The sequence below is a fragment of the Struthio camelus genome, chromosome 10, assembly GCF_040807025.1.
Source record: "Struthio camelus isolate bStrCam1 chromosome 10, bStrCam1.hap1, whole genome shotgun sequence".
Taxonomy (NCBI): domain Eukaryota; kingdom Metazoa; phylum Chordata; class Aves; order Struthioniformes; family Struthionidae; genus Struthio; species Struthio camelus.
The window spans coordinates 472,475-538,650 of NC_090951.1; the positions used below are offsets into that span (position 1 = coordinate 472,475).

At 62.0% G+C, this 66,176-nt stretch overlaps 5 protein-coding genes across 7 annotated transcripts; 4 read left to right on the forward strand and 1 right to left on the reverse strand.

The window, feature by feature from the left end:
* The first annotated feature begins 1,238 nt into the window (after window positions 1-1,238).
* Window positions 1,239-11,331, forward strand: IST1 (IST1 factor associated with ESCRT-III). 2 transcript variants are annotated; one of them, XM_068955260.1, is made up of 10 exons: window positions 1,239-1,304; window positions 3,511-3,610; window positions 4,303-4,483; window positions 4,748-4,835; window positions 5,158-5,241; window positions 5,657-5,767; window positions 6,156-6,362; window positions 7,511-7,606; window positions 8,864-8,912; window positions 10,060-11,331. In XM_068955260.1, exons 2-10 carry the CDS (start codon window positions 3,523-3,525, stop codon window positions 10,257-10,259), a joined length of 1,104 nt encoding a protein of 367 aa, XP_068811361.1. In that variant the 5' UTR covers window positions 1,239-1,304; window positions 3,511-3,522; the 3' UTR covers window positions 10,260-11,331. The 2 variants fall into 2 exon arrangements, with proteins under 2 accessions (XP_068811361.1, XP_068811362.1); XM_068955261.1 differs by having other exon boundaries at window positions 1,255-1,304; window positions 4,115-4,483.
* Window positions 11,332-11,906: 575 nt separating this feature from the next.
* Window positions 11,907-16,004, forward strand: DHODH (dihydroorotate dehydrogenase (quinone)). Its single transcript, XM_068956331.1, has 9 exons — window positions 11,907-11,927; window positions 12,531-12,779; window positions 13,623-13,822; window positions 14,040-14,122; window positions 14,484-14,671; window positions 15,032-15,145; window positions 15,330-15,483; window positions 15,560-15,719; window positions 15,829-16,004. The coding sequence occupies exons 1-9, from the start codon at window positions 11,907-11,909 to the stop codon at window positions 15,881-15,883; spliced, it is 1,224 nt and encodes a 407-aa protein (XP_068812432.1). The 3' UTR covers window positions 15,884-16,004.
* A 1,672-nt stretch (window positions 16,005-17,676) lies between these two features.
* LOC138068382 (haptoglobin-like) lies at window positions 17,677-19,690 on the forward strand. Its single transcript, XM_068955501.1, has 5 exons — window positions 17,677-17,915; window positions 18,242-18,303; window positions 18,438-18,539; window positions 18,683-18,757; window positions 18,891-19,690. The coding sequence occupies exons 1-5, from the start codon at window positions 17,905-17,907 to the stop codon at window positions 19,673-19,675; spliced, it is 1,035 nt and encodes a 344-aa protein (XP_068811602.1). The 5' UTR covers window positions 17,677-17,904; the 3' UTR covers window positions 19,676-19,690.
* Window positions 19,691-22,589: 2,899 nt separating this feature from the next.
* Window positions 22,590-34,253, forward strand: DHX38 (DEAH-box helicase 38). Of its 2 annotated transcripts, none has more exons than XM_068955499.1 (27): window positions 22,590-22,763; window positions 23,318-23,702; window positions 24,234-24,421; window positions 24,590-24,694; window positions 25,122-25,287; window positions 25,410-25,528; window positions 25,682-25,758; window positions 26,082-26,237; window positions 27,275-27,436; window positions 27,522-27,629; window positions 28,686-28,798; window positions 28,901-29,038; window positions 29,294-29,480; window positions 29,571-29,756; window positions 30,231-30,371; window positions 30,550-30,660; window positions 30,737-30,853; window positions 31,099-31,206; window positions 31,325-31,437; window positions 31,891-32,099; window positions 32,181-32,335; window positions 32,413-32,568; window positions 32,643-32,777; window positions 32,857-32,982; window positions 33,381-33,476; window positions 33,716-33,837; window positions 33,996-34,253. In XM_068955499.1, the coding sequence occupies exons 2-27, from the start codon at window positions 23,374-23,376 to the stop codon at window positions 34,078-34,080; spliced, it is 3,708 nt and encodes a 1,235-aa protein (XP_068811600.1). In that variant the 5' UTR covers window positions 22,590-22,763; window positions 23,318-23,373; the 3' UTR covers window positions 34,081-34,253. The 2 variants fall into 2 exon arrangements, with proteins under 2 accessions (XP_068811600.1, XP_068811601.1); XM_068955500.1 differs by having other exon boundaries at window positions 22,630-22,763; window positions 25,410-25,522.
* Window positions 34,254-34,370: 117 nt separating this feature from the next.
* On the reverse strand, window positions 34,371-39,449 carry PMFBP1 (polyamine modulated factor 1 binding protein 1). The gene is made up of 13 exons (XM_068956332.1): window positions 39,362-39,449; window positions 37,932-38,875; window positions 37,727-37,858; window positions 37,543-37,642; window positions 36,712-37,082; window positions 36,427-36,594; window positions 36,142-36,330; window positions 35,811-35,966; window positions 35,558-35,725; window positions 35,269-35,331; window positions 34,997-35,106; window positions 34,833-34,907; window positions 34,371-34,654 (listed from the first exon to the last, which is right to left on the reverse strand). The coding sequence occupies exons 1-13, from the start codon at window positions 39,447-39,449 to the stop codon at window positions 34,498-34,500; spliced, it is 2,721 nt and encodes a 906-aa protein (XP_068812433.1). The 3' UTR covers window positions 34,371-34,497.
* Window positions 39,450-66,176: the final 26,727 nt, after the last annotated feature.

Here is a 66,176-nt window from a genome sequence, read left to right on the forward strand (position 1 = left end):
ACGGCACGGCACGGCTCGGCACGGCTCGGCACGGCTCGGCTCAGCACAGCTCGGCTCGGCACGGCACGGCAGACTCGGCTCAGCACGGCACGGCTCGGCATGGCTCGGCTCAGCACGGCACGGCTCGGCTCGGCACGGCTCGGCACGGCTCGGCACGGCTTGGCACAGCACGGCACGGCCCAGCCCGGCTCAGCACGGCACGGCCCGGCCCGGCCCGGCCTGGCTCAGCACGGCACAGCACAGCACGGCTCAGCACGGCTCAGCACAGCTCGGCACGGCTCGGCTTGGCATGGCACTGCCTGGCTCAGCTCAGCCCAGCTCGGCTCAGCGCTGCCCGGCCTGGCCTGGCTCGGCTCGGCTCGGCCCGGCTCGGCTCAGCCCGGCACGGCTTGGCACAGCCCGGCTCGGCTTTGGCCCGGCTCGGCACGGCACGGCCCGGCGCGGCACAGCTCGGCTTGGCCCGGCACGGCTTGGCACAGCTCGGCTTGGCTTTGGCCCGGCCCGGCCCGGCTCGGCCCGGCTCAGCTTTGGCCCAGCTCGGCCCGGCCCGGCCCGGCTTGGAACGGCTCGGCTCGGCTCAGTTCAGCACGGCACGGCTCGGCATGGCTCGGCTCGGCTCGGCTCGGCTCGGCCTGGCTTGGCACGGCACGGCACGGCCCGGCTCGGCTCGGCACGGCCCGGCTCGGTTCGGCTCAGCTCGGCTCGGCACGGCCCGGATGGCTCGGCACGGCTCAGCTCGGCATGGCTCAGCACGGCTCGGCTCGGCTCGGCTCGGCTCGGCTCGGCCCGGCTCGGCACGGCTCGGCTCGGCCTGGCTCGGCACGGCTCGGCTCGGCCTGGCTCGGCACGGCTCGGCTCGGCTCGGCTCGGCCTGGCTCGGCACGGCTCGGCTCGGCTCGAATCCTCCCCCCCGGCCCGGCCCGGCCCGGCCCGGTCCCGCCGGCGGAACGCTGTGTGCCCGGAACCTCCGTGCCGGGGCCGGGACCCGGCGGGCCAGCTCGGCGCCGCACCGTCCGACCCGTGCCGGCACTGCACGCATGTATCCTGGATCCCTCCGCTGGGCGAAGTAGTCCCTGAGCGCCGCGGTCCCGCTGGGGCCGCCGCCGCGGCTCCTTGCCTGGGGCGCAGCCAAGCCATCGCGGTAGCCGCGGAGAGCCGCCGCGCCGCCCCCTGTGCCGCACCGAGTCGGCCGGGCGGCGGCAGGGAGCCGGGGCGGGCCGCGCCGCGCCGCGGATCCCTGCGCGGGGGCGGTGCGGCCGCCGGCCGCCATTTTGGGTGCCTGGAGCCGGCGCGTCGGGCGGCTGGTGAGCGCGGCCGGGGCGGCGATGGAGTGACCTGGCCCGGCCCGGGGCCCGGTGGGGCGGGCGGGCGGGGGACGCGGCCCTGGGGCCGGCAGAGCGCGGCTGGAGCCAAGGCGCTGAGCCCGCGCCCCTGCTCGGAGCGGCGCAGCGGCCGGAGGCGCCCTCGCAGCGGGCCGGCTCCGCCCGGGGAAGGGCTGAGCTCCGCTGGGGCCGCAGTCGCCGGCCTCCGCCGGCGGGGAGGCCGGGGGCAGGGCAGGGAGGCGGCACCAGCCCTTCTGCAGCGGCGTGGGGGAGCGGCTTGGGGGGAGAGGGGCGCCGGCAGCGGCGCAGACTGGAACACATTGTGGGAAGCTCCTTGTGAACGCGAGGGAAAACTTCTTTCCCGTGAGCAGCGGAGCAGGTTGCCCAGAGAGGTTGTGGGGTCTCCTTCACTGGAGATGTTCAGAACCCGCCTGGACGCGATCCTGGGCACCGGGCTCTAGAGGACCCTGCTTGACCGGGGGGTTGGACTGGATGATCTCCAGAGGGCCCTTCTGGTGGGGCCGTTCTGTGTGGTTCTGGGGCGGCAGGACCGCTTAGGGCGACAGTAAGGTGTCTGTGGAAGAATAACTGGTGAGCAGGTTGCTAGTTGGTGGCTCTGCTTCGAATAAGTCTATTGAAACAGGTTATTGTTAACGACAGTAGTTTTTCAATATAGCCTTTACAACTCGTGCGCTGAGGCTGTTTCTTGCAATGGTATGAAGTTACTTTAATGTTGCAGGAATGCGTTCCAGTTGCAGAATGACAATAGTTAATTAAGTTTGTATGGCATCAGACAAATTTATATTGTGCACATGTATTTCTGAAGCAATGTTCTTCTGAGCGTTATTGGTTCTATGTGTCTTTGCAATGATAATTGTGTTGATGTGCGTGATAGGTCAGCTAAATAGACTGGCTGCACTCCAGATAGTAGCGAATCGCATGTAAAACACTTGTTATGTACAGAATACTATCGCTATCCTAAATTCTGATCTAATATCTGCTCCAGATACAGGTGAAGGTCTTCCCGTGTGATAGCCTTAAGGAAGGCTATCACAAAAGCCAACAAACTTGTGTCGGTTTGGCGCCTTAATGAAATGTCTTCTGAGTTAACTTTCTGTAGGATTAGTGAGTTGTACTGGCTCATGAGAGACTGTACAAGTGCCAAAGCAAGCGTGCAGTAAGCAGCAGGAGCGTGGGGAATATGAACTAGGAACTTCCTCCTGCTGCTGACAGGGAGTGTTAGCTTTGCTCAAGCCTTAGTTTTACAGTCCTTGGGTTAATGATGTGGCCATTTTAGAGCTTGCGTGTTATTAGTACAGAGGTGGTTTTGCTTCTTGCAGTTCCCCTGCATGTTTCTTAACAAAACCATCTTAGACTTTCTCTTTTTTAAATGAAGTAACAGAGAGTGAGGATTTGATGGTGTGATAGTTGTAGTAGGTGGCATTTTGAGGCACTGGTTTACTTCCCTCACCGTTCAAAGTAAGGAAACGAGAGCATGTTTTCTAACAAATACACTGTTTATCGCTTGTTGCGGGATATTTTTATTGCTACTGGCTATATGTAAAACCTGAGATGTTTTTCTCCTTGGGTTTCATAGAAATCTAGGGCTGGATGGGACCTCAAGATACCCTCTAGTTCAGCTTCTTGAGCTGAGGCGCAACCGTATTTTCCTAGACTCCTGCTGATGGATGTTTTCTCTAGCGTTCTTAAAAACTTTATGTGCTCTTGTATTCAAATCAGTGGCTAGTGTCACTTGTCTGGGTTAAATAGACCCAGATCTTTAAGTTACTGTTTTAGGGTATGTTTTCTAACCCTGCTCCTATTTATGGAGTAGTCCCAGATTTTCATCATCTTGTATCTTTCTGGAGTAACCGGAGAACTGAAGGCGTTTTCCCACTTTGGCAGAAAATGCTGCTGTTTCTGTGCTTGAGAGTCTTCAGCCTGTCAGAATAGAAATATCCAGGAAGTGTATATTCCCTGTTGGCCTTGGTGGTGCAGAGTTGTGAGGAGGGAAAGGGCATGATGGGTGCTGTGGGTCTAGTTGTTTGTATATAAGCAGATTCGGGAATGACAGGCCTGTGCCTGTACATTTGGAGAATTAGTTGTTTCCGAGTAGAACGGTGACTGATGTCCTTTGGGTGCCATCAGCAGCTCCTGGTGCTAATGATCCTCTGCTCTTCTCTCACAGAAAGTGTTTATCATGTTGGGCTCTGGGTTCAAGGCTGAGCGCTTGCGAGTCAACCTGCGCCTTGTTATCAATCGCCTCAAGCTGCTGGAGAAAAAGAAGAGTGAGTATTTGTGGGGGTAGGTGTGAGTCAGGCTGGTTTGGAGGTTCAGGAGACTGTAGAGAAGATGTTTCTGGGGTTGGAGAAGTTTAATGGGACAAGCGTGGAGCAGCCTTTTGCTTTTCCTTTGCCCTGCCTGGACCCAGGCCTTGCAGTCTTCCCTGGTGTGTGGTCCCTGGGGGAGCAGGCTGGCTCTGAGGGGTTTCCATCCACCTGCCCAGCAGCTGTTGGAGTGCAGCTGACACGGTGTGTGGGGTGGCAGCTGGGGGCTCTGTGTGAAGGGATGTCCTGGTTTGCCCACAAGGTCCTTCCCTGGCCCATCTGTACCACAGCACAGAGAGGAGCTTGCAGTGTGCTGAGGAAGGCCCTCCCTGCCTGTGCTGTCCTGCCCTGATCAGACACAGATAAGAGGGTTACCCGTGGTTCTGGATGACTCTGCAGTAGAGCTGAAGGTGCAGGAGCATTCCTGGCAGCTAAAAGCGCGCTCTCCTTTCTCTTGTGAGTTAGTATGCTAGGACCGAGACACAAGGACTCCACAAAGCCGCGGCCACGTGTCTCACGCCACAGAGGTGCGGTGAAGGAGAGAGAGAGAGAGAGAAACTGGCGATGGATTTGGGTGTCCAGGGAGTGTGGGCAGGGGTGGAGGCAGCAGCCCCTGCCAGCACAGTGACTAGCCTTGGGGATATGTGCTGTAGCTGAGTTGGCCCAGAAGGCGAGGAAGGAGATTGCAGATTATCTGGCAGCCGGGAAAGATGAGCGTGCCAGGATTCGTGTGGAGCACATCATCCGAGAAGATTACCTCGTGGAGGCCATGGAGATCCTGGAGCTGTACTGCGATCTGCTGCTAGCCCGCTTTGGCTTGATTCAGTCCATGAAGTAAGCTCTGGCCTAGCGGGTATGCTGTGGTAGAGGGGCCAGGCCCTCTGGGCCCAGGGAAGGGTAGTGCTGGGGGCAGGCCTGGGATACAGAAGGGCACCTGTGTTTGCCTCAGTGTCCCAAGGCTTTGGGAGACCTTTTTTTTCCTCAGGCAGGGAAGACTGGAGCCCAGCCTGAGGATGGGGACTTTGAGGCTGAGCAGCTTGAGGGCTGCAAGGACTAGGTACTTGGTGTGGAGATGGGGTTGTCTTGTTCTGTCCCTAGGGAGTTGGACTCCGGCCTGGCAGAAGCGGTATCTACGCTGATCTGGGCTGCACCACGACTCCAGTCGGAAGTGGCTGAGCTGAAGATTGTGAGTAGGGCTGTTTGAGGGGTGTTACGGGTGCAGGGTGGGGGTGACACTGCCGGAAAGCGGTGGAAGCTGTCGTCCAGGACTCTACTGAGGCAAAGGATGTATTTCCCTGGGCTCTGCAGGCTCAGACCCCAGCCTGGGTGCCAGTTCCATGAGGAGCCCTGGAGTCTCAGAGGTGGCTACAGCTGCTCATTTGGGGCGCTCGGTGGCAGAAACAAGGGGGAACTGGTAGGGCAAGGCTGCCAGCATTGCAGCAGATGTGGGGAGTGTGGCAGGGCAAAACAAAGGTATACAGTTTCCCAAAGTTTCTCTCCTGCTGCAGGTTGCTGACCAGCTGTGTGCCAAGTACAGCAAGGAATATGGGAAGCTGTGCCGGACAAACCAGATTGGGACAGTCAATGACAGGGTAACAAACTGGTGGAGCAGCCACAGCCAGCTGGAGTGGGCAGTCCAGGCTTACCTGCTGTGGCTGTCTGAGCCTTGTCGCCGTGGCAGGGGCTGTGCCTGTGGCGCAGTGCACAGTGGGGTGGGCTAGCTGTCCTGCTGAGGGCCTGCGTGCCTGGAGCACAGGAGGGTGGTGCAAGTGGGCCCCTGCTGTGCTGCCTATGGGTGGAGAGGAGCAGAGCGCATGGAGCCCAGTCCTCTGGGTGCCAGCAGCCCACCCCCCCCCCCCCCCACGGCAGCACTGGCTAGGAGGAAAGGCCTCCCCACGGCTGCGCTCTGCTCCCCACAGCAGATGCCCTTGGCTGGGAAAGAGCTCTGCTGTGCTGTGCTGCGCTGCCCTGGGCCTGCTGAGTGTCCCTGCACCTTTGTGTTTCCAGCTGATGCACAAGCTGAGTGTGGAGGCACCACCCAAGATCCTGGTGGAGAGATACCTCATTGAGATTGCCAAGAACTATAATGTACCCTACGAGCCTGACTCGGTGGTGATGGTGAGTGAGGCATGTGCGAGTCTGGAGCTCCCTTCTGTGTTCCAGTGACTCAAACGTCTCATTAGTACTGTGTGGGCTCTCGGAGTAGAGGGCTGCGGCATTGCAACAAATTCTGTGGTAGTTGTGCTTTGGTATCTTCTAGACAGCCCTAATGTAGCAGGATCCCTGCTCCTATCCACAGCCCTAAGGTGTATGGCTGTAGTGAACCTTGCTGTAATCTGGTCCCCTTTTTGATTCCCATGAGCATCACTCTACATTTGCTGTTTGTTTTGTCCTTGTTGCTTTGTCCCATCTTTTCCAGTGGCAAATGCTGCATCTGATGCTCTTCAGTGGGTTGTGATCAGAATAGAGATGTGTTGGTGAGCAGAATTCTTCCCCCTCTCCCCAGGCTGAAGCCCCCGCTGGTGGAGAGGCAGATCTAATCGATGTGGGCTTCACAGATGATGTGAAGAAAGGTGGCCACGGAGGGGGAGGAGGTGGTGGATTTACAGCCCCACTGGTTGGTCATGATGGAATAATGCCCATGCCAATGCCGATGCCTGTGCCCATGCCATCACCAAATCCGCCGTTCTCCTATCCACCCCCAAAGGGACCGGTAAGTGCCTGTGGTTTGAGCATTACCTTTTTCTGTGGGAGACCCCGCTTATAATGCTTAGCGTTGTGTCTGCTTTTTGGGAAGCATCTGTACCTGATAGCTTGATGTGTCAGAAGGCCATCATGTTGCCGTGAGACTGTACAGGGTGGAAAATGTTGGCAGTGCAGCTGAAGCTTCCTGTTGCTTCTAGACTGTGGAAGTTCCTACTCCTGTTCTCCAGCGCCGCCCCCCCCCCCCCCCCCCCCCTTTTCCCTCAGGGAACAGAGGAGTCCAGACTTAACTTGTGAGGCAGTCTTCTGCTGACTGTCAGGCTTTTGGCCAGGGCTTGGAGCAGCACTTTGAAGTTGGTAGTCTGATAGTATGCCAAGATTCAGTTCAGGAAATCTGGTGAGTTTTGTGGGGTGAGAAAAGCAAAGGAAAAAATACAGGAATGCCCTGTCTTCAGACCTGTGAGGGGAGGGGACCAGGCCAATGGCCCTTGGGGATGATTCCTTGCAAGGGTAGAAGGTGGGAGCTGGGAAGAGCACCTTGTTGCAGGCCTCTCACTGAATTCGGCCCTTTACAGGTTGTCTGTGTGGACTGGAGAGTGGCAAGACAGTGGGCTTGGTGTTTTGATATGGTCCTCACAATGCTGCGGTGTTTTTCACAGAAAATCCAGGCCAGGTGTCATCAGCTGGCTGAAGGCCTAGGCATAAATATTCTGAAGACTCTCTCCACCTCTAGGTCTTTGAGGCACTGTTGTGTTACAGATAAGGGTAATAGCCTTGAGTGAGCCAGAGAAGACCACCTTTGTGTTTTGTGATGGTGGCTCAGGGATTCTTAAGGCAGGGTATTTTCCTTCTGGCCTGGTGCTTCTAAAACTTTGAAATATGAAGTGTTTAGTCATGCTGGTTCTTCAGAATAACCTGCAGTCTTCTTAGCTGGGTCTGGCTGTTCCAGGTGACTACATCTGAATAATATTTGGGAATTTTTTCCTAGTGGGTATAAACTATGTTAGGTTGGATACTTGTCTGCATTTGTCTTAAACTACTAACTTATCTGACTCTGCTAGGAGTTGCAGGAGTATTGCGTCCTGTGGTGGCTGTGCCAGGTGAGTTGCCTGGTGAGCACAGTTGGTGCATGACTGTTTAATTTATCTTTCTGTACAGGAGAACTTCAATGGCCTACCAGTGGGGACCTACCAGCCTTTTGCTGCTAACATTCATCCACCACCAATTCCGGCAAACCCACCAACGTATGAGTCTGTAAGTGCCTGAGGTGACTCATCCTTGTAGGAAACAGAAGGAAACTCAAAAAGCGGGCAGTGTTAGCCAGAGGGAAGGCAAATGTTCATTAAGCACATTGCTCTCAACTTTTCTCTTTGGAGCTTTTGGGGTGGCGGTTGGCATTGTTTTTGGGTGTGGTAAGTCGCAGGGTGTGTGTGATGAGCGTGTGGCTTGTGAGGGGGAAGTTCCTCAATCAGCTATGCTTTGGCTACCAAAGAAAGCCGAAACTTGTTTTACTGCATTGTTAAAATGATGATAAACATGTAACAAATAGTCCACAAATTCTGCTTTTTGCAATGTAAAGTGTTTATAACTTTTGGTCTGTTTTATTATGGCTTTTGAGCTAATTCAGTAGTTAGCCTGGATGAAAACTTTGGCTGGCGCAACTAATGCGTTTTAAACACGCTCTTCCTTTCCCAAACTCTTCTCAGTCATTTGGGGACAAGGAAGGGGAGGGCTGGAGCTTTCTCTTTCCATGCTTGCCTGTGTCTTTGCTGCAGTTCATGATCATGCCTGTCATTTTGCTTTCAATGACAGGCTTCTTGTCCTTGCAGTATCCTGAGCAGGGATGAGTAGCCCAGCACCTGTGTGTGCTGACATCACATACGAGCTGCACAGCAGCCTTTGAGTCAAGGAGGTGCAGGCATAGATGGAGGAGTTGTTAGCTGGGTAGAGGTAGATGTCACTGATTGCAACCCACAAGGAGGAGCTTTCCTAGCACACCTGACCATACTGTGGGCCTTTGTCCCAGCTGGATCAAGACCTGAGGTGGAGTCCTTTCATCCCTTGCCCTCTTGCCTTCTCGTAGTCACAAGGGCTTATCTATGGCTTATAAAAGGAAGTAAGCACTCTCTGCATTTGTGTGTAAATGGCGCAGGCTTCTTTCACTTATCTTCTTGATAAATATTTTTGCCCTGCTAGTGGATATGTGTGTAGTTTTGTGTTTTGTTTTTTTTTTTTTTAATACAGTTCTAGAATATGGTCAGCAAAGCTGCTTTGATTGACAAGGAAGGAGAGAAGAATGGAAATACTGCCTCCTTTTCTTAGGAAGAGAGACAGATTTTTTTGAGTGTACTAGGAGCTAGGGTTGTCTCTTTTCCTGGGAGGGATGGAGTATTTTTACTGCTCTGCATGAGTGGTGGTGAGTGTGCTGTTGTCCATGAGCATCACCTACAGGCCTGTGCAATTTTGTGCCTGCTTGGAGAGAGGTCTGTAGTAACTGAGTGTCTGTTTCAGATTGATGAACCTAGTGCTGACAAGGATGTTTCTTCTGCACAGGTGTCCGGTAAGTATGTCAAGGGGTATGGGAAACCTAGGGTGGCTTGGGGCTGAGGTTAGCTTGGGATCCTAGTGTCCCTGGGAGGAAGCTTTCCATACAGGGAGTAATGTGTTGAACATTGTGAAAGCAGGATCTGTCTGAGTCTGGAGAGGGCCGTAACAGAAACGGAGAGTATCCTCTCAGACAGGGAGGATCTGGACTTCCACTGGGAAACTAGAGCTTGATTCCAGAGTTAGTACTGAGTCTCCAGCTTAAGCTGACTCATCAGACCGAATGTAGGGAGTTGCAGGACAAGATGAGAGAGTAGCAGATTTAAGTGTTTTGGTTTTTTTTTTTTTTATATACAGGGTAAATAATATTGTTCTGCAACTACAGAATAAAAGTAGCACTAAGATAGACAAGTCAATATTAATGTCAGTGTGGAGATTGCATATAGCAGGGCTAGTAGAGAGAGCTGTTATCCCTGGATCCAGCTGCCTAAAGGATTCATGCATCATAATTGGGCCATTGGAAAATTTTCCAGTCTTGCACAGTGGGATTCTGCTCTGTCTGTTTCAGAAGCACTTGTTATTTCTAGCCCTTGATAAGGGCAGAAAGGGTAGATAGGCTCTTGCCAGCTCCAGCAAGGATTTCTAACAATTTAACGGAGGCTTCTGGAAAGGCGTTGCTGGTGAGGAATGCTGAAGGAGACAAGCCTACAGCTGCACTGGAGTTGGCTGTATGCTTCTGTTTGATAGCTGGATGATAAGAGCATGTGATACCTGCCTCTCTCTTTTGGAGGTTTTGGAATGGAGAAAATGGGGACTTTGAATCCCCATGATGCAATCCAGCTGTTGTATGTGTGTGGGTGCTTCAGCCCACCTGTGACAGATCGTAGCAACAGATATGGATCCGCTTCCATGTGGTGCAGCCAGAGGACAGGGTGACCAGCCCAGATCGGCCATGACTGCAGCTCCTTGCAGCCATATAAACTTAACACCTTGTATTTTTCCCTGACTGAGTCTGAGTGCGGTAGGAAGTATGTGATTATTGGCCCTGTTTAGAAAAATGCATTGGTACTGCCTGTTTGATAGTATATTCTTTTCTTGTGTGGCTCTTTGTGTGCTGAGAGTGTAATAATGGTGAAGTGAAATATTTTCCTTATTCTCATTAGGGCCTGGGCCCAAGCCAGAAGCTTCTCCAAAACCAAAAGCTGTCGCTCCTGATACCTACGATAACTTTGTGTTGCCTGAATTACCATCCGTGCCGGATACGCTGCCAACAGCATCTGCTGGCGCCAATTCTTCTGCCTCTGAAGACATTGACTTTGATGATCTGTCTCGGAGGTTTGAGGAGCTAAAGAAGAAAACATAAGACTGACTGGGCTGTAACTCCAACGTGAGAAGCTATGACAGCTTCTTCTCTCTGAAACACTCTTCTAGAAATCGGTTTCCTGTATTAACCTAAAATGAACGCGCTCTTCTTTTTGAGCCCTCTTCCTGCTGTACTTAAACCAAACGCTGCCACTTTCCCAGTCTTTGTTGCTCCAGGAGGTGAACTGTAGTGGGATCCTGTGAGACTGGAGCAGGGATCAGCTCCTATCAGTCTGAGTAGTTATATTGTCCAGGAAAGCCTTGCTTGACATTCTGGGTGCCAATCCTGACTGCCTCCGCAGTGGCTCTGCATTCCTTTCCATGGAGAAGGAAGGTGAAGATTGAGAGGTGACCAGGCCTGCTCCTCACGTGTGTGATCTCAAGGGGAGCATCATTCACGTGCTGCCCAGCTCTGCTTTATGGCACAGATGGTAAGGATGAGTTGAGTAGATTGGCACTGCCCTTGAGGTTTTGCAGTACCCTGGCACTTAGGCTACCCCCTGGCTGCAGCTAGATCCAGTTGCAGAGTTTGCCTGGGAAGCTGAAGTCCTCCTTTAGTCCCGCTGGATTCTCAGGGAGCCCTCTGTGGCCTTTGCTGCATTATCTGCAGGGAGGGTTGGTTCGCCTTTCGCAAGAGGGCAGGGCTGTGCTATCTCCTGTTCCAGCAGTGCGTTCAGCCTGAACCTGCTGGGAGCGCATGCTGGCGGGGCAGAGGAGGCTGCCAGAGCCACACGGCGTGTTCTAACTCTGCCTTAGACAAAATCAGCTTCTGTCTCAGCTGGGTGCTAGAAAGCCTATGGAGAGCTGAAAGTTGACTGGAGTCTGACTGGATGTTTGGCAGTAACTTTGCCTACGTGCAGAGCGAGCCGATGGGAGATGCAGCCCGAGTGCTGGCAGAGCTCTTTGTGTAGCTGTGGCGTTTGTTCCTGTGAGCCAGGGGGAGGGACTGTTGAACCTGACTTGCTCTCTTCTGTGTAATGTATCTGTATATAACATTTTCACACAACTTTTCTTTGAAGTTTTGATTGGTTTGTATCTTACAGACTAGCTCCTAATAAAGTTTAGGATTGTGAGCAGCTGTCTCTGAGCGAGTCAGGGGCTGCGCCCAGCACGAGGATGCTGTTTGCCACAGGGGGCCTATCCTGATGGAGAGGAGATGCCCCGCAGAGGAAACGGGCACTAGTGGTGGGGGTGAGTGGGATTTGGTCACGGCGCAGCTGTTAGCGCAGAGGTCTCTTGCTCAAAGAGCTGCGGCCGGTGCAGTGTCCACAGCCTCTCTTCTGGTTGCGTTCCTGAAGAGGCCGCTGTGGGGCCTCTGGGTTCAGGGTGCGTGGCTGCCGTGGGCCGCGCGGGTGCCGGGAGGACAAATACATCTCTTCCGAGGAGGAAAAACGACTCGCCCGTGCCCCGGGTGCGGTGCAGCCGCCCTGGCTCGGGGGCGGGGCCTCAGGGGGGGCGGGGCCTCGGGGGCGGGGCCTCGCCCCTCCTGCCGTCACTCGTTGGCGTCACGCTGTTTGGGCGGTCCCGTCCCCCTCCTGCCGCCCCGGCGCCCGCGCTGCTGCGCCGCTATTGGCTGGCACCGTCCGGTCTTGGCCAATCGCCGGGCCGGAGCTGCTGGGGGAGGCCGCGCACGTGCCCGCCTGGGCAGATGGCGGCGGCGGCGCTGGGCGTGAGCGGGCGCGTGGCGCGGGGGGGGCGGGGTGAACGGGAGCGGGGGGGTGAGCGGCAGCGGGGGGACCGAGGGGGGTGCGGGTTGGGGGTGCAGGGGGGTGCGGGTTGCAGGCGCTGTGGGTTGCACTGTGGGTTGCGGGAGGTGCAGGGGGTGCGGGTTGGGGTGCGGGTTTGCAGGCACCGTGGGTTGCAGTGTGGGGTGCAGGGGGATGCAGGGGGGTGCGGGCTGGGGGTGCAGGGGGTGCGGGTTGTGCAGGGGGGTGCAGGGGGTGCGGGTTGGGGTGCGGGTTGTGTGGGGGGGTGCGGGTTATGCAGGGGTTGCGGGTTGCGGTGCGGGGGCTGCGGGTTGTGCAGGGGGATGCCGGGGGTGCGGGTTGCGGTGCAGGTTGTGGGGGGGGTGCGGGTTGCGGTGCAGGTTGTGCAGGGGGATGCAGGGGGTGCGGGTTGCGGTGCAGGTTGTGGGGGGGGGTGCAGGTTGTGCAGGGGGATGCAGGGGGTGCGGGTTGCGGTGCAGGTTGTGGGGGGGGGTGCGGGTTGTGCAGGGGGATGCCGGGGGTGCGGGTTGCGGTGCGGGTTGTGCGGGGGGGTGCGGGTTGTGCAGGGGGGAGCAGGCTGGGGGCGCCGGGGGCTGCGGCGCGGCACCGACAGTGTCGCGCAGCGGCGGCTGCTGGCGGCTGCGGGCGGCGGGCTGCTGCTGGGCTGGGCGCTGGCGGCGGGCGAGGAGCAGCTGTACGCGGCGGCGGTGATGCCCGCGCTGCGCGCCGTCCCCCCCGAGGCCGCGCACGGCCTGGCCCTGCGCGCCGCCGCCTGCCGGCTGCTGCCGCCCGCCCGCCCCGACGGCCCCGACCTGGTGCGGCTCCGCGGGGGGGAGCCGGGGGGCGCCCCAGGGTGCGGGGGGGGGGATCTGGGGGGCCCGGGGTGCAGGGGGGAGGCAGGGGGCACCCCGGGGCGCAGGGGGATGCTGAGGGGTGCCCAGGGGCGTGGGGGGGAGGTGGGGGTGCCCTGGGGCGCAGGGGGGAGGTGGGGGGCACCCCGGGGTGCGGGGGGAGCCGGGGGCACCCTGGGGCGCAGGGGGAGGCTGAGGGGTGCCCTGGGGCGTGGCGGAGCCGGGGGTGCCCCGGGGCGTGGGGGGGAGGTGGGAGGCACCCCGGGGTGCAGGGGGAGCTGGGGGTGCCCCGGGGCATGGGGGGGAGGCAGGGGGCACCCCGGGGCGCAGGGGGATGCTGAGGGGTGCCCAGGGGCGTGGGGGGGAGGCGGGGGGCACCCCAGGGCGCAGGGGGAGCTGGGGGTGTCCCGGGGTGCAGGGGGGAGACGGGGAGCACCCCGGGGGGCAGGGGGAGGCTGAGGGGCACCCCGGGGCGCGGGGGGGAGGCCGGGACGCCCAGGGCTGTTGAGCTGGGGCAGGGTGGCGACGGGAGGGAGGCAGGGGGCCGGGGGCAGGGGCACGGCCGGGGGGGCCGGGCAGCAGCGGGGGGTAGCGGGGCCCTTGGGTGACGGGTCGGCCGGGCACTGGCAAGCGACGCCCAGGGCTTCCCCCGTCCCTGGGGCGGCGAGGGAGCTGGGCCGTGGCGGCGGCGGGCCGGGGCAGGCTCCCTGCGGGGACCCGGGCCAGGCCTGCCGCAGGACGGGGGCCGGGGGCCAGCGCGGCCGCGGCCCCGCCGGCGCCTCGGCGTGACCCGGCCCCGGCCCGCAGGAGGTGCGCGTCCTCGGGCGCCGGTTCCGCAACCCGGTGGGGCTGGCAGCGGGCTTCGACAAGCACGGCGAAGCTGTGGACGGGCTCTTCAGGATGGGCTTTGGCTTCGTGGAAGTGGGGACGGTGACGCCCGAGCCCCAGGAGGGGAACCCCAAGCCCAGGGTCTTCCGGCTGACGGAGGACGAGGCCGTCATTAACAGGTGGGGCCGGGGGCTGCCGCCGCGGGGCGGCCCCGCGGGCACCGAGCGAGGGGCTGGGCGAGCTGCGGCGCGGGAGTGAGGCCGTGCCCGCCGGCGGCTCCCGCTCCGCTGCCGGTTGGACGCGCCGAGGCCAGGCCACGGCGACCCGCCCCTGCCTGCGGCCTGCTCGGGGCTGGAGGGCGCCAGCCTGGCCCTGAGCGCCGCTCGGTCCCCGCAGATACGGGTTCAACAGCCACGGTCACGCTGCGGTGGAGCGCAGGCTGCGGGCCCGCCAGCAGACGCAGCGCGGCCTCACTGAAGGTGGGCCAGGGCCTGGGTCGGCAGGGGGTCGCGGCGTCGGCGCTGGACGGCCCTGGCCAGCCAGAGGCCCCTGGGGCTGCAGCCCCTCCTGCGCCTCCCTGCTGCTGGAGCCGCTGCCCGCTGCCCTGGGACGGACAGGTCTGCCCGCGCGCTCGAAGCTCGGAGGGGCCGGGGCGGCCGGGCGGCCAGGCCGGCGGCTGCGGTACCAGGCGGGGCTGTTCCCGGGGCTGCAGGACGGCCCGGCACCCAGTCCCGTGGCGCGTGCGGGCCGCGAGTCCCCGCCTCGGCCGTGGCTGGCGCGCGGTCTCCCTTGCGGGCTGGCGGCAGTCCTGCTGCCCTAGCTGAGCCCCGTCTGCTCCAGCGGGCATGCCGCTCGGCGTCAACCTGGGCAAGAACAAGAGCTCTGCGGATGCTGCCGCTGACTACGTGGCTGGGGTCCGGACGCTGGGCCCCTTGGCCGACTACCTGGTGGTGAACGTGTCCAGCCCCAACACGCCGGGGCTGCGGGAGCTGCAGGGCAGGGCCGAGCTGCGCAGCCTGCTGACCAAGGTGAGCGACCCCGCCAGGCGCCTGGAGAGCTGCCCGCGGCCACGGCCGCGTCCCCTCCTGCGCTGCTCCAGCTGGCGGGGGCGCGCAGCTCCCGGGGAGGGGGACGGAGCCGCCGAGGCGTCCCCTGTCCCGCTGCCGGCCCCGGGGCGGGAGCGGGGCGCGCGAGCGGAGCGGCGCCGCCGCTGCGCCCTTCCTGCGAGGGGCAACGCGCCGGCCGCCCCCGGCCTCAGGAGTCGCTGCAGCCCCGCTCGTGCCCCAAGCGCGGCAGCAGCCCGTTGGCCGCGCTGCAGGGGGGGAGCAGGGCCGGTCCGGGGTGCGCGCGGTGCCCTGCCGCGTGCAGCCCCGTGCGTCCCCCCGCAGGTGCTGGCGGAGAGAGACCTGCTGCCGTGCGAGCGCAAGCCGGCCGTGCTGGTGAAGATCGCCCCTGACCTCACCGCGCAGGACAAGCAGGACATAGCTAGCGTCGTGCGGGAGGTGAGGGAGCGCGGCCGGAGGAGCTGGGCTCGCCTTGGCGGGCGACCCCCCCGAGGGACGGACGGGTCTGCAGCCGCCTGCCGGGCGGCCCCCGGCCCCGCGGGCCTGGCCCGGCAGCCGGGGACCCCGCGGCGCGCGGCGGCCGGGTCCTCAGGCCGCCGCTGGGGCGCGCGCTCCGCCGCAGGTCGGCGTGGACGGGCTGATCGTCAGCAACACCACGGTGAGCCGCCCCGGCGGGCTGCGGAGCGAGCGGCGCGCGGAGCCCGGCGGCCTCAGCGGGAAGCCCCTGCGGGAGCTCTCCACCCGGACCGTGCGGGACATGTACGCCCTCACCCGAGGTAGGGGCGGCGCGGGGCGCGGGGCGCGGGGCGGCTGCGGCCTCCGCCGCGCTGAGCGGCTCCGTCCCGTCGGCAGGCCAGGTGCCCATCATCGGCGTGGGTGGGGTGAGCAGCGGGCGCGATGCCCTGGAGAAGATCCGCGCCGGCGCCTCGCTGGTGCAGATGTACACGGCGCTGGTCTACCGCGGGCCGCCGGCGGTGGCGGCGGTGAAGCGGGAACTGGAGGAGCTGCTGCGGTGAGCGAGGGCCGGGCGTCCCCCGGGGCTGGGGAGGCGCCGGCGGCTGAGCCGGCGCGCTGGGGCAGGAGGGGCGCCTGGCCCGGCGTCACGCTCTGCCCTCCCTCAGGGAGCAGGGCTTCAGCAGCGTCGCGGAGGCCGTGGGAGCAGATCACCGGCGCTGACGCCGGGGGACCGAGGCCTGGCCGGGGGGGACCCTGCCGGGGTGCTGCACCGCGGCCGGCCGGCGGGCTCCGCAGCCTGCTCCCGGGGTCAATAAAGATGCCGCTCGCCTGCTGCCGTGCGCTGCCCTCGTCTGCGGTCGTCGGGGCTCCGGCTCGCCTCAGCCGGGGCACGTCCGCCCGGCCTGTGCTGGTCCCAGTCGGGTGATGGCAGCCGCGGGGCGCCGGGGTGGGTTGCTGGCTGTGCGAAGAGCTCGCCAGCGCGGGGGCCCGGGCCGGAGCCGCGGCGCAGAGGAGCCGCGCGTTCCCTGCGCGGCCGGTGCTTGCGCGTTGGAGGCGGCTGCGGTGGCGCCCTGCCGGGGCGGCCGGCCCCGCTCCCGCGCGGCTCCTGCGGGGACCTGGCAGCGTCCCGGCTGCAGGCTCTTGCCGCAGCCTGGCGCCGCTCTCCGGCCGCGCCGCGTAACCCGGCCGCGGGGCCCCCGGGGCAGCGTTGCATCAGCCCCCTGGCTCCGCCGCGCTGTGTGCCGGCCCGGGGAGCCGCCCCGCTCCCGGCAGCCCGCTGCCCCCTGCCCGCTCCGGCCCGGCCCCGCGCAGCGCCGGCCTCCTCTGGGGAGTCGCTCGTGCTGGTTGCAGCTCCGACGGGGCATTACCGACCCGCCAGCCGGGGTTTTCACGCGCTCGGTTTGGGCAGGGCCCTGGGCAAGCACCTTCCCCCAGGACCACCTTCCCGTGGCCCTCCTGCCCGCGCCCTGCGTCCGCAGCCTCCCTCGAGGCCCGGGGGGGCCGGGGCGCAGCCGCCTGCCCCCTTGCCCTGCCAGCGGACGGTCGCGCCCGTGGGGCCGGGCTGCCCCAGCGCGCAGCGCCGCGGGCGGTTGCGCGAGCGCGGTGGACGCCGGCCGGCGGGCCTCGAGGGGGCGGGAACGGGTTTGCGCAGGGTGGAAACACCCCGTCCGGAGCGTCTGCCGCTGCCCCTGTGCCGAGGGAGAGCCGGGCCGCGGGCGGCTCGGGGTGCCGCTGCCCCGCACCCCCCAGCCAGCTGCAGGCCGACCCCGCCGCGCCAGCGGCGCCCCGAGCGGAGGCAGCTGCCCCTCGCCCGGGCTCCTCCGGGGGCCACGCGGCCGCCCGGGCAGGTGCCTGCTGGCGGCGCTTCCCGGGGGGCGCCGGGCACGGCCCGTCTCCCCGCGCCGCGCCGCGCCGGCTCCCGTCGCCCCCGCTCGTTGCCCTGGGCGAGCTCGGCTCGGCCCCCGCGGCCTCGGCGGCGGCGTCGTCCTGGGCACGGCCGCCCGCACGCGGAGCGGGCAGCGCCCTGGCCGGGGCAGACGCGAGGCCGGCCCCGCGGCGCGTGGGGGGCTGCCCCGGCGGCCGCCGCGCGGGGACGGGGGGCCGCCGCTCCGGGGTGCGCCCGCGCTCCTCCCCGGCCCCTTGGCCTCCGCGGCCCCGGCCCCGCGGGCAGCTCCCGGCGCCCTTTGCTCCGTCCCGCGCCCTCGCTGCCAGCTGGCCGCGCGGGCTGGCCGGGGGCCAGCGATTGCTGCAGCGGGTTCCCGTAAAGCCGGGCTGGGTCCCTGCCCACCCGGACGAGCAGCGGCGCCCCGGGGCCGCCCGGGCGCGGGGCCCAGGCCTGCTGGCTGCGGGGGGGCGGCCGGCTCGGCCCCCCGCGCCCCGCCGCGGGGCTGGGCTGGGTCGGGGCACGGCGCGGTCCGCGGCGGGGCTGGGCTGCCTCTGCGGCCCCCGGCTGGTGTTGCAACGCCTGAGCCCCGGGGTCGGCGGCCGGATCCTCCCCCCGGCGTGTTTGCGGCTGCAAACTCCAGGAAGCTCCGGACGGAGTGGCTTCCCGGGGTGCTTGGCACGCCGCGCGGGAGCCTCTGCCAGGTGGGGTTGGTGGCCTTTCTGGGAAAGGCGCTGGCTGCGGCGCGGGGTCGGGGGCGCGGGGCCGCCCCCAGGCAGGGCAGGCGGCGATAAAAGGGGCGAGGAGGGAGCCCCGGCCGTCAGCCCGGCGGAGCAGGCTGCTGCGAAGAGCGCGAGCGATGAGCATGGGGTGAGCCACGCTGCCCCGGCCCCGCGGCGGGGCCTCGGCGCCGTCTCCGTCCCTGCCGCCCGGCCGAGCGCCGCCGCCGTCCCGGGGCCAGGCTGAGCGCTGGGGCCGGCCGCAGGCGGTGGCAGGACGGGTCCTGCCCCGGGGTCCGGTGACAGCGCAGGCGGCCTCAGGAGGCTGCATGGGATGGGCCGGCGTCGGGGAGCGCCCAGCGAGCCTGCCGGCGGCGCAGCCGGGCTCTGCCGGCACGCGGCGCCCCGGGCACGGGGCAGAGCCCGCGCTGCGGGCACGGGGCTGAGCCCCTGCTCACGGCCGCCCGCTCCCCGCAGGACGGCGGCGCTGCTGATCGCTGGCCTGGCCTGGGCGGCGCTGGACTCGGCGGCTGCCACCTGTGAGTGCCGGGGCGAGGGCGGGAGGGCCGGGCGGGCGGGCGCGTGCCGGGGGTCCGCGCCGGGGGTCCGCGCCGGGGGTCCGCGCCGGGGGCGCCCCGCAGCCCCCTGAGCTCTCCGCCTCCTCCGCCCGCAGCGTCGAGCTGCGCCAAGCCGGCGGCCATCGAGCACGGCCGCGTGGAGCACCTGGTCAGGTACCGCTGCGACCCCTACTACCAGCTGCGCAGCTCCGGCGACGGTGAGGAGCGCGGCCCCGGGCCCCCACCCCTCGCCGGGTCGGGCGGCGCGCCGCTGCCGCCCGCGCTGGGCCGCCTGCGCCTGCCGGGCCCCGGCCCCGGCGCCCCGCTGCGGCCGGGCGCCGACCCCCTCCTGCCTCTGCAGGCACGTACGAGTGCCACGAGAAGCACGTGTGGGTGAACGCCGAGGCCGGAGAGGAGCTGCCCGTCTGCGAGCCGGGTGAGCGGCCTGGGCTGGCGGGCTAGGGGCTGCCGCAGCCGGGCTGCCTGCAGCAGGAGCCCCCTGCGCCGGGGCCGCCAGGCGCCCCTGGGGCGAGCGGCGGGGGCTCACGGGGCCTCGTCCTCCTCGGCAGTGTGCGGGAAGCCGGCGCACCCGGCCACGCAGACGCAGCGCATCATCGGGGGCCTGCTGGCCGGCAAGGGCAGCTTCCCCTGGCAGGGCCGGCTGGTGACGCGCCACAACCTCACCGTGGGGGCCACGCTCATCAGCGACCAGTGGCTGCTGACCACCGGCAGGAACGTCTACCTGAACCACAGCGCGGACGCCGACCCGGCCGAGATCGCCCCCACGCTGCAGCTCTTCCTGGGCGGCAAGGAGCAGCTCGCCCCGCGGGTGGAGCGCATCGTGCTGCACCCCGAGTACCCCAAGGCCGTGGACCTGGCCTTGCTCAAGCTCAAGGAGAAGGTGCTGCTGGGAGAGGAGGTGATGCCCATCTGCCTGGCGCAGAAGGACTACCTGCAGCCAGGGCGGGTGGGCTATGTGGCGGGCTGGGGCCGCGGGGCCACCTTCGCCTTCTCAGACCTGCTGAAGTACGTGATGCTGCCGGTGGCGGAGAGCGAGAAGTGCGCAGAGTACTACGCGGCCCGGGGACCCCACGGCGTGCCGCCCCTCCTCAGCAAGCACACCTTCTGCGTGGGCATGAGCGAGCTGCGGGAGGACACGTGCTACGGGGACGCCGGCGGGGCGTTCGCCGTGCGGGACCCCGAGGACGACACCTGGTACGCCGCCGGCATCCTCAGCTACGACAAGACCTGCTCGGCCTCCAAGTATGGCGTCTACGTCAGCGTGGAGCACGTCCTCGACTGGGTGAAGCAGACCCTGGCCGACGATGGGGCCGGGGCTGCCAGCCCGCAATAAACCACCCCGCGCCTCGCCAACGGCTCCGGTGCCTCTGTCGCTGCCTCCCTGCGCTGCACGCACACGTGTGTGTGCATGCTGCACCTATGTGTCTGTGGGGGGGGGTGTGCGCGTGCATGCGTGTGTGTGTACACTGCACCCAGGGCTGTGTGTGTGTCCCTGCCTCTGGGGTGCACGTGGGGTGCCCCTTTTCCCCCACCGTGAGTCTGTGGGATCCCCCCACATGGCTCGATGGGATTCCCCCCCCATGTGGGTCTCCAGGATCACCCCTGTGTGGGTCTGTGGGATCCCCCCCCCCCATGTGGATCTTCCAGGATCGCCCCTGTGTGGGTCAGTGGGATCACAGAATCACAGAATGGTTGAGGTTGGAAGGGACCTCTGGAGATCATCTAGTCCAACCCCTCTGCTCAAGCAGGGTCCTCTAGAGCACGTTGCCCAGGATCATGTCCAGGTGGGTTTTGAATATCTCCAGGGAAGGAGACCCCACAACCTCTCTGGGCAACCTGTTCCAGTGCTCTGTCCCCCTCACAGGAAAGAAGTTCTTCCTCGTGTTCAGACAGAACTTCCTGTGTTTCCGTTTGTGCCCGTTGCCTCTTGTCCTGTCGCTGGGCACCACAGAGAAGAGCCTGGCCCCATCCTCTTGACACCCTCCCTTCAGACACTTGTATACATCTCATATTGTATACAATACATCTCATATACCCTCAGCCTTCTCTCCAGGCTGAACAGGCCCAGCTCTCTCAGCCTTTTGCTCACGTGAGAGATGCTCCAGTCCCCTCCTCATCTTTGCAGCCCTCTGCTGGACTCTCTCCAGCAGTGCCATGTCTCTCTTGCACTGGGGAGCCCAGAACTGGACACAGTACTCCAGGTGAGGCCTCCCCAGGGCTGAGGAGAGGGGCAGGATCACCTCCCTCCACCTGCTGGCAACACTCTGCCCCATGCAGCCCAGGATCCCATTGGCCTTCTTGGCTGCAAGGGCACACTGCTGGCTCATGCTTAACTTGTTGTCCACCAGGGCTCCCAGGTCCTTCTCTGCAGAGCTGCTTTCCAGCAGGTGTGTCCTGTCCTGGTGCCTGGGGTTATTCCTCTCCAACCTCTCCTGATGCATGGGGTTATTCCTCTCCAGGTGCAGGACCCTGCACTTGCCTTTGTTGAACTTCATGAGTTTCCTCTCTGCCCAACTCTCCAGCCTGTCCAGGTCCCTCTGAATGGCAGCACAGCCTCCTGGTGTGTCAGCCACTCCTCCCAGTTTAGTATCATCAGCAAACTTGCTGAGGAGGCACTCTGTCCCTTCACTCAGGTCATTGATGAACACATTGAACAAGAGTGGACCCAGTACTGGCCCCTGGTGGACACCGCTAGCTACAGGGCTCCAACTAGGCTGCACCACTGACCACAACCCTCTGAGCTCTGTCATCCAGCCAGTTCTCAATCCACCTCACTGTCCACTCAGCCAACCGACGCTTTCTGAGTTTACCTAGGAGGATGGGATGGGAGACAGTGTCAGAAGCCTCGCTGAAGTCCAGGTAGACACCATCCACTGCTCTGCCCTCATCTACCCAGCCAGTCATCCCATCAGAGAAGGCTATCAGATTGGTCAAGCATGATTCCCCTTTGGTGAAGCCATGCTGACTACTCCTGATCACCTGCTTGTCCTCCTCATGCTTGGGGGAGGACCTCCAAGATGAGTTGTTCCATCCCCTTTCCAGCGATGCAGGTGAGGCTGACAGGCCTGTAGTTTCCTGGCTCCTCCTTCTGGCCCTTTGGGAAGACTGGCATGACACTGGCTTTCTTCCAGGCCTCAGGCACCTCTCCTGTTCTCCAGGACCTTTCCAAGATGATGAAGAGTGGCCTAGCAATAACATCTGCCAGTTTCCTCAGCGCTTGTGGGTGCATCCCATTGGGGCCCATGGATTTGTTGATGTCAAGTTTCCACAAATGATCTCTAACCTGATCCTCCTTGACCAAGGGAGAGTCTTCCTTTCTCCAGACTTCCTCTCTTGTCCTCAGGGTCTGGAATTCCTCAGGACTGGCCTTAGCAGGAGAGACTGAAGCAAAGAAGGCATTCAGCAGCTCTGCCTTCTTGCCTTCTCTGTCACCAGGGCACCCGCCCCATTCAGCAGCAGGCCCACGTTTTCCCTAGTCTTCCTTGTGCTATTGATGTATTTGAAGAACCCCTTCTTGTTGTCCTTGACATCCCTTGACAGATTTAATTCCAACTGGGCCTTAGCCTTCCTTGTCGCATCCCTGCACACTCTGACAACGTCCCTGTATTCCTCCCAAGTGGCCTGTCCCCTTTTCCACATTCTGTACACTTCCTTCTTCTGTTGGACTTTTGTCAGGAGTTCCTCACTCATCCATGCAGGTCTCCTGCCCTCTTTGCTCGACTTCTTACTCAGAGGGATGCACCCGTCTTGAACCTGCTGGAAGTGATAACTGAATGTTAACCAGCTCTCCTGGACCCCCCTTCCTTCTAGGGCCTTATCCCATGGGACTCCTCCAAGTAGGGCCCTGAAGAGGCCACAGTTGGCTCTCCTGAAGTCCAGGGTTGCGATCCTGCTTATTGCCCTGCTCTCTCCTTGCAGGATCCTGAACTCCACCACCTCATGGTCACTGCAGCCTGCCCCCAACCTTCACGTCTCCAACCGGACCTTGTTTGTTTGTTAGTACAAGGTCTAGCAGCGCACCTCTCCCTGTGGGTCCGTGGGATCCCCCCGTGTGGGTCTCCGGGATCCCTTCGTGTGGGTCCATGGGGGTCCCCCCCGTGTGGGTCCGTGGGATGTCCCCGCCGGTCTCCGGGCTCCGCCCCCCGTGCGGCTCCGCCCCCCGTGCGGCTCCGCCCCCTTCTCGCTCCCGCCCGCGGCCACGTGACCTCACGCACGTTTCCCTACGCCGGAAGTGCGCTGGCCTCCCTGTGGCGCGTGCTGTCTAGCCACCCTTGAACTCTATGGTAGGTGGTGCGGCCGGGCCCCGGCTGGCACGTCGATGGTGCGCGTGGGCTAGAGCGGCTCTTCTCGCGGAGCACTGTGGGGCGGCAATGGCGGCGCTCAGGGCGCTGGCCTGCGGTCGCTGAGGCAACTGCCGGCAGGTGTGGGGGCCGGGCCGGGGAGGGAAGGGGAGCGGAGCGGGGCCGGGGAGCGGAGCGGAGGGGGGCCGGGGAGGAGAGCGGGGCCGGGGAGGGGAGCGGGGCCGGGGAGCGGAGCGGAGGGGGGCCGGGGAGGGGAGCGGGGCCGGGGAGCGGAGCGGAGGGGGGCCGGGGAGGAGAGCGGGGCCGGGGAGCGGAGCGGAGGGGGGCCGGGGAGGGGAGCGGGGCCAGGGAGCGGAGCGGAGGGGGGCCGGGGAGCGGAGCGGAGGGGGGGCCGGGGAGGAGAGCGGGGCCGGGGAGGAGAGCGGGCCCGGGGAGGGGAGCGGAGGGGGGCCGGGGAGGGGAGCGGGGCCGGGGAGGAGAGCGGGCCCGGGGAGGGGAGCGGAGGGGGGCCGGGGAGGGGAGCGGGGCCGGGGAGCGGAGCGGGGCCGGGGAGGGGAGCGGGGCCCGGCCGGCCCGGCCCGGGGGAGGCGGCGGGGCTGGGGAGGAGAGCGGGGTCCGGTCCGGCCCGGGGGAGGCGGCCGGCGGCGCTACCCCCGCTGAGCCGTGCCCCGCAGCCCATGGGTGCCGACCGCGGCCCGGCCGCCCGGCCCCTTGCGGCGTGGTAGCGGCGATGGGCGAGGCGGGCGAGGAGTCGCTGCACCGGCTGGCGGGGACGAGCGCGGACGGCGAGGCCGGCGGGCTGGTCGTGCGGAAGCGGAGCGCCGCTGCCGAGCAGCACGTCTTCAAGGCGCCGGCGCCGCGGGCCTCCCTGCTGGGCCTGGACGTGCTGGCAGCCCAGAAGCGGCGGGAGCGCGAGGAGGAGGCCGGCGGGAAGCGCTCCCGCGTGTCCTCCTACAGGGACTGGGAGGAGGGCCGGGACGAGGCGGGCAGCCCCGCCGAGGAGGAGGACGACGAAGAGGAGGAGAGCGACCCAAGCAGTCGGAGCGGCCGCAAAGACAGGTAGGGGCTGCCTGGGGGTCTCTGGGGCTGCTGGGGGCACCGGGCGTTTAGCAGCCGCGGGGCCCCCGCTGGGAGGACCGAACGCGAGCGTGCTCTGTGGCGATGTGCAGTTGCTCCGTGTCTGCGGGGGCCAAGCTCTGTGACAAGCAGGTGCCTGCATGGCAAGGAGGTCTGGAGGTCTCCTCGGCAGAGGCCTGTAGAACAGTTCTGCAGGTCTGAGAAGGTCTGGGAAAGGCTTTTTGCTGGTGCCTTCCTTGAGACGTCAGAGCCCGGAGCGTTCATGAGTGCTGTTAGGCCTGAAAAAGCCAGTCATCCTATCCATGTGACTGGCTGGCTCTGTGTCTGTGGAGGCTGCGGTCTGCTCATAGCTGAAAACAGGAACAGACCTGCTGGGCTGTTAGAAAAGGATGGGGAGAGCATTTCTGGCTGCACACTCCTGCTGTAGCAGAGACTAGGACTAGAGTTGCATGAAGGCAAGTCAAGGGCCAGCTATTCCTCAGCACTCTTCTTCTCTCCGCTCTGACTCCCCAGGCATTACCGTTCTGCCCACGTGGAGACACCTTCCTACACAGGGGGTGTGAGTGAGGAGTTTTGGGAACGCAGCCGGCAGCGGGAAAGGGAGCGTCGGGAGCAAGGTGTCTTTGCTTCCTCTAAGGAGGAGAAGGAACGAAAGAAGGAACGCAGTAGGGATCGGGACCATGACCGTAAACGGGACCGAGGTAACTGCTCTAAGATCTTTGTGACTCTTCCTGCTTAGAGCCTTTGGGCCCGTTCCTCAGCATCTTTGTAGTCTTTGAGTAATCTTTAGGATGTTCTCTAGGGCAGACTTGGGAAGCCTGCTTGTGCAGTGAGCACCTAATCTTACCTATCTTATCCTCTGTCCACAGAGGAGCGGGACAAAAGTCGTCACAGCAGCAGATCAGAAAGGGATGGCTCATCAGAGCGGAGCAGCAGGAGGAGTGAACCAGAGAGTCCGAGACACAGACCGAAAGGTAGGAGTGCGACCTAGTGGGACACTGCCTTAATGGGAAGGGTTACATTCCTTTTTTGGGTTGCTGCTCTTTTTACCTGGGCAAGCGTGGGTAAAAATGTCTGTATTTTCTAAGGTCTGTGGTTAGGGCAAGCGTAAAGCTACTAGCTTTTCCTGGACGTGGGCCTGGGAGTGATCCTGCCAGTTGTGTGTGGAAGTCTGCCTGATCCCAGCCCTCTGGGGAGCTCTTCTGGGTCTGTGTGATAAGGATATGGTCCTCTGTCCGTTTTCCTTTGACTTACTGGGTCAGGTCCATCTCTTATCTCTTAGAGGGAGAGCGAACGGGTACTCTGTCTCCGTGCTCCTTGCTAAAAGGTGTAAGGTGACACCAGTGCCAGGTGCCCTGGCTCACTGTGCGAGCATCAGATGTCAAACCCCATCTCTTCTAGATTCAGCCACACCATCTCGCTCCAGCTGGGAGGAGGATGATAGTGGTTACAGCAGTACCCGCCGCTCACAGTGGGAATCTCCATCGCCTGTGTCTTCCTATCGGGACTCTGAGCGCAGCCACAGGGCGTCGTCCTTGCGAGACACAGATCGAAGAGATCGGGACAGGTATCAGAACCTGGAACAAAGGACCGTGGCTATGAGTTGGTGATCTGCAGAAGAAGGAAGGGCACGTGCAAGAGCAGTACCTGGCTGTCGGCATTAATTTTTCCCTCGTGCTGTTTCCTCAGGTCTGTGAGGAGCAGGTACTGGGATAAGACGCCGTTGCCCACCCCATCGTACAAATATAATGAGTGGGCTGATGACCGGAGACACTTGGGGGCCACGCCACGGCTGTCCAGAGGTAAAGGTGAGGAGCCTGGGGCTGGGCTGCTATGCTGGGGAATGGCTTAATCCTCCTCTTCACCCTCTACAGCATAAGGAAAGGTTCTGTGGGATTCCCTCCACAAGTGGCAGTGGGGTAGGGCTGGGGGGCCTATATTGACTAGTTTGCTTTCTCTAGGGCGGCGTGAAGATGGGGAAGAGGGCATTGCCTTTGAGACGGAGGAGGAGCGGCAGCAGTGGGAGGATGACCAGCGGGTAAGAGCCCCTGCAGGTGGTCTGGGAGCTGGGTGCCCAGCAGACGTCTGGCTTTGCGCTGCCCACCTTTTGCCCCAGAGGAGCAGGGAGAGCTGGGCGGGCCTGGGGCCTTGGGGGCTGCTGTTCCTGGCTGAGAGCAGCCGGTGCAGTGGGGCTGTTGGTGGCGCATGGGCTCCCCCGGGCGGCAAGACGGAGAGTGGCGGGCCTGGGCCCAGGCCGGGGAGCATCTCATGTGGGCTTGTGTCGTGGGGGGTTTCCAGCACCTCCCTGGCCTGCTGGGCTGGGGTGCAGCCCTAAGCTGACTGGTCCTTCTCCCTTCCCAGCAAGCTGACCGGGACTGGTATATGATGGACGAGGGCTATGACGAGTTTCACAATCCCTTGGCCTACTCCTCTGAGGAGTACGTGAAGAAGCGGGAGCAGCACCTGCACAAGCAGAGGCAGAAGCGCATCTCTGCGCAGCGGCGGCAGATCAATGAGGTAGGGGCGAGATGCGGGGTGGCCTCTCTGAACGAGCGAGGAGTGCTTTTTTTGCTGCTTCTTAAGAGACCCGCGTGCTGACAGGGAAGGCTGAGCCCTTGCTGTCGGATGGAGAGGACAATCTTTGTACTGGCCCAGACTGAATGAGAGATTCCAGGGAAACTACTGGTAAGCTCCCTTGGAAAGCGAGGCCCTGCATCTTCTGCATGGGGCAGAATTCCTAATTAGAGCCACTTTGTGGTGGATCACAGTATCCAGAGCTTCAGGAACGCAGAGGGCCGTGCTGCTGCTATTCTGGGCATGAGTTATCTTACTAGGGCTATGCACTGGTACCCCAGTGGACACTTAGGGCTGCTGCCCTCAGCACGTGAGTAGGGTTGTGTCCAGGTTTCCTGGCGTATTCCGAGTATGGCAGGGGCCTTGTGGACAATCTGTCGTGCATTTCTGTGGAGGCAGCCCTGTGTACCGTGTACTTCGTACGGTCAGTCTGCTTCCCATACCCTGCTGTTTCTGGTTATCGTTTCTTCCCTAGTGCTTGCTTTCTGGCTCCCTGGACTGGAACTTTTAGTGTTCCTTGTTCTCCACTTTCCAGATTTGCTCAGTTTCATCCTGTTGTCAGTGCAGGGCCTAAACATGAGCTCAGTGTTCTGATGTGATCTCTCAAGGTTTTTCTGGGGTTTCAGTCTCTTTCCCCTTTTGGGGAAGGCAGACTTGCAGATGCAGCTCTGGATGCTGTCAGTGCTTGAAGCCACGTGGCTTAACTGTGGTGTATGTCCCCAGACAGAGATAAAGATTTGCCTTGAGCGACTGGCTGCTTTTAGCTTGCTATTTCAGGACTAAAAGGCCAACTTGAGTAGGTCACAGTTGTGTAGTGCTTTGCAGGTGGCTGTGTTGCTTTTTCTATTGCCCTGCAGTTGGTTTGAGCTATATATACCGTGTGGTAGGTATAAGGAGTTTCTTGGCTGTTCTTGAGTGTTAGATGAGGGAAGGTAGTAGTTAAATGTTGTGTTACACAAAAGAAATCTTGTTCTTTGTAGGATAACGAGCGCTGGGAGACAAATCGCATGCTAACCAGTGGTGTGGTTCATCGGCTTGAAGTGGATGAAGACTTTGAGGAGGATAACTCGGCTAAAGTGCATCTGCTGGTGCACAACCTGGTGCCCCCTTTCCTAGATGGGAGGATAGTCTTCACCAAGCAGGTAGGGAGCGTGGCTAAAGGTGCTGGTGGCGGGGAGCCCCGCAAGTGTGAGCAATCTGTACTGGAACGATACCTCTTTCCTCTAGCCAGAGCCAGTCATCCCTGTCAAGGATGCCACCTCAGATTTGGCCATCATTGCTCGGAAAGGCAGTCAACTGGTGCGCAAGCACAGGGAGCAAAAGGAGCGTAAGAGGGTACGACCTTTTGGCCTATTTCCCCACCCTACGTATGTTATATAGAGCCTTACAGCCTTCGTTGAGACTTTACAGAATGTGGATTTTGGCCACAATGGCGATAAGGAGTTCACTGTTTTTACCACCTGGGGTATCCTGGTAGTCCAGTTCATTGCATTGTCTCATAAGCAGCTGCTGTAACATGATTTCCTTAGGCACTGAGTTACTGTGCGCTTGTACAGAGGAGTCTGATCCAAAGGGTGTTTGGAGCATGAGAGAAGAGCAGTAGGAGAACATAGGGCAGCCAGGGACAGTCAGCTATGGCAGGAGTATAGATCTCGTCACGTCTCAGCAGAAGAGTTCTGAGGAGCAGTAGAGCAGAAGGTCTGTCTTTGGAGATATTCAGAACCCTACTGGACGCAGTCCTGAGCAAGCTGCTCTAGCTGACCCTGCTTTGAGCAGGGAGGTTGGACTAGAGGATCCTCAGAGGTCCCTCCCAGCCTCAGCTATTCTGTGATTCTGTAATATTCAGGAAGGCAGCATATTCGTTTTTTGACTGTTTTCCAGGGGATCTCTAAAGCCACTGGGGCAGTGGCAGAGAAAGCACAGATATGTTCCTTGAAAACAAAATGAACTGTATTTGAGGGTTTTATTCGGTGAGCGGAGTTGAGGTGGAAGCTGAGCTCCTGATACCAGAAGTGAGAGGAAACAGGAGGGTGGGAGAGAGACGTGGGACACATGCCTGTCAAGAGCAGGAAGATTATCTCTGGTTCAAATTTGTATAGAATCAAGTGCAAATTTAATGAAAGGGGTCAGCAGCTGGAACCACTTTCTTAGGAGGCTACTGTCTATCTTGCGCGTGAAGTCTCTGCATCCCGACCAGTGTCTAAAAGCTCCCTTCCAGTTCAGCTGGAAGAGGGAGACTTGATGCAGGAACAGGAAGGGTGTTCTGTGACATAGCTTTGTGAAACTGTGGGGCTAAAACATTTTTCCAGCCTTATATTTTGAACAAGGCTGGAGATGAATGATTTGTCAGTCCTTGCTGTGGCAAAGTGATGCTGCTCTCTGCCCTTCCAGGCTCAGCATAAACACTGGGAACTGGCAGGCACAAAACTGGGAGACATTATGGGGATCAAAAAGGAGGAAGAGAAGGACGAGATGGTGACGGAAGATGGCAAAGTGGATTACAGGTAGGAGCTGCTCTTGTATTGCTTCTCGTTAGCTGGTGATGAGGCTGTAGACATAACAAAGCCTGTAGGGAGGCAGGTTCAAGATTTCCGGTGTTTCCTCAGGACTGAGCAGAAGTTTGCTGAACACATGAAAGAAAAGAGTGAAGCAAGCAGTGAGTTTGCCAAGAAGAAATCAATCCTGGAGCAGAGACAATATCTGCCCATTTTTGCTGTGCAGCAGGAGCTGCTCTCCATTCTCAGGTATGGCTGCTAGGGAGGTGGTCATAGCCCAGCTTGGGGGCATTTTCTTACATCACAGGAACCCGAGGGAAAATCCCTCCTAGATGCGAGGCCTGTTGAGATCTGTACCCTCAGGAAACAAGGCCCATCGCTTTCTGTGGTTGACAGCACCTCTCCTGCGTAAGCTGTAGCAGGACTCTTGTGTGGCCGACCAGGACTGCGCGTGAAAGAGCCCTTCTTTGCGATGTGTGAAGAAGTACCTTTTCTGTCTCTTAGGGACAACAGCATTGTGATTGTGGTGGGGGAGACGGGGAGTGGGAAGACAACTCAGCTGACGCAGTACCTCCATGAGGATGGCTACACAGACTATGGCATGATTGGCTGCACCCAGCCCCGCAGAGTTGCAGCTATGTCGGTTGCCAAGCGAGTCAGTGAAGAGATGGGGGTGCGTCTGGGAGAGGAGGTGAGTCTGGCGGTGAGCGCAGGGGTGCAGCGCGCAAACAGCAAGTACTTGGGGCTGTTGGAAGGCTTGCTGATATCTCTGCCCTCCCAGGTGGGCTATGCCATCCGCTTTGAGGACTGCACATCAGAGAACACAGTGATCAAATACATGACGGATGGGATCCTCCTCCGTGAGTCACTGCGAGAGGCTGACCTGGACCACTACAGTGCTATCATCATGGATGAGGCACACGAGCGCTCGCTCAACACTGATGTACTCTTTGGCCTGCTTCGGGAGGTGTGTGTGAGGCCGGACGAGAGGAGGACAGTGGCATGGGGCTCTTGAGCTGTTCTTAGAATATTTGATGGAGTAGGATATCGGCATGGGCAGCACTTCTCTCCAGGGTCTAGGAGAGGGAAAGAAGCAGAGACTGTGCCACGCTCTCTCTGCACTCGCTGTGGCAACGCTCCTGGTCCCTGGTTCTGGTGGGCTACGTCTTCTCTAGGGCATAAATGCTGCAGAGGCTTGCCAGCTACCTGTCGGACGCTCTAGGTACAGAAATGTTTGCAGGCTTAAGGCTTTCTGGGCTGGAGTCAGCCTGTCTTTTGACTGGACAGAACATGCAGTATACATCTTTCGGGGCAGTAGTAGCTAGTGCCTCTGGGGTACGGAGGAAGCTCTGTCCTGTGCTGTTGTCTCAGTGGTAATGGAAACAGCCTGGAGCCTTGCATGAATGTCACTTCCTTATTGTTCCTTCCACCTGTTTCCTAGGTGGTGGCCCGACGCTCAGATCTGAAGCTTGTTGTCACCTCGGCCACCATGGATGCAGATAAGTTTGCTTCTTTCTTTGGGAACGTTCCCATTTTCCACATTCCTGGGCGCACGTTTCCTGTCGACATTCTCTTCAGCAAGGTGAAGTCAGCATTGCAAAGAGATCTGCTGTGGTGGGAGGGGGTTGTGACCTGGGTGTATCGCGCTCTGCGGTAGGCAGGGAAGAAAGAAGAAGAGTAGACGTACTACGACGCAGTGTTACCCACAGGATGGGAGAGGTGAGATCATCAGTATCTGTAACCTGGGTTGTGCCTTTCAGACCCCCCAAGAGGATTATGTGGAGGCTGCAGTGAAACAAGCCCTACAGGTGCATCTGTCTGGTGCTCCTGGAGACATCCTCGTCTTCATGCCTGGCCAGGAAGACATCGAGGTGAGCTGGGAGGACAGGCGCTGTCCTCCCCACTTGTTGCTTTTAATCTCATGTTAACAGCCCTCTTTGTGTCCAGGTGACCTCAGAGCAAATTGTGGAGCACCTTGAGGAGCTGGAGAAGGCACCTGCTCTTGCTGTACTGCCCATCTATTCTCAGCTACCCTCAGACTTGCAGGCCAAGATCTTCCAGAAGGTGCTGATGTGTGGTCTGTGATGGGGATGGGGACTGGGGCTGCCAGTGGAGGGAAGACTCTACTGAGAGTGAGAGGTGCAGAGATGCCTGTTGTATGGCATGTGGACAGTGAGAGAGAGCCTGTATTCTCCTCACCTTCCAAAGGGTTTTCCCCTATCCTTCTGGGTTCAGTGGTGCTGCTCTGCGCCCTTCCTCAGCGAAGGGATCTTGCCCAGGGATCTGACTGGTGTGTGGTATGCTTGCAGGCTCCGGATGGGGTCAGGAAGTGTATTGTTGCCACCAACATCGCAGAGACCTCACTGACAGTGGATGGCATCATGTTTGTGATTGACTCTGGCTACTGCAAGTTGAAGGTGAGCAGGGCTTTCTTGTCCTGTTCGTATCCGTGATCTCTGGGGCTGAGTTGAGGGAGTTGTGTGGCAGTGACCCAGCCTTCCTCTTGTCTGGTTCTGTTCTTCCCTTGCTCTGCAGGTTTTCAACCCCCGCATAGGCATGGATGCACTGCAGATCTACCCCATCAGTCAAGCAAATGCCAATCAGAGGGCAGGCCGAGCAGGCCGGACAGGCCCAGGTCACTGCTTCAGGTAGGCACCTCACTGGTGTTTGTGTTTCTGTGATGTCCACAGCTTGGTATCCAGTTATATATGTAGGGAGGCAGGCCTTGGGCCTTCTGTTTCAGACCCAATATCCTCTGCAGAGGAAAGGGTGTGCTCTCGTTTCTGCCCTTGCCAGTCTTCATTCCAACAGCCCAGTCAAAAGCCTCAAGGAAGCTGCTTTGCTTTTGAGACTAGTCTGCGCACAAGGAAGGACTGTGCTTGAGAGCATATACTGTGCTGCAGCCCAGGCACCTTTATGTGCTGGGAGGCTGCACTGTGTCTTGGAGAGAGTTTCCTCCCTGGGGTCCTGCTCACTGGCCTGGCTGAGTGCAGAGCTGCTGCCCTGTGCGCTGCCTGTCCGGGTTGGGCAAGGGTTGGTCATTCAGTGAGGAACACAGCGGTCTGAGCAGGGGGAGCATGCTCTTCGTGTGTGTTCCCCAGGCTCTACACCCAGAGCGCCTACAAGAACGAGCTCCTCACCACGACTGTGCCCGAAATCCAGCGCACCAACCTTGCCAACGTGGTGCTTTTGCTCAAGTCTCTGGGTGTGCAGGACCTGCTGCAGTTCCACTTCATGGATCCACCCCCTGAGGACAACATGCTGAACTCCATGTACCAGCTGTGGATCCTGGGAGCGCTGGATAACACAGGTACTGGCTGCTGGGGTAGGCTATCAGCCCATGGCACTGCTGGGGCCCGCCTGGCTGCTGATCCCTGTGCTGTTCCTGCAGGTGGTCTGACCTCTACGGGTCGTCTTATGGTGGAGTTCCCCCTGGATCCTGCACTCTCCAAAATGCTCATTGTTTCCTGTGACATGGGTTGCAGTTCTGAGATCTTGCTCATTGTCTCCATGCTGTCTGTGCCTGCCATCTTCTATCGGCCTAAGGTACCCGCTTGCTCCTCTAGCAGTTTGGGGCCTTCCCCTGCCCTTCGACTGACCTGTGTTTTTTGCTCATTCTTCAGGGCCGAGAGGAGGAGAGCGACCAGGTGCGTGAGAAATTTGCCGTCCCAGAGAGCGATCATTTGACTTACCTGAATGTTTACCTGCAATGGAAGAACAACAACTACTCTACGCTGTGGTGCAACCAGCATTTCATCCATGCCAAGGCCATGCGGAAGGTGAGGCTGTGGCAATGGGCTGCGAGAGGGAGCCTTGTGCAGGAGAGGGACCTGAATGCTATGAATCCTTGTAGGTGCGAGAAGTGCGTGCCCAGCTCAAGGACATCATGGTGCAGCAGCGGATGAGCCTGGCATCCTGTGGCACTGACTGGGATGTTGTCAGGAAGTGCATCTGTGCTGCGTATTTCCATCAGGCTGCAAAGCTGAAGGTGAGGGGGCTCTGTGCTCTGTGTGGGGGATGAGAGGCTGTGTCTGTCACATGTATGCTAACCACACTTCTCTGTGCAGGGTATTGGGGAGTATGTGAACATCCGCACAGGCATGCCCTGCCACCTGCACCCCACAAGCTCCCTGTTTGGCATGGGCTACACACCAGACTACATTGTGTATCATGAACTGGTCATGACCACCAAGGTGAGCTTGAGCTTCAGGGCTGGTGAGAAGAGCAAGGAGACCTGAGGAGGGTGGGAAGGCTTTGCTGTGATACCGGGATGTTTTAGAAAGGCAGTTCTTGGTCTTCCTCCTTGCCAACTCTACATGTCCGTGTTATCTGCAGAGTTCTGTTTGTTCCTTCCCGGGTGACTTTTCCTGGCAGCTGTAGGTCATGTTTGAGACTCTTTGCAGTCTCACCAAGTCAAACCCATAGCAGCTTTCTGAGGCCAGGAGGAATTGCCTGGAAGGGGCATATCCCCAGCTTGAGAACTGCTGTTGGCAAGTGGGCGAGGGAGGGAGGGAGCTTGCGAGGCTCTGGAATTGGTGCCCAGGCCCTGAGTGCCATCCTGTTACGCTGGTCTTTCCTTTTGTCCATGCAGGAATACATGCAATGCGTCACTGCTGTGGATGGAGAGTGGCTGGCAGAGCTGGGCCCCATGTTCTACAGTATCAAACATGCTGGCAAGTCACGTCAGGTGAGTCTCCTGTCCAGGACAAGATGGCTGAGTAGCAGAAAGCAGGCTGCTACATTGCAAAGGAGTGTGTGCCTGGGTGTGGTTCTTGCTGCATACAGCCCCACTGCATGCCTGATCTAGTGCAGTGTGTCCTAGTGGGTGGATGTGTTGACATGGAAGGATCAGGCCTGGGGGCCTGCAGAGAGTCTGCTGCTGCCCAGGCCCCTGCCTGTCCCTTACCTTCTGCTGCCTTGCTCCAGGAGAACCGCCGCCGTGCCAAGGAGGAAGCGTCCCTCATGGAAGAGGAGATGGCTCTAGCTGAGCAGCAGCTGCGTGCCCGCCGGGAGGAACAGGAGCGCCGTAACCCACTGGGCAGTGCGAGGTGGGTACCAGCCCTGCCTGGCCATGGGCTGCCCTTCAACAGGCAGCTGCATGGAGGATCCCAAATCTCCACACACACCTCCCACGCCGGGTATTCCTGATGCAGGGGAAGGTTGCGTCTTCTGTCCTCTGCTAATCACCCTCGTCCTCCCTTGGTAGGTCTACTAAAATCTACACCCCTGGGCGGAAGGAGCAGGGGGAGCCCCTGACACCACGACGCACCCCAGCCCGCTTTGGCCTCTGAGAAGAAAGTGCCCGTTGCTTCGAGGCTTATGGGCTTCCAGGAGCAGCTGAGTCTCAGGAGAGCTGCCAAGCTCCCCGACTGCTCGGCTCGCTACAGCTTGTGGCCCAGGAAGGCTTTGGTGCTTGGCACTACTTTTGCTACGGAACAGAAATAATTTTATTTGTTTAAAGGTTGTTAGTCTTTGACCCTTGCTTTGTTTTATGCTGTTTCTCGTCTCGGAGACGAGTGCTGGGTGGAGGCAGCCCTGTAGAGTTGTGCAGGGCTGGTGCAGGCAAGTTACTGCCCTACAGAGCCTGGGACAATGCACATTCTCAGAGGGCAAAGACAACCTGAGCCTGGCCCAGCCGTGACCTGGACTCCTGCAAAGGCAGGTCTTGCACGACCTGTGCCTGGTGCAGCCAGTGCCCAGCTCTCCCTCTACACGCAGGAGCACAGGCCTAGCACTGTTTCAGGCCAGGCTGTGACAGGAGCTCTGCTCGCCTTCAGCTGCTCACACTCGCGGCGCTGCTCATCTGCTCTGGCCCTGAGGTACTTGTTTTCCTCCTGCAACCTTCCCAGTATGTTTTGGAGCTGCCTGGAGGAAAGGCAGGGAAGATGAGGTGAGGAGGTGGTGCAGGAGTGTATCGTGATCCGCTGGCCTTATGGGAGCTTGGGTAGTCCAGTGGTTGTTCATCTGTCCCATGTGCTACTGTGGTGAGCAGTAACTGCTCTCTGCAGAGAGCTCAGACCCTCTTCCCATGCTCACCACTTACTCCTTCTCGCCTGTCAGCTCAGCAATCTGCTTGACTTGCTGCTGGATCTTTTGCCCTAGTTTCTCATTTGACTGCCTGAAAATGAGGTGAGCTGGGTTAGGCGATGCTGGGGAGGAGAAAGCAGCCGTCTGCCCCTCTCTACTCCAGCGCAGCTTCTCACTCACTTCTGCTTTTTCACCCACTGGCCGATGTTGACCAGCACCAGCTCGCTTTCCCGGTGCAGCCTGCTGCTGTCAGAATGTGCCACAGTGAGGGAGGAGCGCAGGGCTTCTGCCTGAAAAAAGACAGCCCTCAGGGCGGCAACTGCTGGCCCTTGCCTGTTTGTGACCAGGGCTGGAGGCAGTTGTGAGAAACAGGCGGTGCTAGGGCAGCAGCTTTAGGGCTGAGCAGAAGGTCTGGAGTTGCCTGCTGCTCAGGAAAAGGAAAGGAGCGTTACCTCAGCGCTAGTGACCGCAAACTTCTGTCGTAACATGTTAGTTTCGTGCTGAAGGGCTTCTTTCTAGCAAGAGAGCAAAGGGTAGTCGGAGGAGAACAAGGTGCTGCTGCTGACGCACCCCAGCCCCCTCCCGTGGTGGCCTGGGCTCTGCAGCGTGCCACTGCCCCTGGCCTGTCCTCACCAGCTCTGCCCTCCCTACGGGCAAGGATCTGCTCTTCCCCTGGGCCAACAACCCAGCCCGGGCTCCTTCTGCCCTCAGGCCGTGGTGCTGCCTGTTCCTGTCCCGCACCTGCTCCAGAGCCTTGCTGAGCTTTTCCTTGAGGAAGGCCAGCTCCACCTTGCAAACAACCAGCTCCTCTTCCCGCGTGGCCAGAGTTCGCTCGCTGTCCTCGTGCAGCTGCTGCCACTGCTGGGCTCGGCTGCTCAGCTCTTGCAGCCTCTTCTCGAGGATGTGGACCTGCCCCAAGAGCAGAGGCAGGGAGGGAGAGGCAGGCTGCGCACAGGCTCCCGGTGCCCTGGGGGAAGGCTTAGGGCCCGCTTACCTCCTGCTTGCTCTGCTCCTGGGCCCCCTGCAGCTTCCTCAGCTCCCAGTGGAGCTGCTGCCTCTGCTCCTCATAGGCTGCGATCTCCTCCTCCTGCTTGGCTTTTCCCTGCTGGGCCTGGGCCAGCTCTGCCCGCAGGCTGGGCATGTCTTGTACCTGCATGTGACAGCGTGGGGCAGAGCGGGGTTAGGTGGGCCTGGGCTCCTGCCCAGGGCCAGCACTGCCCAGAGCCAGGACAGAGCTCTGTGCAGTCCTGCCCCTTTGCTGCTCTGGCACCAAGGGCTGCTTGGTGGCTTGCTGCATCTTGGCACTGTCCTGAGCCTGCCCTCACTTGTCCCAGCAGCTCCGTCAGATGCTTTCTGTTGGAGGCCACTTCCTGCTGCAGGGTGTGGATGGTCTCCTCGGCTCCGCTGAGCTGCCACAGACTTTGCTGCTCCCTGGCCTTGGTGACTCCCAGCTCCTCCTGCAGCCGAACCAGGTGGCACTGCAGGCCCTGGCTCAGCTCCTTCTGCTCCCCTAGCTGCAGGGAGGCAGGACCTTAGCGGGTGCCGCATTGCTGGAGCTGATGCTGCTTCGGGTGAGGTCTGGGCCCCTTCTGCTGCTGATCCCAGCTCACCGCCTGCTGGCTGCGGCACAGGCTTTGCTGCAGGGCCCCGTTCTCTCTCTCGAGGGTGCTTGTCCACTCCTTTGCCTGCTGCAGCTCTAGTTGGAGCTTTTCCCTCCTGTCCTGCTGCCAGCACAGCTCCTCTCGCAGCTCGTGCTGCGTGGCAGCCTGCTCCTGGCACTGGGCAGAGAGGTGCTGGGTTATCCAGGGCGGTGAGGGCGATGGGCGCCAGGCTGCCCCAGGGAGCAGTCTCCCTGGTGGGAGAGGGCTCTGCAGTCGCTCTCACCACGTCCCCACCTGCTGTCGTAGGGCTTGCAGCTCTTCCTGGCTCCTCTGCAGCTTCTCTTCCGCTTGGGCTGCGGCGTGCACGTGCTGCAGCGCTTGCTCAAGGGTCACCTGCTGCTGCTGCTGCTGCTGCCACTGGCTCAGCTCTGCCTGGAGCTGCGCTGCCACCTCCCTGGGCCAAGGGCACAGCCCCGGCTGTGGCAGCCCAGGACCCACCCTGACCCGTCCCGGTGCCCGCGGCCCCAGGGGCGCGCGCTGACCGAACCTGCTCTGCGCCGCCTCGGCCCTGCTGCTGGCCGCTTGCTCCTGCAGTGCTCGCAGCTCGGCCTCCAGCTCGTGGCCGGCCTCGCGCTGGGCGCCCTTCCCCGGGCCCGGCGGCGTCTCTGCGCGCGGCGGGGGGCCGTGGCCTGGCAGCCGCTGCGCCGGGGCTGCGCGAGGGAGCGGGGCAGGCTGGCGTCGCCTCCCTCGCCCTGCCCCGCTGCTGCCGCCCGGGGTGCCGGGGCCGGGCCCAGCCCTGCTCGCGGGGCGCTCGCTCTGGTTTTGGCTCCTGCCTGTCCCCGCTGCTGGGGGCCGGGGTCTGCCGGCTGCCCCCACGGCCTCCCCGCCTCCCCGCCAGGGCTGTTTGGTGGGCCGTAACCCTGGGTCGCCCGTGCGCGGGGGGCCTGTGGCAGCTGCGGGTCGCCGGAGGGGCGGGGAGCGAGGCGGGGGACGCCGAAGCGGGGCGTCCCGCTGCCGGGCGCCTTCCTGCCTCCCCCGGCGCCAGCCTGCGCCTCGACCCGTGGGGGCTCCCGGCGCTCCGTCAGGGCCGGCCGGGCCCCCCGTCGGGCGCCCCGTCCCCCCCACCTTCCGCAGCGCTGCTCCGCTCGGCCACCGCCTGCGCCTCCCGCGCCGGGCCCCAGAGCTCCTCCGCCGGCCCCTTCCGCCTGCCGCCCTCGGCCGCCGCCTGCGCGAGCAGCACGGCCCCGCGCCGTCGGCCATCTCCTCCGCGCCGGGGCCGGGGCCGGGGCCGGGGCGGCCGCACACCCACCTGCCCGGCGGCGTGGCCGCGCTCCTCCATCTCTGCGGCCCGGCTCAGCCGCCCCTCGCTCCGCTCCCAGCTCCGGCCTGGCCTGTCGGGCCCCGCGCCGGGCTGCCGCGCCGCGGCCTCGCAGTCGAGCACCTGCGGGGAGCGGGCCGGGCAGCGCGTGGGGCCGGGCCGGGCCGGGGCGGCGGGCGGGCGGCGGCGGCGGTACCTGCCCCATCAGTGCCCGGCACTGCCGCAGCAGCTGCGCCAGGTCCCGCTGCTCCCGCTCCGCCGCGCTCTCCTGCCGCTCCAGCTGGGCCAGGCTCTCCCGGTGCCGGCCCCGGCAAGCGGCCAGGCCCTGCTGCAGCTCCTCTATCCAGGCCAGCACCCGCCCCGGCTCCAGCGCCGGCCGCCGCTCCTCCCGCCGGGCCTGCGGCTCCCGCTCCTGCGGGAGGGAGCACAGCGCGGCCGTCCGCCTCGCCGCCGCGACGCCCGGCCCGGCCACCTCCGCCACCGCCGCCCGGCGCCGCTCACCTGGGGCAGCGCGGCGGCACCGCTCGGCTCTGCCGTCGCCGTCGCCATCGCCGCTGCCCCGGCCGCTCTCCCCACCGCCGCTCAGCCGGGCGAGAGGCGCCGTGTCCCCGCTGCGCCCGCCCCAGGAGCCGGCTGCCTGCAGAGTGCCCGCCGGGGCCGCCGGGGCCGGAGCGGAGCCGCCCCCCAGCACCGGCCCCCTGCGCCAAGCGGCGCCCTCCGGCCCCGGCCCCGGCCCCCGCGACGCCCGGCCGGCGCCCGCTCCGGGGGACAATGGCGAGATCCAGAACCCGGCGACCCGCTGCGCCGCGCTGCGCCCTCTCCGCTCCGTGTCCGCGTCCGTGCGGGCGCTCGGTGCGGCTCCCGCGGCGCTGCGGCCCCCCAGCCCTGCGGCGCCCAGCGCCCGTCCTGCCCCCGCGCCCGTGCGCGGCCGCCTGGCTCTGTCCTCACGCCGCGCCGGCACCTGCTCCTGGCGGCGCCTCGTGCCGGGCCGGGGCCTCTGGGCGGCCGGCGGCGCCCCAGGGAGCAGGGCGGCCTGCAGCGGCGTCGGCGTGGGCACGGCGGCCTCCCGCCGCGCCGGCTGCCGCGCTGCCCGCGGAGCTATCGACCGCGTTGACTGAGGCTGTTGCTTCATGTTTCTTCCTGTCCAAAAGGGTAAAAATAACAGGAACAAGCTGTCGGAAATGAAATTTCAATTTCCCCCCACCCTTCCCCATCCGCGCGGCTTCCCGGCACGGATCAATACTGTTTAGACAGCCAAGGAGGATTTTTTCCCCCTCTCTTAAAGCACCCGATCAAAAGCAGGAATACCGCCCCCCATCTGCCTGTGTTTCGCAGTCGCTGTGCACAAAGGCGGCGGGAGGCTGCGTGGGGCCGGTCCCCGCCGCGCCGCCCCACGGACTGGGCACCGGCAGCGCGCCGGGGCTGTCGGGAGGGGGCGAAGCGGCCTTGCAGGGGGGCGATCCCACCGCGGCGCCAGCCGCAGCCCCTCACCCCAGCGTCCGGCCTGGCACGAGGGGCCGCGCGAGCGGCCAGCCGGCATGGCGAGCACGGCAGCCGCACGTGGCGGCCTGGCGGGGTTTGAGCGCCGGCGCTGCGGCCACGAGGGCCTCCCGGACGAGAACTGACCCGCCGCGCCGGGTCGCACTGCTGGACCTGGATGTTTCGGGGGCCGAAGGGGCGCCGCGGTGCCGCAGCAGCCGTCGCTGCTGGCCATGGCGACCCCCCTGGCCGGCACCGTGCAGCCGTGAGCCAGCGCTCGGCACTGCGTTGGCAGTCGGACACCGACCCCGGGCCGCGGCCGGCGGAGGAGCGGAGCGGAGCTGCTCCGCGCCCGACCTGCACCAGCGTGAGTGAGCAGCGCATGGCGGCGGGATGAGCCAGCAGCGGCCCGGCAGAGCTGCCCCGGGTGCCTCCTCCGGCCCGGCGATGCCGCACTGCCTCACTGCCCCTGCCATTACTGCGGGGGGGACCTATGTGGGCGGCATCCGGCCCCGCGCTGCCCCTGGGTTCGACGGGGCGCAGGAGCGCTGCGGGGCACCGCATGGCTCTGCTGAACACCGCTCGGCTCTGCAGGACACCGCTCGGCTCTGCTGGACACCGCTCGGCTCTGCTGGACACCGCTCGGCTCTGCAGGACACCGCTCGGCTCTGCTGGACACCGCACGGCTCTGCTGGACACCGCTCGGCTCTGCGGGACACCGCTCGGCTCTGCGGGACACTGCACGGCTCTGCGGGACACCGCTCGGCTCTGCGGGACACTGCTCGGCTCTGCTGGACACCGCTCGGCTCTGCTGGACACCGCTCGGCTCTGCGGGACACCGCACGGCTCTGCTGGACACCGCACGGCTCTGCTGGACACCGCTCGGCTCTGCGGGGCACCACACGGCTCTGCAGGACACCGCACAGCTCTGCGGGGCACCACACGGCTCTGCGGGACACCGCACGGCTCTGCTGGACACCGCTCGGCTCTGCTGGACACCGCTCAGCTCTGCTGGACACCGCTCGGCTCTGCAGGACACCGCACAGCTCTGCAGGGCACCGCACGGCTCTGCTGGACACCGCTCGGCTCTGCTGGACACCGCTCAGCTCTGCTGGACACCGCACAGCTCTGCAGGGCACTGCACGGCTCTGCTGGACACCGCTCGGCTCTGCTGGACACCGCTCAGCTCTGCTGGACACCGCACGGCTCTGCTGGACACCGCTCGGCTCTGCAGGACACCGCACAGCTCTGCAGGGCACCGCACGGCTCTGCTGGACACCGCTCGGCTCTGCTGGACACCGCTCAGCTCTGCTGGACACCGCACGGCTCTGCGGGACACCGCTCGGCTCTGCAGGACACCGCACAGCTCTGCAGGGCACCGCACGGCTCTGCTGGACACCGCTCGGCTCTGCTGGACACCGCTCAGCTCTGCTGGACACCGCACGGCTCTGCAGGGCACCGCACGGCTCTGCTGGACACCGCTCGGCTCTGCTGGACACCGCTCAGCTCTGCTGGACACCGCACGGCTCTGCTGGACACCGCTCGGCTCTGCTGGACACCGCTCGGCTCTGCGGGACACCGCTCGGCTCTGCTGGACACCGCACGGCTCTGCTGGACACCGCACGGCTCTGCGGGACACCGCTCGGCTCTGCTGGACACTGCACGGCTCTGCGGGACACCGCACGGCTCTGCTGGACACCGCTCGGCTCTGCTGGACACCGCACGGCTCTGCTGGACACCGCTCGGCTCTGCTGGACACCGCTCGGCTCTGCGGGACACCGCTCGGCTCTGCTGGACACCGCACGGCTCTGCTGGACACCGCTCAGCTCTGCTGGACACCGCTCGGCTCTGCTGGACACCGCTCGGCTCTGCGGGACACCACACGGCTCTGCTGGACACCGCTCGGCTCTGCTGGACACCACACGGCTCTGCGGGACACCGCTCGGCTCTGCGGGACACCGCTCGGCTCTGCTGGACACCGCTCAGCTCTGCTGGACACTGCACGGCTCTGCTGGACACCGCTCAGCTCTGCTGGACACCGCTCGGCTCTGCTGGACACCGCACGGCTCTGCGGGACACCGCTCGGCTCTGCTGAACACCGCTCGGCTCTGCGGGACACCGCTCGGCTCTGCTGGACACCGCACGGCTCTGCTGGGCACCGCTCGGCTCTGCTGGACACCACACGGCTCTGCTGGACACCGCTCGGCTCTGCGGGACACCGCTCGGCTCTGCTGAACACCGCACGGCTCTGCTGGGCACCGCTCGGCTCTGCTGGACACCACACGGCTCTGCTGGGCACCGCTCGGCTCTGCTGGACACCACACGGCTCTGCTGGACACCGCACGGCTCTGCGGGACACCGCTCGGCTCTGCTGAACACCGCTCGGCTCTGCGGGACACCGCTCGGCTCTGCTGGACACCACACGGCTCTGCTGGGCACCGCTCGGCTCTGCTGGACACCACACGGCTCTGCTGGACACCGCTCGGCTCTGCTGGACACCGCTCGGCTCTGCGGGACACCGCTCGGCTCTGCTGGACACTGCTCGGCTCTGCTGGACACCGCTCGGCTCTGCGGGACACCGCTCGGCTCTGCTGGACACTGCACGGCTCTGCTGGGCACCGCTCGGCTCTGCTGGACACCACACGGCTCTGCTGGACACCGCTCGGCTCTGCTGGACACCGCTCGGCTCTGCGGGACACCGCTCGGCTCTGCTGGACACTGCTCGGCTCTGCTGGACACCGCACGGCTCTGCTGGACACCACACGGCTCTGCTGGACACCGCTCGGCTCTGCGGGACACCGCTCGGCTCTGCAGGGCACCGCACGGCTCTGCGGGACACCGCTCGGCTCTGCGGGGCACCGCTCGGCTCTGCTGGACACCGCTCGGCTCTGCGGGGCACCGCTCGGCTCTGCTGGACACTGCACGGCTCTGCTGGACACCGCTCAGCTCTGCTGGACACCGCTCGGCTCTGCGGGGCACCGCTCGGCTCTGCTGGACACCGCTCAGCTCTGCTGGACACCGCTCGGCTCTGCGGGACACCACTCGGCTCTGCTGGACACCGCTCGGCTCTGCTGGACACCGCACGGCTCTGCTGGACACCGCTCAGCTCTGCTGGACACCGCTCGGCTCTGCGGGGCACCGCTCGGCTCTGCTGGACACCGCTCGGCTCTGCTGGACACCGCACGGCTCTGCTGGACACCGCTCAGCTCTGCTGGACACCGCACGGCTCTGCGGGACACCGCTCGGCTCTGCTGGACACCGCACGGCTCTGCTGGACACCGCACGGCTCTGCGGGACACCGCTCGGCTCTGCGGGACACCGCACGGCTCTGCTGGACACCGCACGGCTCTGCGGGACACCGCACTGCTCTGCGGGACACTGCACGGCTCTGCTGGACACCGCACGGCTCTGCGGGGCACCGCACGGCTCTGCGGGACACTGCACGGCTCTGCTGGACACCGCTCGGCTCTGCGGGGCACCGCTCGGCTCTGCTGGACACCACACGGCTCTGCTGGACACCGCTCGGCTCTGCGGGACACCGCTCGGCTCTGCAGGGCACCGCACGGCTCTGCTGGACACCGCTCGGCTCTGCGGGGCACCGCTCGGCTCTGCTGGACACCGCTCGGCTCTGCGGGACACCGCTCGGCTCTGCTGGACACCACACGGCTCTGCTGGACACCGCTCGGCTCTGCTGGACACCGCTCAGCTCTGCTGGACACTGCACGGCTCTGCTGGACACCGCACGGCTCTGCTGGACACCGCTCGGCTCTGCTGGACACCGCACGGCTCTGCGGGGCACCGCACGGCTCTGCTGGACACCGCTCGGCTCTGCTGGACACCGCTCGGCTCTGTGGGACACCACACGGCTCTGCTGGACACCGCTCGGCTCTGCTGGACACCGCACAGCTCTGCTGGACACCGCTCAGCTCTGCTGGACACCACACGGCTCTGCTGGGCACCGCTCGGCTCTGCTGGACACCGCTCGGCTCTGCAGGACACCGCTCAGCTCTGCTGGACACTGCACGGCTCTGCTGGACACCGCACGGCTCTGCTGGACACCGCTCGGCTCTGCTGGACACCGCACGGCTCTGCTGGACACCGCTCGGCTCTGCTGGACACCGCTCGGCTCTGTGGGACACCACACGGCTCTGCTGGACACCGCTCGGCTCTGCTGGACACCGCACAGCTCTGCTGGACACCGCTCAGCTCTGCTGGACACCGCTCGGCTCTGCGGGGCACCGCTCGGCTCTGCTGGACACCGCACGGCTCTGCGGGACACCGCTCGGCTCTGCGGGACACCGCACGGCTCTGCTGGACACCACTCAGCTCTGCTGGACACCGCACGGCTCTGCTGGACACCGCTCGGCTCTGCTGGACACCGCACGGCTCTGCTGGACACCACTCAGCTCTGCTGGACACCGCACGGCTCTGCTGGACACCGCTCGGCTCTGCGGGACACCGCACGGCTCTGCTGGACACCGCTCGGCTCTGCTGGACACCGCTCGGCTCTGCGGGACACCGCACGGCTCTGCTGGACACCGCATGGCTCTGCTGGACACCGCTCGGCTCTGCGGGGCACCGCTCGGCTCTGCTGGACACCGCACGGCTCTGCGGGACACCGCACGGCTCTGCTGGACACCGCTCGGCTCTGCGGGACACCGCTCGGCTCTGCTGGACACTGCTCGGCTCTGCTGGACACCGCACGGCTCTGCTGGACACCGCTCGGCTCTGCGGGGCACCGCTCGGCTCTGCTGGACACCGCACGGCTCTGCTGGACACCGCACGGCTCTGCAGGACACCGCTCGGCTCTGCGGGGCACCGCTCGGCTCTGCGGGACACCGCTCGGCTCTGCGGGGCACCGCACGGCTCTGCTGGACACCGCTCGGCTCTGCGGGGCACCGCTCGGCTCTGCTGGACACCGCACGGCTCTGCAGGACACCGCTCGGCTCTGCGGGACACCGCTCGGCTCTGCGGGACACCGCACGGCTCTGCTGGACACCGCTCGGCTCTGCTGGACACCACACGGCTCTGCGGGACACCGCTCGGCTCTGCGGGACACCGCACGGCTCTGCTGGACACCGCACGGCTCTGCGGGACACCGCTCGGCTCTGCTGGACACCGCTCGGCTCTGCGGGACACCGCTCGGCTCTGCGGGACACCGCACGGCTCTGCTGGACACCGCACGGCTCTGCAGGACACCGCTCGGCTCTGCGGGACACCGCTCGGCTCTGCTGGACACCGCACGGCTCTGCTGGACACCGCTCGGCTCTGCGGGACACCGCTCGGCTCTGCTGGACACCGCACGGCTCTGCTGGACACCGCTCGGCTCTGCGGGACACCGCTCGGCTCTGCTGGACACCGCTCGGCTCTGCGGGACACCGCACGGCTCTGCTGGACACCGCTCGGCTCTGCGGGACACCGCTCGGCTCTGCTGGACACCGCACGGCTCTGCTGGACACCGCTCGGCTCTGCCGGACACCGCACGGCTCTGCTGGACACCGCACAGCTCTGCAGGACACCGCTCGGCTCTGCTGGACACCGCTCAGCTCTGCTGGACACCGCACGGCTCTGCTGGACACCGCTCGGCTCTGCGGGACACCGCTCGGCTCTGCTGGACACCGCACGGCTCTGCTGGACACCGCTCGGCTCTGCCGGACACCGCACGGCTCTGCTGGACACCGCATGGCTCTGCTGGACACCGCTCGGCTCTGCGGGGCACCGCTCGGCTCTGCTGGACACCGCACGGCTCTGCGGGACACCGCTCGGCTCTGCGGGACACCGCACGGCTCTGCTGGACACCGCACGGCTCTGCGGGACACCGCTCGGCTCTGCTGGACACCGCACGGCTCTGCTGGGCACCACACGGCTCTGCTGGACACCGCTCGGCTCTGCTGGACACCGCTCGGCTCTGCGGGACACCGCACGGCTCTGCAGGACACCGCTCGGCTCTGCTGGACACCGCACGGCTCTGCGGGACACCGCTCGGCTCTGCGGGACACCGCACGGCTCTGCGGGACACCGCTCGGCTCTGCTGGACACCGCTCAGCTCTGCTGGACACCGCTCGGCTCTGCAGGACACCGCTCGGCTCTGCTGGACACCGCTCGGCTCTGCTGGACACTGCACGGCTCTGTGGGACACTGCACGGCTCTGCAGGGCACTGTCTGCCACTTGTGTGTGCCACTCCATGCTGCACTGTGCTGTGCTTTGCCCCGCTGCACCACACTGTACCGTGCCATTCTGCACCACACCGTGCTGCACCATAACTGTGCCATCCTGCACCATGCCATGCTATGCAGCACTGTGCCATGCTGCACCATGCTGTACTGTGCCACGTTGCACCGAGCCATGCTGTGCCCCACGCTGTGCCGTGCCATGCTGCACTGCACCGTGCCACGCCGCAGCCTGCTGCACCGTGCTGTGCCACGCCGCGCGGCCCAGGTCGCCTGCCTGCTACCAGCGCAAGATCCAGGCCGTGGCAGGGCTGCGAGTTGGGCCCGTCGGCCGCTCGCCCCGGGTACGTGCGCCCCGCTGCCCTGTCTCTGCTTGCTGCTGCCGGTGTAGCCTCATCCTGCTGCTGCGGGGCTGGGGCCGGGCTGCGGCGAGGGCTGATGCCGCCAGCGTTGTCCGTCCTGGGGAGCCCACGGGACAGCCCCGACCTGCTGGAGCCGCCGGCGCCGCCGGTCGCCTGGGCCCCGCGCCGCAGCGCCTGCTCAGCCCCGTTTTGGGAGCAGAGCCCGCGGCCCCCCGGGCTGTCAGCGCCTTTCGGCGGGGAAGCGCTGGAGGTGAGCGCTCGCGTCTCGCTTTAATTACTGCCTTAATGTTATTCTTTTCAGTGCCATGTTAATTGAAATTAAACAGCTGCCACGTTCCGGCTGGGACAAAAGCGGCGCCGCGCTCGTGGCCGCGCGCTAATGAAGAGTGACGCGCCGCGGGAGACAAAGGGTGAAGCAGCTGCCGCGTCTCGCCGGCACGCGCAGGCGCCCGCGGTGGCACCGGGCGCAGGGACGTCACGGACAGAGCCCCGCGCCGGGGCCGCCGCCGCCGTGGGGTGCTGGGGGCCCGGCCGCACCGGGGACACGCGGACACCGGGGACGTGGGGACACCAGGGTCACCAGGGACATGGGGACACTGGATACGGGGATGCTGAGGACACAGGGACATGGGGCCTCCACGGACATGGGGGCGCTGCAGACATGGGGATACCTTGGATATGGGGACACCATGGACATTGGGATGCTGTGGCCACGGGGCCACCGCGGCCATGGGGACATCACGGACACGGAGACATCGTGGTCAGGAGCAGGGACCTCTTTGGAGAAGGTGGCATGACGGAGGCAGGAACGGAGGAACTGAGGTGCCGCTCCCCAACCTCGAGCTGTGTTTTAGGATGCGCTTGTGATGCTATTCGGTACTCTAAAATATGCAAAATGAGGAGCTGGTGCAGACCTCATTAACACCCGCCTCCAACATCATTAAGATGTTTCCAAGAAAATTAATTGAGAGACTCATTAAAAATAAATTAAGAAAAATGTGTTGCAGAGCGCCTGCTCTGAGCTCGTAAATCACGGCTCAAAGCTCCAGGCCGCTGCACAGGCAATTAACGCCAGCCGATTTGTTTTATCCTGACTGCGAAAATTAGAAAGCAGACGTGGAGATTAGATTAGGGACGTCTGTCAAGCGGAACTTGGAGTGAATATTTTAGGATACAAAATGGAAATCAGGAAAACAAAGGAAGCGGAGGCTTCACGGCGAGGGGCGGCGGGGCGGCGGGTCCCACCGCAGACGCTGCCGCCCGGCCCCGGCCCCGGCCCCGTCGGAGGGCGGCCGGCCGCGGACAGCACGTGCCGCCGGCCCGGCCAGCGCGAGGCCTCCGGCTGCGCGCGGAGAGGCGGCTCCCTCCGGGAGCGGGGGCCGCGGGGCCGCGTCCGAAGGGGTCAGTGCTTCGGCCCGGGGGGTGGCCGGCTGCTGCGGCCAGCTCCGGCCTCGCTGCTGCACGCGGGACCCGGCCCCGGCCGGGGCGAGTTTGCATCATGGTGGTCTTTGTTCGTGCCCGGGGCCAGCGCACGAGCGTGACGCGTGTGCGCTGCTGGGGAGGCTGCGCCTGCGCGGGGGCCGCCGGTGGCTGCCCGCCGGCTCTGCCGCCCGCAGGACGGTGCACGCAGGGCGCCCAGGTCCGTCTGCGAGCCCTGTCCGTGGCGGCGCGTCTTCTGCCGCCGTGGTACCGCCGGGGGTTGGGGGTCCTTCTTGGGGAACACCCGCTTCCCACCAAGTGCCAACGCCTGCACAGCACGCCCACACCCACAGGGCACGCCTGTGCACCCCCCCCCCCCAACACACACACATCCGCACAGGCCCACACAGCACACCCATGCACACACCCGCAAACACACACCTGCACACCCCCCCCCCCCACACACACCTGCACACAAACACACACACACACACCCCCCACACGCACCTGCACACACCCACAAACACACACCTGCACACAAACACACACACACACACCCCCCACACGCACCTGCACACACACCTGCACACACCTGCACACAAACACACACACACCCCACACACACCTGCACACACACCTGCACACACCTGCGCGCGCACACACACACACACACACCCCTGCACACGCCTGCACACACCCCCCCCACAGCACACCTGCACACACCCGCAAACACACACCTGCACACAAACACACACACACACCCCACACGCACCTGCACACACCCGCAAACACACACCTGCACACACACACACCCCACACGCACCTGCACACACACCTGCACACGCCTGCACACACACCCCCCCCCACAGCACACCTGCACACACCCGCAAACACACACCTGCACACACACACACACACCCCACACGCACCTGCACAAACACACACCTGCACACACCCCACACGCACCTGCACACACACCTGCACATGCCTGCACACACACCCCACAGCACACCTGCACACACACCCGCACACACACCCGCGCACACACACACACACACCTGCACACACCTGCATACACACACACCTGCACATGCCTGCACACACACCCCCCCCACAGCACACCTGCACACACACCTGCACACCCCTGCACACACACACACACCGGCACATGCCTGCATACATCCCCCACAGCACACCTGCACACACACCTGCACACACCTGAAAACACCCCTGCACACACCCCACCCACACCCCCCACACCTGCACACACACCTGCACACACCCCTGCACACACCCTTGCACACACACCTGCACACGCCTGCGCGCACACCTGCACACCCCCACACACACCTGCACACACACCCGCACACACACACCCACACCCCTGCACACGCCTGCGCGCACACCCGCACACCCCCGCACAAACACCCGCACACACACCCACACATCTGCACGCACACACACCCCCGCGCACCCCCCCACACCTGCACATCTGCACACACACCTGCACACACACACCCGCACACACACACACACCCGCACACCCACGCACACCCACACATCTGCACACACACCCGCACCCCCCCCCCCGCACACACACCACCCCCCCCGCACACACCTGCAAACCCCACAGCCCCCACGGCGCAGGGCCAGGCCCACGGCGGCCCCGAGATGGCCCCTGGGGGGCTCAGCGCCGGCTGACACGCTCCACGCTGGGTCTTCGCCTGAAGCGCCGCTCACTGCACGTGGCTGATTAACACCCCTTCGGCGACTGCTGAGCTGCCGAACGAGCGGAAAAATACTTGCATGTGACAAAATTACTACGGTTAAAAACAAAAGTCATAACTGCAGGAAACCAGCTACATGTTTTTAAGCTTTCCCAGGCTTCATCGCCGAGCGGCCGAGCACCTTCCCCGGGAGCAGCCCCAAGGGCTCGTCCCTTACGGCCCGGCCCCTTCGGACGAGCTGGCACCACGCCGCTGGTCACGGAGCTCCCGTGCAGGAGCCCCCCGGCCCCCGAGGAGCCGCCGGCCCCGGCGCGGCCCCGGCGCTGCTGCCGGCCGGGAGACAAAGACGCTCCCAAGCGCCCGACCTGGGAGAGCAGGAGCGCGCTGGGCTCTGCTGCCGCCGTGGACTGGGACGGCCGCACAGCCGGGCCTCCGGAGACACCCAGCGGCAGCACGGGAGCCACGTGTCCCTCTCCACCTGGAGAGGGGCTGCCCCCCCTTTTCACCCTTGGGTGAAGGCCATTCCCCAACCCCGCCTCATCTGCCACCCAAGCCAGTGCCTGGATAATCTGCCGGTCTGGACTGCCCAGGTGGGCGCAGGAAGACCTGTTTCAGCTCGCACCTTGATGGCCCGATGCTGCCCGGAGCCCGGGGCTCCAGCACCTGCAGCGTGGAGAGCCTTGAGAACGCGTCAGCTCCCACCAGGTGCTCCTGCCAAAACTGCTGCCCGACCCAGCTGTCCGGACTCCCATGCCAGCCCTCGTGTCCAGCACGCTCTGCTGGCTGGAGGCCTGCACATTTCCAGCCAGCAGCAGCATTAGCACAGTACCTCAGTGATAGCAGCCATTAGTGGTCCTGCTGCCTCCGCTGTGACAGGCTCTGCAGGCAGGAGCAGGCCTGTGGGCTGTGCAGGCCCGTGTCTGGTCTCTCTGACAGTGGTCAGTGTGCGCTGTCGCTGAGAAAAGCTTAGCGCAGGCAGCGGGACAGCGCGGGATAACTTATCCACCAAGGACGTCTCGCCTTAACCACCGCAGCCTGGAACACAGAAGAGACTGGGCAGCTCCCCGAAGACTTTGCCACCATCATTCTGGATACTCAGTTTCTCCATGCACAGGGCCAACCAGCCTGCCAGGTTGTTGCCTGGGGGACAGGCCAAACCAGTGAATTTCACAGACTAATTCAGTGTTGCATGAAAAAACAAAAAAACCAAAAAAACAAGCCAAAAAACCCTTCTTCTTCACCTTTTTTTTTAATGGAATAATTTTACATTTAATTAGAGAAGCCCTGGTCTGGCCATCCAAACCAGTACTACTTCAGGCATTTCCCAGTACTCTCTCTTAATTCCCTCCTTTCCAAGGTAACAACCTTGTTTTTCAGCTTTCACGTTGTACATTTCCAGGCTCGATGGCTTTATTTGAATCCCTGACAGTTCTCCAGGGTCCTTTTAGGGCCCAGGTGACCAGTGCGGCTCACACGGCCCAGAAAAGAGACCTGCTGTCTCCTGCGCCGACACGCGTGGTGGCCCTCTGTGTGCTCGCCGACACCTGGCCCCTCCGCCGCAGGTGCACAGCGAGCCGAGGTCTCACGCTGCTGCTCGCAGCGGTGCCCAGCTCCCTCGAGCGCTGTGACAGATGCATGGGCAGCCCCAAACGGCTCCCTCTCTTCTATCATGATCACACGGGCTTCTTTACTGCTGAAGGACAGACCGGGATATGTTAATACTTACGTCCAAGGATAGGGTCAAATGTCTCCTGCAGGTCTTCCACTGCTGTGACTGGGGCAGGGCTTGGCGCTCCTCCAGCAGCTGCTGGCAAGCAGACCCCTGGTTGTAGGAGACGCTGCCAGGTCAGAAACTCTTCTGGAGCGCCTGCCTTGCCTCCCCTGCAACAGGAGAGGCTTCTGGCCATGCTCCTGATAGACCTGGGCTCTCACCTGTCACGCTCAGAGAACCAGAGCCTGGCCTTCGGGTGGAAGTGTGCTGGCTGGTTTCTTGTGCTCCTGACCAACTTCGGGGCTGCCTTGTCATCTCCATGGGCAGCAGCTTGTGCCGATGCATGAGCAGATGGGGCTCCCTTAGGACCCTCTCCAGAGCGAGGGTCACAGCCGTGGCCCACCTTGCTGGTCACCAGCTCCAGGCTTACCAAAGTCCTGTTCTCCCTCCATCACTTGTCAGAAGATGCCGATTTTTGCTTTCTTCCATAGAAATAACACGCATAAGCTGTCGGCAACTTCCTAGGCTCCTCTTGGCATTTTCACCCAGACAATCCTCTGCTGCAGTGGAACTTAAAACACAGTGGTGACCCCAAGCCGGTCACCTTTCTCCCTGCAGCATGATGATGTTGTGAGATTTTTTATTTTTATTTTTTCCCGCTAACAGGCCTCATGGCACAGGTCCTCTTGGCCTTTTGTAGGAGTCTCCGACGAGGCAGATAGGGGCTTTGCCTCCCAGTGGTCTTGCCCATGGGAGAGGCGCAGGCTCTGGGAAAAGCTCTTTTGCAAAGGGCAGCAAAGGTGGCATTCGAGAGCCATGTGCTGTGCAAACGGTGACAAGTGGGTGTGAGTCACCACGGCCGGTACCCGAGTGCAGCTGGAGGACTGCGGTGGCAGGCCGGGGTCAGGCGCTCCAGCGGCGTGCCCGCGCAGAGGGGAGGCTCCGCAGGCCCCTAACGCTCCTGCCCGTGCCCGGAGCCACGGCTCAGCCCAGACTCGCCGGCCCAGGCAGCGGCCGGGGAGGCCTCCACGCTGCTGGGCAGCAGGCCCCGCCGTGGAGTGCGCACAAGCCGCCCTCTGCGCACCTCCCGGCAGAGCGGGGCCCGAGGCGCTCCGCCAGCAGAGCCCTCGCCGAGGGGGCCGCGCCGGCACGTCAACCCTGAAGAGCAGCCTTGCAACGCCCGTTCCGGGGGGGCGGCTGCGCCAGGGATGGTCCCGCGGCCGCAGCCCCGAGGGGTCGCTCCCTGGGGCCGTGCCGAGCCCTAGGACACACGCGGGTGCTGTGCGCAGACGCTTTGGCTTTGAACCCCCTCCGCATCCCCCAGCTGATAGCTGGGGCTGCGCAGTGCTCGTTGGAGCATCCTGCTCCCCCTTACAGGTGCGCAGCTTAACGAACAAGAAGCAGGGGACACCAGCGTCACTCCTGCCGGGTGTGGGATGGCCGCCCCTCTGCAGGGGTGGGCGGCTGGCGGTCCTGCTCCGGAGGGCAGGAGGCAGCGCAGCTGGCCCGAGCTGAGCGCAGCCCGAGCAGAGCGGAGCCTGAGCCTGAGCCTGAGCCCAAACCGAGAGGAGCATGAGCTTGAGTGAAGCCCGAGCCAAGCGGTGCCTGAGCTGGACCCCAAGCCCGAGCCGAGCCAAGCGGAGCCTGAGCCCGAGCCCGAGCACAGCAGAGCCCAAGCCCAGGCCGAGCAGTGCTCAAGCCTGAGCCTGAGCCCAAGCTGCGTGGAGACTGAGCGTGAGCGGAGCCTGAGCCCGAGCACAGGCCAAGTGGAGCTTGAGCCTGAGCCTGAGCCTGAGCGGAGCAGAGCCGGAGCCGGCGCCGGAGCCCAAGTGGAGCCGGAGCTGAGCCCAAGTGGAGCCGGAGCCCAAGCCCAAGTGGAGCCGGAGCCCAAGCCCAAGAGGAGCCGGAGTCCGAGTCCAAGGGGCGCCTGAGCCCGAGCCCAAGAGGAGCCGGAGCCGAGCCCAAGGGGCGCCTGAGTCCGAGCCCAAGGGGAGCCGGAGCTGGAGCCCAAGGGGAGCCCGAGACCGAGTCCAAGGGGAGCCTGAGCCCGAGGGGAGCCAGAGCCGAGCCCAAGGGGAGCCGGAGCTGGAGCCCAAGAGGAGCCGGAGCTGAGCCCAAGGGGAGCCCGAGTCCGAGCCCAAGGGGAGCCGGAGCCGGAGCTGGAGCCCAAGGGGAGCCCGAGACCGAGTCCAAGGGGAGCCTGAGCCCGAGGGGAGCCAGAGCCGAGCCCAAGGGGAGCCGGAGCTGGAGCCCAAGTGGAGCTGGAGCTGAGCCCAAGGGGAGCCCGAGTCCGAGCCCAAGGGGAGCCGGAGCCTGAGTCCAAGGGGAGCCGGCGCCGAGCCCAAGGGGAGCCTGAGCCCGAGCCCAAGGGGAGCTGGAGCCCAAGTGGAGCCGGAGCCCAAAGGGAGCCGGAGCTGGAGCCCAAGTGGAGCCTGAGCCCAAGGGGAGCTGGAGCCGAGCCCAAGGGGCCCCTGACCCCACGGTTGCTGTGGGCCCACCGGGGCAGCGCTGTGGGGCGGGGGAGGCTGCGCCACAGGATCGTGGGGCAGCTGGGCCCTCGGCATCCCGCTGCCCCCCAAGATCCCCTCGGCCACTTCGGGATCCCGCCGCCCCCTTGGGATCCCCCCGTACCCCGAGATCCCGCCGCCCTCCCCGGGATCCCGCCGCCCCCCGGATCCCGCCGCCCCCCGAGATCCCCGCCGCCCTCCCCGGGATCCCCCCGCCCCCCGAGATCCCCGCCGCCCTCCCCGGGATCCCCCCGCCCCCCGAGATCCCCCCGCCCCCCGGATCCCGCCGCCCTCCCCGGGATCCCGCCGCCCCCCGGGATCCCGCAGCCCCCCGAGATCCCCGCCGCCCCCCGGGATCCCGCCGCCCCCCGGATCCCGCCGCCCCCCGAGATCCCCCCCCGCCCCCCGGGATCCCCCCGCCCCCCGGATCCCGCCGCCCCCCGGGATCCCGCCGCCCCCCGGATCCCGCCGCCCCCCGAGATCCCCCCCCCGCCCCCCGGATCCCGCCGCCCCCCGAGATCCCCCCCCGCCCCCCGGATCCCGCCGCCCCCCGGATCCCGCAGCCCCCCGAGATCCCCGCCGCCCCCCGGGATCCCGCCGCCCCCCGGATCCCGCCGCCCCCCGAGATCCCCCCCCGCCCCCCGGATCCCGCCGCCCCCCGAGATCCCCGCCGCCCCCCGGGATCCCGCCGCCCCCCGGATCCCGCCGCCCCCCGGGATCCCCCCCCGCCCCCCGGATCCCGCCGCCCCCCGAGATCCCCGCCGCCCCCCGGATCCCGCCGCCCCCCGGGATCCCCCCCCGCCCCCCGGATCCCGCCGCCCCCCGAGATCCCCGCCGCCCCCCGGATCCCGCCGCCCCCCGAGATCCCCCCCGCCCCACGCCCCCCCCGGCAGCAGGGGTCGCTGTCGGCCCGCGCTGGCGCTGCCGCGGTCCCAAGATGGCGGCGGGGCCGGCGGTGACTCGCGGCGGCGGCGGGGGGCGGGGCCGGGCCGGGCCGCACACAGGGAGGGTCGGGCCGGGCCGGGCCGAGCGGATCCGAACCGGGCCGGGCCGGGCCGGTCGTGTCCGGGCCGCGGCTGCGCTGTGCGGCGGGCCCCGGCGCGGGCCGGTTAGATCCCCCGCTCCGCCAACTGCCCTTCCCTGAGCTCCCAGTGCGGCGGCGGCTGCCCCCGGGAGGCCAGGCCCGGCCGGGACGCGGGACACGGGGACGAGGGGACGCGGGGATGTGGGGATGGGGGGCGCAGGACACGGATACAGGACATGGGGATGCGGGACGGGGGGTGCAGGGTGCAGGACACGGGGACACGGGGCTGCAGGGACGGGTGCAGGGTGCAGGACACGGGGACATGGATGCAGGGACGTGGGGTGCAGAGTGCAGGACACGGGGACATGGATGCAGGGATGTGAGGTGCAGGACACGGAGACACAGGGATGCAGGGACGTGGGGATGCAGGGTGCAGGACACGGGGACACGGGGCTGCAGGGACGGGGGGGTGCAGGGTGCAGGACACGGGGACATGGATGCAGGGATGTGGGGTGTAGGACATGGGGACACGGGGACACGGGGCTGCAGGGACGGGTGCAGGGTGCAGGACACGGGGACACGGGGCTGCAGGGACGTGGGGTGCAGGACACGGGGCTGCAGGGACGGGGGGTGCAGGGTGCAGGACACGGGGACATGGATGCAGGGACGTGGGGTGCAGGACACAGGGACACGGGGCTGCAGGGACGGGTGCAGGGTGCAGGACATGGATGCAGGGATGTGGGGTGCAGGACACGGGGACACGGGGCTGCAGGGACGTGGGGATGCAGGGTGCAGGACATGGGGACATGGATGCAGGGACGGGTGCAGGGTGCAGGACACGGGGACATGGATGCAGGGACGTGGGGTGCAGGACACGGGGACACAGGGATGCAGGGACGTGGGGATGCAGGGTCCATGACATGGGGACATGGATGCAGGGATGTGGGGTGCAGGACACGGGGACATGGGGATGCAGGGACGTGGGGTGCAGGATGTGGGGACATGGATGCAGGGATGTGGGGCGCAGGACACGGGGACATGGGGATGCAGGGACATGGGGTGCAGGATGAAGGACACGGGGACATGGATGCAGGGACGTGGGGTGCAGGACACGGGGACAGGGGGATGCAGGGACATGGGTGCAGGACGTGGGGACATGGATGCAGGGATGTGGGGCGCAGGACACGGGGACATGGGGATGCAGGGACATGGGGTGCAGGATGAAGGACACGGGGACATGGATGCAGGGACGTGGGGTGCAGGACACGGGGACAGGGGGATGCAGGGACATGGATGCAGGAACGTGGGGTGCAGGACACAGGGACACAAGGATGCAGGGACGTGGGGATGCAGGGTGCAGGACATGGGGAGATGGATGCAGGGATGTGAGGTGCAGGACATGGGGACACAGGGATGCAGGGACGTGGGGATGCAGGGTGCAGGACATGGGGACATGGATGCAGGGACATGGGGATGCAAGGTGCAGGACGTAGGGACATGGATGCAGGGATGCGGGGTGCAGGGCACAGGGACACAGAGATGTGGGGCAAGGGCCCCCCACTCGCGTGTGGGTGCGCAGCAGGGTCCCGCAGTGCCGGAGCCAGGCACGGCATGACCGGCCACGTGCCCGGGGCCTCCTCTGCCCTTCTGTCCCTCGGTGCAGAGGCAGAGCTGCCGGGTCTGCGACCAGTCACGCTCTCGACAGAGACTTTGCCCTCTTGGATTTACAGCTCCCCTCCCAAGGGGGAAGGAGACAGAAGCATGCGGTATGCTAAATCTTTGCCTGAACCCGAGGAGCAGATGAGAGGGGGAGAGGAGGGTCCCAGCCCACCTGCACACAGCGTCTGCAGCACCGAGCTGGATTCATGAAAGGGAGAACAGGAACAGAGTTTGCGTTTCTGGAATTTTAATGAGCCCTAAAGGTTATTTCTCTGCAGTTCTAGTGATAATTTCCAATTCTCTATGTTCATAGGAAACTGGTACCTCAGGTCTAATCACATTTGGATACTGTCTAGGGCACATTCTGTATGTTTGGCTGCTGAGGAATATCAACAAACATAAATTATCAGCAGCATGGTCAGATTCTACAGGGGAGAAATAACAAACAGGAAAGGCTTGCATGGCTTTGCATTCTGCAATGAAAATGATCTCATTATCCTTTCCAGGGACTCAGCCAGCTACTTGAAAAATACTTATTAAAAAAACATTGCAGCTCTTGGGAGAGGGTCCCCTCCAGAGAAAGGGGAAAAAGAAATGGAAGTGTAAAAATAGAGAGCAGGAGGAAACAGTTACAGCGGCAGGAATAGGTGGGAACGTGCCCAGCTGCATTTCCAGCACCTGCTGAGAGCCGTAGCCCCATTCTGGAGCAGACAGAAGTGCTGTTGCCTCCTCTGTCCCTCCAGCCCTTCGCTCGTCCTTCCAAAGCAAGGGGAGAGGGATGTTGAGGCAACTGGCAGTGCACGTGAGGTGCCCACCCAGCCCAGTCACACAGGCGCCAACGTCTCCGTGTTCTCGCTGCCTGAACGCAGGTAATGCTGCTCAGCCCTGGCACAAAGCAGATTCTGCTGCTGGAAGAAGCCGGGGGGCTCCACTGACAGCACAGATGCTTGTGCCTCCTTCACCTTTCCAGCTCACTGGTGGGGACAGGCCCAGGGTCTCAGCCAAGGATTAAAGGGATGACTGCACACAAGCAGCAGGAGGTGGTGAGAAAGCACTCAAATGAGCACTAGCCCTGCGCAAGGCTCAAGGCGCACACCGGCCCAACACGGTTGCCTCCTATGGAGCGGCCGTGTTGGGCAGTGCCTGTTTTGGTGCTGTGTCATATTTACTCCTTGTGGTAACCACCTCCACCTCTGCTCCTGCAAGCTGGATCTTGGGTTGTTGTGCCTGGGGATTAAGGATGCTGGGTAGGAGCTGCCATGTTTCCATAAGTAATTGTGAGCTGGAATTCAGCAAAAAGCAGAGATTCTGCTGGAAGAGAGGAGGACTGAGCAAAGGAAAAGCAGCAGTGCTCATGTCTGGTCACACCATGCAATGCCCAGCTGCTTCTTTCAGTTACGGCCATTAACCCACGTGGACAGCTACGTCAGTATCAGCTCTGGGGACCTCCTCCCAAACCAGCAGCAATGGCAGGTGGCAGGTGGGAAAAGATAAGGGGAAAATGGGGTTGGGGGGGACAGAAAACAGAGGGAGCTGGCTGAGTGGAAAAAGACTCTTGTGATGGGGACAACAGAAAGGACCTCAAATGAAAACAAAAGCTAGAGGGGGAGTGGGCATGAGAGCACACCTGAAGGTATGGGACAGACAGAATGAGAGGAACCTCATGTCCTTCCCTTCCTCATGATTAAACCTATCTCTGGACAAAAAGAAATGAGTTGTAAGATATAGAAAAAAAAAAAAACCCAGGAGGAACAAAGTTGGGAACACACTTCTGCTGAATAAAAACGTCATTGGCCCCATTGGCATGACAATAATCATAGAAAAAATTCCAGTAAGAGCGATGCAAAGGGATTGCCTGCCAAGGAAGGAAATGGTGGATTTACCATCTCTTGATGTCTTCAAGGCCAGTTGAACGCCCTCCTCAAGCTGCCTTTGTCAAACAAGTCATTGAACGCAGTGGCAACGTGGCAAAATTTTCTGGACTGCAGGTACAGTCAGACTGCATCATCTTGTCCTGCCTCCTCAGTCTGTGAATCTACAGGAAGAAAACATGAAGAAGGACTAAGAGAACATGCCATTATTTGTATTTGTTGATAGTGACTTCACTTCCGCATTTATCTGCCGGTGTTCAAGCTGCGTTCACTGGCTAGGTGTGGTTATGCTGAACGGTGAAAAGATTAGTGGGAGGCGCTTGGCAGAATTTGGACTGGGCATGTGCATCTTGGGAGACTGTCAGCCTCTCTCCAGCACTGACCTGGGCAGGCTGCGCCAGCTGAAGCGCACGGGTCCGTCTTTGTGCCACCTGGGCTGCGAGCAGCCTGGTGGCCTTTGTGTTTACTAGGGGGTGAGTGAAGGTGGTGTCCCAGAAGGAACCCTGGCAACAAGGGTGAACGGGTGACCACGTTTCACAGGCGCTGGCTGTCCGTTTCGGGAAGCTTGGTGTCTGAGTGCAGCCAAGTGTGGGCACTGACCTGAACCCTGTTTTGCCTCAGGGAGGAGAAGGATCTTGCTCTCTTCCCATAGCATTTACAGCTTGTCGGGCAGGGTGGGTACTTCAGAGCAGACATCCCTGGAAGAGGACAGGGCTGTAGTGCTGAGAGGCTGATTTTAGCTCTTCATGTCTTGGTTTTCAAATGTTTAGCAGCTGTCCCTGCTCTAGAAGGCCAGACAACCTTAACTCTGCTGAAGCTGTGGGGCATTTGCACTTTCTTTCTTAAAATACTTCACTTGCAGCTCCAGATCCTATAGCTCTGGTCCCTCCTCAGGAATGAGAACTTGGGGCTATACTGAATAAAGCGGATATAGATGGACAGAGATGGTTCTATGGAAACATTTACTCGATGCTCAGGAGCAGTCCAAAAGGCAAACTGACTATTAAGAATGATTAGGAAAATAACAGAGAACAGATCATAGTTATGTCACTGAATGGATCCATAATGGAACCTGCATTGTGATACCCATTTGCACTTCTGGTCTGCCCCTCTCAAGAAAAACAGAGTTGGAAGGGGTTCAAAGAGCATCAAGGCTGATCAAATACAAGCAATATTTTCCAAATGAGGAAAAACTAGATAGTCTCTTCAGCCTGGGAAAGAGCTGACTGAAGGGAAGTGTGACAGAGGATTATAAAATCAAGTCTGGCATGCAGAGTTTGACTGCAGTATGAGTCCTCATTGTCCTGTCAGTATAAGGACTAGCAGCACCTCATAAATCAGCAGGTAACAAGTACAAAACAATTTTTTATTTTTTCTATTTTTTTTTTTATACACCATACATTGTGGCAAATTGCTTGTCACAGGACATGGTGGGTCCCCAAAGTTTATACACATTCAAGGAGATTAAATATTTTCATGGGCGAAAAAATCCACTGATAATGATTAAATACAAGACCCCTTTGCTTCCAAAGCCTCAGAGCTGGAGATGACTGGAGGCTGGTAGGGTATTCTGGGCCGCACCACTGGAGCTCTGCGCTGTTCTTACACTCTCCCAAGGTAATAACAACTGCAGCAGCTCTGTTTACATATTCTCTGTTATCAGTTACACCGGACAACATACAGGCACTTTTCTAGGAAGTGTTTGTCCATTAATGTTTGGCAGGATGTTTTGTGCAGCGCACATAAACCAGTTTACAGCCATCCCTAACAGCACGCACTTTCTGCTGCCACAGGATCACAAGTAGTGGCCATGGCATGCCCCGGACGGACTGGGAGAGGCACCTGCCCAAGACGGCCTTGGGACATGGCTCTAACCTCAGCCAGGATCCCCAAGCCCTGCAGAGACTGCTGCTCTTGCTGCCATCCGGAGGAGTGCTGCTGGCGCTCCTGCCCCCGGCGTCTCCAGCTAATTGAGGCCACAACCTGCACTTTACGCACTCTCCTGATAGCGCCCATCCACACCAGCTTTTGCTGTCTCAGGGCCATGTGGTCAGAGAAGAGAGCAGGGCAGAGCCTGCTGGACAGCCAAATCAAAGAGGAGTTACACGGTAAGACGAAAGGAAACCTTCACAATCGTTCCAGCTTCTGTGCTGGTGGCTCCCGGAGACTGTTAGGCCAAGTCCTGCTCCAAGACCGTTTGCTGCTTTGAGCCTTTACCTACTGCTAACATTAGCAGCCATCTGGTAGTTTTCCAGCAGGCTGTGGATTTATCAGAATTCTGCAAGCACGCTTTCTCCTCTTCTGGCTTTTGCACGAGAGCTGGGGTCTGTCAGGAGCTGGGATAGGAACCTACAGTGAGCTACAGGGAGCAAGATGGAGCACAGTGGGTGCAGAACTGCACCGTTATTTCTGCAGCATACAGAACCAGGAGACCTCTGATTTCTGTCACATTTCTCATCTTCATGTGGAATTTGTCTGGGCAGCTGCCATTCCCGCAAGGCAACTTCAAATGAACGAAATGAATTACTGTTTTTCATATTGTACAAAGTGATTCCAAATACCCTCGTTCAGCTGTACTAGCCAGATTCCAGGAATCAATCACCAAATTGCACTGTCTCATTCTGGAGCAAGCTACCAGTGGAGAAACTGAAAACAGGATCTTTGTAGCTATATTGAAACTTCATAGTTGATTTTAAGCCTCTTAGTATAATACTGAATGCAAGTTCCTGCTGAGGGCTATTGACTTCAGTATGTGCCAAGCTGCAGGGAATGCCCTGTGCCATGCCTGCATGTGAGAGGGCTTCTCCACACCAGCCGCGTGACTCAGATCAGGGACCAGCTTCCTGGGATCTCCCATCAGCATCCTTTAAGATCCCCAACCAGCAGAAAGGATCTGTGCAGCGACAAGGTGAAATGCACCAGGAAACAGAACCATCTTCAAAACACACAGAGGGATTAGCAGAGCCTTTGAAAACAGCAACATGCTGCCTCTGTTCTAGGTGGAGACATGCTGCCTGCTGGGGCCTTGGGGGCGGAGGAGACCAGCCCTTCAGATGTCTCTCCCAGGTCAGGTGTGCCTGTAAGTGCACACACGCTGTTTCAGCCTAACTGCACGTACTCGCAGTGTAATTCCTAACCTGACTTCTCTCAAAGCATTTGCTTTCACGCTGCAGTGGTGCTAGAGGATGTCTGTACGGCAGGATGCAGGGATATGCCTTAATTATTTTTAATTAATTAAGAGCAATCACGTTTGGGTGCTGTAGGACCACAGAAAGCCGCAGATTATTCACAAGCCCTGTATGGTAGAGCAGTAGTGCTCTAGCCATGCTTTGGCAAGGCTGATGCCTGACTTCCTGTGCGTGCAATGTCTGACCTAAGAAGGATAACTGCTGGTTCTGTGAACCATACTGTCCCCAGCCCGCCCTGCGCTTTTGGCCCTTCTCACACCTGCCTTCTTTCACAATTGCTCCAGTGCGTCAGTCCCACACAAGCTGGCATTATATGGACTGACGGGCACGCTGCTGGTCTTCTCACAGCGTCCAGGTCGGTGCCCCTTCCTCTGACCAAGCCCTCTCCTACAGCTCTCCCAGATGGCAACACAAGGCAGAGAATCCAAGATGATTTCCCTTGGCATAGCGTAGAAGAGTTCATGAACAGATAACATGGCCAGGCCACCAGAGCAGCTCCTGAAGATGAGCTGCTTGGTGCTGTCCCTTTTGTCACTTCAAGCAGTGCATTGCTTTGTCGCATGCTTATATTCTGCCGCGCAGAGCTCTCTGCAGGGGGCTGGCAGGCAAAACCCTCCGTCTGCTTTCCATGTAGTGATTACCCGACACCATCCGTTCTGTATACCTTCCACTACAAAAAGAAGAGGCCGATACTGAGCTGTGATGAATGTCATCCAGCCTTCCCCTTTCCTTTCTCTGGCTGATCACCTTGTTTAATCACAGAGTGTGGCAGTAAGTCAAACATCATATTGGAAGCGTGATTTCAGCGAGGGTAGCTCTGCCCAGAACTCTTCCACATGGTACCCAAGAACTCAGTGAGTGAAAGGAGTCCCTGCTCTAGTGTGGAAACGCTTCCCTGTTTCTGGAGGTTTGTTAGTACAAAAATCAAAATTATGGACTACAACACTTTCCTTTCTTTCACTCTGAATTAAAGACCATCTACAGAAGACTCTCACTTCAAAAAACAGCCAGGCACTTTCTAATATCAAGCAAAATGCCTGAAGAATAAATTGCTCCTATCAGAAATAAAGCATTTTAGTTCTGCCACAAGCAGGGAGATCTCTGTTTATAAGTCCCTCCAAAGGCAACTCCATCTTTCCTGCTTTCCTCTCATTTTCTTTTGATGCACAAAGCCTTGCGCACTGCAGTGCTGTGATTGGATTCAGCTTTGGAGCAGTGTAATTGTAAATATTCATTGGAATCCAGGCTAGTTTTCCCAAGTCTCTCTTAAAGGCTCTGCAGCTATACAAACAGCCGTGGCTCTGCATTAGCCTCACAGCCTGGAGGCTCCCTCTTTCTCCACAGCCCCAGACTGCTCCTTCAGAGACTGCATGGAGAGAAATCAGCCCTGCAGACCCTTTCAGTCAGTGCTCTATTATTTTTTTTATTCTCCCTATACTGTCTGTGCTGTGTAACCATCTCTGGGATCCCAGTGCATGGTGGGGTCCCTCTCCCGCGTCTACGCTGATAACATCACTCACCTTCCCATGTCACTCGCAGCTGTCTGGCTGTCGTGGCTGCATGCATCCAGCCCCATCTAAGTTGCAGCCAGTGCTGGCACATCTGCGCGAGCCCCTCCGCCCCTCTGTGTCCTGGTGTATGCCTGGGCACCTTCCACCCTCTCCTACTGAGGCCCATCGTCCAAGCAGGGGCTGCTTAGTGCTAACGCGGCTGCGGCTCTGCAGACAGGCGTGAGGTCTGCAGGCAGGCAGCACGCAGCTCACAAAAGAGTTGCACCCCCGTTGGTTACCGAGAAGAAAGCAGATCAACCCTTGTTGTCCAGGCAATTCTACCTCTCCTGCTACCAAAGTAGCGTGACCGCACTCAAACACTGGGTAGGCAAAGGGCAGTAGACTCTTACAGCCATCAAGGAGCAGAGGTGAGCCCTTTCTGTCAGTCAGATTCTGACCTCCACACTGCGTGGGCCAGCCTGACATGGCCACTGCACAGCAAGCCTAAACGGCATCAAGCTGACCTCGCTCTCCAGGTGGTCTTGACTGAAAGCCATGTCCTGTACAGTTCATTTGCAAAGCAGCACATGTAGGAAACTGCACACAGCTATTCTACTGAGAACGCAACTTGAACTCAAAAGTTCTGACAGCAAATCTATGCTCCCATCTCTGCCTTATCTACCCTTATGCTTACCACCAAGGGTGGAACTGCAGTGCTCGTGCCAAAGCCTGAGGCACAGCAGCACATGTCTTACAGATGGTAGTATCAGAGCCTTCATCAACCACTGACATCCTCCAGGCTCTGCTTGCTCACTTCAGCATATATTAAAGCACGTGTTCTGGCTACTGGGTAACCTGTGACTAGATAAGTAGGTAGTAAAAGGGACCAAACCCAGCTTTCTTTCCACATGCAGGTTCCTAGAAAATGTCCTTCTAGCTTCCTGGGTACAGCTCTGGAAACAAGGCACTTATCAGCTCCAGCTGAAGCAATGCAGATTGCTGGATGTACTGCTAAAGAGAGCAGCTCAGAGACTGCTGGCCATACAGTCCTACCGCGCACTGCAGCCTGGTTCTGCTTCACTCAGGGCCCTGGCAGCAGTTTTCAGCACTGAGGCATTTGTTCACCCCATCGTGCACATCTTTATCCAAGAACGTCCAGGGCGGTCAGGCTCCTCTGAAACACACGAAGGAGCGCCAAGCCATCAGCTTAGTACGTGCAGGTGAGGGGTAAGGCTGCTGCAAGAGGAATTAGACAGATCTGCCAACTCGTCCTTCTGGAGGGTGGGAAGCGGCGAGTCTCTGCTCATACGGACTCCTCTCTCCCACGGCACTCGGGACAGAGCACCCTGTTCCCTGAGAAGAGAGCTGAAAGGACATCACTAACCAGGAAGAAACATAAGGATGAATTTACGTGGGAAAACACGCTAGTGTTACGGAATAGGCTGCTTCAAGAACAGCAGACTTGGAGTAAGATAAACTAGGACATCAACACCAGCAGAAGCAGCACTGGTAATGGAAACAGGGTTCAGTCCTGGACTCTTGTGAAAAGAGTCTAGGAAAGCAGAACTCATGTATTCCATGTAGTTCCAATCATTCTTACCTGTAAATAAGCACTGCTGAGCTAAAATTCACCTCTTCATTCACCTCTGCTTTACAGAATTAAATATTTAGTGATTCCACAGTGCGCCTCAGCAAGTCTCTCCTGCCAACAATTCTGCAGGACCATAAAATGAGGTGCCAAGAAAGAGGGAAGAATACTCCCACAAACCAACACTGCTACCCAGCACAAGAATATGGGCAGCACATCCCGGGATGTGAGATCACCTGTAGCACAAAGCTGGGACTGGGTCTTGTGGAGCTCAGGTAAATGACAGTAGGAGGTGAGTATCCACTTAAGACTCAATGGCATTCACTTTTCTAGAAAGGAGAATCACCCTGGGAAATGATGTGTTGATATACCATGAACATTAAAGGAGACTCTACAGGGGCTCCTGGAGAAGAACGCAGAGTTGAGCTTCAGGGTATGAGCAGGGTTAGATTTAGGAAATCATCTGGCTCCCAGAGCAAGTCTGGCAGGAACCCCAAGAGGCTGCTAGCCCATCCTCCTGTGCAAAGACAGGAGAGCCTACAAGCGCTCTGTCTTTTGTTTATCTGTCCTTAAACATCTCCTGCGATGCAGAATCCCAGGCCCCCAGGAAGTCTGTTCATGTGCTTTGTTCTCTTCCCCATCAGAAAACTCTTCCTACCCTGACTCTTTCATGATGTAGGGTACGCCCATTAGTTTTTGTGGTGCCTTCATGGACATGGATAACAGATGGCTCTGTTCCTCTTTTCAGGAGTTTCTTACACAAAGCTGATGTGATCTCCCTTAGTCACGAAGGAGAAAAAATTTCAAGCCAGATCAGAAGCACCAAAAGGAACTGGCTGGTGGAACTCACTGCCACCCAAAGGGACAGCAGCTATAAGTGCCCTGCGAGGACAGATAAAATAACGTACAGATAACAGCTCCCAAAGTCAAAACAGCTTTGCAGAGAGAAACGCCCTGTCCTGGGCATGAGCCAATCTCTAAATCAGCCCCTGGAACAAGCTGCTCTAAACCACCTGCTGCAAGTTGCCTGCACCTTTCTCTACCGTAGCTGATGTTGGCCCTGCCGAGGCCGACATCGGCTCAGACAAACACTGCAGCAGTTCTCTGCTTCTCACACTTCCCTGGGGCACTTGGCAGGGAGGAACTTGGACCATGCTCTGAGCTCTCAGTGTGACATGCCAAAGCATGACATTCTCCTGCAGAGCAATACATGATCCTCTTGCTGCATCAGATCCCTTCCAGAGCGTGTGATGGCCCAAAGCAGATGCATTGACTGCACACACAAGCACAGGGGCAGACCCTTGGCTGCTGAGGTTTCCCAGCCTGTCATGGGCTTGGGTGCTCCCCAAGTGTCTTACCAGCAGGCCAGTCTCTCGCAGCGCAGCCTGGAGATGGCACATCACTGTCTCTCTTCCACAGTTCACCCTCAAGGGCAGCAGCTATGTCTTGCGGCCTGACCTGCTCCTCCGGCTCATGCCTGCTGTCTCCTTGGAGAGGTTCCTCAGGCCGGAGGTCAGCTTCTCAGTCTGCTGAAGAGAGACATACAGCTCACAACAGAAAACAGGCAGCCAGCCCTGCCCAGCAGCCTGTCTGCACATAGTGATGCCGAGCTGCGCTGTGATCAGCCTTCACGGCTATGCAAGACACTCGTGCAGATCAGCTGCACCATGAGGTTCCCCCCAGGATGCTGACTGCAGGCCAGACTGGGTGAACTGTGATGCTGAAGTTAAAGTGACTGCTCTCACCACCATGCTGCCTCTGTCCTGGCACAGCCCTGCTCCAGACTCACAGGAGGATTTTTATGCCTTGGCTGAGGGACTTTCTACTGCACTTTGCGTTCAGAGTGTTGTTCTAGGAAAATCCATCCTGGCCACGTCAGTCCTGGGAGGAAGGAGGAGAGAAAAATCTCAGAAAAGCATTTCCCCCTTCCATTTCTGGAGGCTCTTGTAAATCTAGATCCCAGGCACTGCCTCCTCCTGGTAACCAACAAATTGCCCTCTTTATATCCTCTCTTGTCACAGAGGTGGGCAGCTCAGGGGTAGCTGCCTTCAGGTGTAGTGAGGGAGGCAGCTCTGGGGAAAGCCCAGCCTCCAGCTCAGGGGAATGAACATGGAAACCTGGCCCTGCATCTGCAGCCAAGTGGGCACCAGGCAGGGCTGGATGATGAGACATGCCTGGTGGCTGTGTAGCAGAGGGAGCCAGTCCCTTGGGGCTCTGTGGACATCCACCCTCTCCCAGACACAAC

What these genes read in the sequence shown, in the direction of transcription:
- DHX38 (XM_068955499.1), top strand. Translation starts at nt 23,374, where the DNA reads ATGGGCGAGGCGGGCGAGGAGTCGCTGCACCGGCTGGCGGGGACGAGC. An exon ending in TCTTTGGCCTGCTTCGGGAG is followed by an intron (nt 29,757 to 30,230) that starts GTGTGTGTGAGG and finishes CCTGTTTCCTAG; the next exon opens with GTGGTGGCCCGACGCTCAGA. An exon ending in CTGGCCAGGAAGACATCGAG is followed by an intron (nt 30,661 to 30,736) that starts GTGAGCTGGGAG and finishes CTTTGTGTCCAG; the next exon opens with GTGACCTCAGAGCAAATTGT.
- PMFBP1 (XM_068956332.1), bottom strand. Translation starts at nt 39,449, where the DNA reads ATGGCCAGCAGCGACGGCTGCTGCGGCACCGCGGCGCCCCTTCGGCCC. An exon ending in TGCAAGCCCTACGACAGCAG is followed by an intron (nt 36,595 to 36,711) that starts GTGGGGACGTGG and finishes CTCTCTGCCCAG; the next exon opens with TGCCAGGAGCAGGCTGCCAC. An exon ending in TCAGCAAGGCTCTGGAGCAG is followed by an intron (nt 35,332 to 35,557) that starts GTGCGGGACAGG and finishes CTCTCTTGCTAG; the next exon opens with AAAGAAGCCCTTCAGCACGA.
- IST1 (XM_068955260.1), top strand. Translation starts at nt 3,523, where the DNA reads ATGTTGGGCTCTGGGTTCAAGGCTGAGCGCTTGCGAGTCAACCTGCGC. An exon ending in GCTGCTGGAGAAAAAGAAGA is followed by an intron (nt 3,611 to 4,302) that starts GTGAGTATTTGT and finishes TATGTGCTGTAG; the next exon opens with CTGAGTTGGCCCAGAAGGCG. An exon ending in GGCTTGATTCAGTCCATGAA is followed by an intron (nt 4,484 to 4,747) that starts GTAAGCTCTGGC and finishes TTCTGTCCCTAG; the next exon opens with GGAGTTGGACTCCGGCCTGG.
- LOC138068382 (XM_068955501.1), top strand. An exon ending in GCTGCGCAGCTCCGGCGACG is followed by an intron (nt 18,540 to 18,682) that starts GTGAGGAGCGCG and finishes CTGCCTCTGCAG; the next exon opens with GCACGTACGAGTGCCACGAG. An exon ending in GCTGCCCGTCTGCGAGCCGG is followed by an intron (nt 18,758 to 18,890) that starts GTGAGCGGCCTG and finishes CCTCCTCGGCAG; the next exon opens with TGTGCGGGAAGCCGGCGCAC.
- DHODH (XM_068956331.1), top strand. Translation starts at nt 11,907, where the DNA reads ATGGCGGCGGCGGCGCTGGGC. An exon ending in GCAGCGCGGCCTCACTGAAG is followed by an intron (nt 14,123 to 14,483) that starts GTGGGCCAGGGC and finishes CGTCTGCTCCAG; the next exon opens with CGGGCATGCCGCTCGGCGTC. An exon ending in GAACTGGAGGAGCTGCTGCG is followed by an intron (nt 15,720 to 15,828) that starts GTGAGCGAGGGC and finishes GCCCTCCCTCAG; the next exon opens with GGAGCAGGGCTTCAGCAGCG.